Source organism: Mesoplodon mirus (assembly GCF_964341445.2).
Source record: "Mesoplodon mirus genome assembly, chromosome: 2".
Classification (NCBI taxonomy): Eukaryota; Metazoa; Chordata; class Mammalia; order Artiodactyla; family Ziphiidae; genus Mesoplodon; species Mesoplodon mirus.
In genome coordinates this window covers 97,569,965-97,642,053 of record NC_138977.1, presented here as the reverse complement: position 1 = coordinate 97,642,053, position 72,089 = coordinate 97,569,965, and positions in this window count along the sequence as shown.

Here is a 72,089-nt window from a genome sequence, read left to right as displayed (position 1 = left end):
GCAGTGCTTATGCATAGAATAACAAGTATTAATACATGCACAAACTCTTGGGATTTGACTTTAGCATCCTACTAGATGTATATGTAACAATATAAAGAGGCTAAAAACTTCATGTTGACAAAGACAAGATTTCTGTTACTACTGGTTATACAATATTTTTCATCCATTTAATTTATAAGCTCTTCTTGCAGGCTAACATTTATATCCATCCTATTTTAGACCCTGATCCCCATAAAACAAAACCTGAGGCAAAGATTATTGCTAGTCATTGACTTAGGAGTTACAATCACAGGGCAACAAGAATGAGGGAAATGGAAGGTAAAATAGGAAAGGATGAGTAGCAATGCTGGTGATACTTTACTAAATTCACCAGTAAATGCAAGGAGATGCAACTAGCTGTTCAGGAGGTACACGCACTCTGCAACATAGGACATATCTCTCCAGCATGATACAGCCAACTGGGGGTAAGAAAAAGAGCAAACTTATTTGCCCAAATCTCTCTAGACTTCTTCCACAAAGACTAATGTTTCCCCATAGGGAAAAAACTCCATTTTGCTTCTAGTATTTATGTGCTAATCTTTCTTTAGTTGGTCAGGGAGCCAGATCTCATGCCCTATGGTGGATGCTTCATTCAATTTGGAAGTGGTGGGAGAAACCATGAATCAAGGTCATGTGGCAGACATAATTGTATAGAGATAGAAAAATAAGGCCCAGTCCTAATGCAAACATCTAGTCCACCCCAGGCAGCAAAACCACATGGGCTTAAGCTATTATGCTCAGTGGCTGAGGGTCTGCGAAATAATAGTCTTGAGTGAATGGGAGGAGGCACTCGAAATATGCCCAATATTCAGCAAACCCTATAGGACATATATACTGCATTGCTTCTGATAGGTTTTTTTGATGCTGCCCATCAGGATAAGCAGTATACAATTATTGATGATGGTCAAAAACTGTATTTTTATATTGAAAAGTAGTATTAATATTTTATGTTCATTGGGTATCAATTATTAAATAATAATTATTTAATAATATTAAGATATAATTATATATATTATTTAGTAATAGGTTAGTAAATAATTTATATGGGTAACAAATCAAAGCCAGAAATAAAATAGCCAATATTATTTGTTGAGAGCCTACTATGCTCTAGGAATTGGTCTAATTGCCATGGATAGAAAATTGATTAAAACTAGAACTTCACACTGGAGAGTCAGTTTAACAGGATATATATAAAAGTATATAAAATAGTTTGATCTTAATAATGTGAAGTAGAAGTAACCTTAGGATATTATTGGAGTATAGAAGAGAAAAAGTCAAATAAGTCTTGGTAGCAAGATTCTTTAAGGAAAAAGTTAATCCAGTCTCAAAGGAAAAGAAAAGAGTTAAACAGGTGGATAAAGCAGACAAACTCATTAAAGGAAACGAAACCAGATTGTTCAAACAATTGGAGGAATGAAAATGTTCAGTATATTATGAGATCAGCAAGATGTTTTACTTAGGGAAATGGTAAGAATTGAGACTGTGGGCTTGTGTGATCAGCTGAAGAACTTTAGTTCAGTCCCCAAGGCAACGGGGACCCACTGAAAAATATGCAGATCAGTGACAATACAGGTTCTGAGTTTTGAAATATCACTCTAGTTGTAGAGTGAAATCAATTGGAAATATCCAGACAATGGGCAGAGACTTGTCAGGACTTTGTTGTGTGGAAATAAATGAAGACCAAGCAAATAAGAACAAGCAAAGGCTATTTATTCACAGCTTGCTATAGCAAGGGAGTCAGCCAACATCATTTGTGTTTTGGCTGAGTCTCAAAGGCAGACAGAGGAGTAGGAATGCTTTACAATGATCAAAGGGAAGGTTCCAGGTAGGCTCTGATTGGAGGCTATTGGCATGAGGAAGCTAGAGGTGGGCTAACTAGAAATGGGTATCCTGTGTGATTGGTTAGTGTACATATTTGGCTTTCTCTGGTTGGCCCTAAGTTGGAAGCTTTCTCTTGTTGGTCCTAAGTTGGGATAGAAGTTAGGGAAGCTACTGGTTACTAACCAAGGCCTGGCCATTTTGGGCCGACTGTTATAGAAGTTATCATTTAGCTTCCTGTATTGTTACTAGAGATAGTGCTCTGACTTCCTGTAAGTCTGACTTATAACAGGCTGGCTCCCTTCGCTGGTTATTGCACATAAAATTGTTGGCTTCCTGGGCAGGTTGCTGCAGGTTGTGAGACAGATTTCTATTTTTATACATGGTCTAGACAGTGTTCATTTGTATATTCAGTTTTTCAGTTGGTATAGTCTAGTTAACACATAAGGACTGAAGAAAAACTGTGACAGTGGTGATGGAATTGGAAAGATTTCAGAAGAAGTAATGGGATTTTTGTAATAAGTTATATGTAAGAGAAAAAATACACAAACATATTTCTTTTAGGGGCAAAATCACATTTGGTATAGCAGTAATCAGAGCAAGAGAACCACAGTAACAAAATAAAAAATGAAAAAGTGGGAGTACATCAAATTAAAAATGTCTAGACAGCAAAAGAATGATCAACGAAATGAAAAGAAAACATACAGAATGAAAAAAAATTGCAAACAATATATCTAATAAGGTGTTAATATTCAAAATATATAAAGATCTCATACAACTCAACAGCAGAATAATAATAATAATCCAATTGAAAAATGGGCAAAGGACCTGAATAAATCATTTTCTGAAGAAGGTGTATGAATGGCTGCCAGTAACATGAAAAAATGCTCAACATCACTAATCATAAGGAAAATGCAAATCAAAACTGCAATGAGATATCACCTCATGTCTGTTAGAATGGCTATCATCAAAAGAGATAACAAATGCTGGCAAGGATGTAGAGAAAAAAGAACCCTCGTGTGTTATTGGTGGGATTGTAAACTGGTATAGCCAGTATGAAAAAAACTATAGAAGTTGCCCAAAAAATTAAAAATAGAACTAAAATATGATCCAGCAATTCCACTTCTGGAATATATCAGAAGGAAATAAAAACACTGTGTCAAAGATACATCTGCACCCCCATGTTCACAGCAGCATTATTTATAATAGCCAAGACATGGAAACAAGCTAAGTGTCTACTGACAGATGAATAAAGAAAATGAAAATTATATATATACATATATATATAATAAAATATTACTCAGCCATTAATACATTATTTGAAAAAGGAAATCCTGCCATTTGCAACAACATGGTTGGATCTTGAGGTCATTATGCTAAGTGAAATAAGTCAGACAGAGAAAGACAAATACTGTATGATCTCACTTATATGTAGAATCTAAAAAAATAACCAAAACCCAAAAAAACTAGCTCATAGAAAAAGAGGTCAGATTTATGATTACCAGAGGCAGGGAGTAGTGGAGAGACAATTGGATAGAGATGGTCAAAAGGTACAAACTTCCAGTTATAAGATAAATGAGTACTAGGGATATAATGTACAACATGATGCCTATAGTTAAGACTGTTGTATGATATATAGGAAACTTGTTAAGAGAGTAAATCCAGAGAGCTCTCAGGGCAAGGAAAAAAAACCTTTTTTCTATATATATGAAATGGTAGATGTTAACCAAAATTATTGTGGTAATCATTTTACAATATATATATATATATATATATGTGTGTGTGTGTGTGTCAAGTCATTATGCTACATGCCTTAAACTTATACAGTGCTATGTGTCAATTATCTCAACTGGATAAAAAGAGGAAGAGAATGCTCCGGGGGTTTGGTAGTAGTGGACACAGGTTACTCGGTTAACTTCACTTTGGGGCACATTGAGTTTCATGTATTAGTAGTTTCTAAGCATGTAAGAATAATTTTGCAGGGACCATATCTCCAAACTCTCCAAAAAAGCTTAGCAAATTGAAAGTCCTCAGAACATTTGATTTAGTAAATTTAACATCTTGATTTAAAAGTTGGGAGAAATATATAACCTGGAGATAAAAAATAGGTCACTGTTGGTGCTACAAATCATGATAATGGATAAAATTTTATCGGTTAAATATCTAGAGTTAAAGTGAGGGCTAAAGGGCCAATCCCTGGGGAAACCCTAATGTGTCAAGGGTAGGAAAGAGGAAACTGGAAAAAAGACCAATATGGGTAATAGTCAAGGGGATTTTATGAAAAAGGAAAACAGCATTTAAGGAAGCTGAGTAATTTCTAAAGCTTCAGAAAAAAAGAATCACCAGTAAAATGTGAGAATTTGGCAGATAAATGATGATTTTGGAAGTTAAGTCATGAACTTGTTGGGAGTTATTGACAATATACAATAGTATAAAACAAATAGAATAATAAAAGTCAAATACTTATAATCATTATGATCATTTTTACATTAAATATTTATTTTGTAACACAAATATGAAATATTGGGTTGGCCAAAAAGCCTGTTCAAGTTTTTCAATATCATCCTAGAGAAAAATCTGAACAAACTTTTTTGCCAACCAAGTACCTTGTTTGCCTAAAGAATAAAATAAAATCTTGAAATATTAAACCTGAGGTACTTAGGGACAATTCTGAAAGCTCTGAGATACTCTGGATTTTCATCTTTGGACCTAACCTGACTTTGTGAATGGTGTATATTTATTATAGTTTTAGGGATTAGGATTTGTTAGTGAGACTAGTGTAGCTATAAACATATTAGATGATGACATAAAAATTTAAAATAATTGGAGAGGAGTTGAGGAAGATGGCGGAAGAGTAAGACGTGGAGATAACCTTCCTCCCCACAGATACATCAGAAATATATCTACACGTGGAACAACTCCTACTGAACACCCACTGAACACTGGCAGAAGACCTCAGATCTCCCAAAAGGCAAGAAACTCCCTACATACCTGTGTAGGGCAAAAGAAAAAAGAATAAACAGAGACCAAAGAATAGGGACGGGATGTGCCTCACTGGGAGGGAGCCGTGAAGGAGGAAAGATTTCCACACACTAGGAAGCCCCTTCACAGGCGGAGACTGCGGGTGGCACAGGGGGGAAGATTTGGGGTCATGGAGGAGAGCACAGCAACAGGGGAGTGGAGGGCAAAGCGGAGAGATTCCCGCACAGACGATCAGTGGTGACCAGCATTCACCAGCACGAGAGGCTTGTCTGCTCACCCACTGGGACGGGTTGGGGCTGGGATCTGAGGCTCGGGCTTCGGTCAGAGCACAGGGAGAGGACTGGCGGTGTGAACACAGCCTGCAGGGGGTTAGTGCACCATGGCTATCTGGGAGGGAGTCCGGGAAAAAGGCTGGACCTGTGGAAGAGGCAAGAGACCTTTTCTTCCCTCCTTGTTTCCTGGTGCTCGAGGAGAGGGTACTAAGAGTGCTGTTTAAAGGAGCTCCAGAGACGGGCGTGAGCCACGGCTCAAAGCGTGGACCCCAGAGACGGGCATGAGACGCTAAGGCTGCTGCTGCCACCACCAAGAAGCCTGTGTGCAAGCCCAGGTCACTCTCCACACCTCCCCTCCCGGGAGCCTGTGCAGCAGCCACTGCCAGGGTCCCGATATCCAGGGACAACTTCCCCGGGAGAACGCACAGCGTGCCTCAGGCTGCTGCAACGTCCTGCCAGCCTCTGCCACCGCAGGCTTGCCCCACATCCACACCACTGCTACCCCCGGCCTAAGAGAGCCAGAGCCCCTGTATCAGCTGCTCCTTTAATCCCGTCCTGTCTGAGTGAAGAACAAACGTCCTCAGGTGACCTACATGCAGAGGTGGGGCCAAATACAAAGCTGAACCCCAGGAGCTGTGAGAACAAAGAAGAGAAAGGGAAATCCCTTGCAGCAGACTCAGGAGCAGCGGATTAAATCTCCACAAACAGCTTCATGCACCCTGCATCTGCGGAATACCTGAAGAGACAATGAATCATCCCAAACTGAGGAGGTGGTCTTTCAGAGCAAGATAGATTATTACTTTCCCCTTTTCCTCTTTTTGTGAGTGAGTATGTGTATGCCTTTGTGTGAGATTTTGTCTGTATAGCTTTGCTTTCACCATTTGTCCTAAGGTTCTGTCTGTCCGTTTTTTGTTGTTTTTTTACTTAAATTTTTTTTTCTTAACAATTAATTTTATTTTTTATTTTAAAAACTTTATTTTATCTTACTCTATTTTATTTTACCTTATCTCCTTACTGCCTTCTTCCTTCCTTCTTTCTTTCCTTCCTCCCCACCTCCCTCCCTCCCGCTCTCTCACTCACTCTCGCTCTCTTTCTCTTTTCCTTTCATTCTCTTTTTTCTATCTTTTATACTCAGCCATGTGGATGAAAGGCTCTTGGTGCTCCAGCCAGGACTCAGTGCTGTGCCTCTGAGGTGTGTGCTGTGCCAACCTCAGGACACTGGTCCACAAGAGACCTCCCAGCTCCATGTAATATTAAATGGCAAAAAACTCCGAGAAATCTCCATCTCAACAACAAGAACTAGCTTCACTAAACAACCAGAAAGCCCAGTGCAGGACACCATAGGCCAAGCAACTAGCAAGACAGGAACTCAACCCCACCCATTAGCAGAGAGGCTGTCTAAAATCATAATAAGGCCACAGACACCCCAAAATGCACCACCAGACATGGACCTGCCCACCAGAAAGAAAAGATCCAGCCTCATCCACCAGAACACAGGCACTAGTCCCCTCCACCAGGAAGCCTACACAGCCCACTGAAACAAATTTAGCCACTGCGGACAGACATCAAAAACAAGGGGAAGTATGAACGTGCAGCCTGCAAAAAGGAGACCCCAAACACAGTAAGATAAGCAAAATGAGAAGAGAGAAGAACACAGAGCAGATGAAGGAGCAAAATAAAAACCCAGGAGACCTAACAAATGAAGAGGAAATAGGCAGTCTACCTGAAAAAGAATTCAGAATAACGAGAGAAAAGACGATCCAAAATCTTGGAAAAAGAATAGAGAAAATGAAAGAAACATTCAAAAAGGACCTAGAAAAACTAAAGACAAAACAAGCAATGATGAGCAACACAATAAATGAAATTAAAAATACTCCAGAAGGGATCAATAGCAGAATAACTGAAGGCAGAAGAACGGATAAGTGACCTGGAAGATAAAATAGTGGAAATAACTACTGCAGAGCAGAAGGAAGAAAAAAGAATGAAAAGAACAGAGGACAGTCTCAGAGACCTCTGGGACAATATTAAATGCACCAACATTAGAATTATAGGGGTCCCAGAAGAAGAAGATCAAAAGAAAGGGACTGAGAAAATATTTGAAGAGATTATAGTTGAAAACTTCCCTAATATGGGAAAGTAAATAGTTAATCAAGTCTACGAAGCAGAGAGAGCCCCATATAGGATAAATCCAAGGAGAAACACGCCAAGACACATACTAAACAAATTATCAAAAATTAAATACAAAGAAAACATATTAAAAACAGCAAAGGAAAAACAACAAATAACACACAAGGGAATCCCCATCAGCTTAACAGCTGATCTTGCAGCAGAAACTCTGCAAGCCAGAAGGGACTGGCACATATTTAAAGTGATGAAGGAGAAAAACATACAACCAAGATTACTCTACCCAGCAAGGATCTCATTCAGATTTGATGGAGAAATTAAAACGTTTACAGACAAGCAAAAGCTGAGAGAGTTCAGCACCACCAAACCAGCTTTACAACAAAAGCTAAAGGAACTTCTCTAGTCAAGGAACACAAGAGAAGGAAAAGACCTACAATAACGAGCCCAAAACAATTAAGATAATGGAAATAGGAAGATACATATAGATAATTACCTTAAATGTAAATGGATTAAATGCTCCCACTAAAAGACACAGACTGGATGAATGGATACAAAAACAAGACCCATATATATGCTGTCTACAAGAAACCCACTTCAGACCTAGGGACACATACAGAGTGAAAGTGAGGGGATGGAAAAAGATATTCCATGCAAATGGAAATCAAAAGAAAGCTGAGGTAGCAATTCTCATATCAGACAAAATGGACTTTAAAATAAAGACTATTACAAGAAACAAAGAAGGACACTAAATAATGATCAAGGGATCGATTCAAGAAGAAGATGTAACAATTATAAATATTTCTGCATGCAACATAAGAGCACCACAATACATAAGGGAAGTACTAACAGCCATAAAAGGGGAAATTGACAGTAACACAATCATAGGGGACTTTAACACCCCACTTCCACCAACGAACAGATCATCCAAAATGAAAATAAATAAGGAAACACAAGCTTTAAATGATACATTAAACAAGATGGACTTAATTGATATTTATAGGACATTCCATTCAAAAACAACAGAATACATATTTTTCTCAAGTGCTCATGGAACATTCTCTAGGATAGATAATACCTTGGTTCACAAATCAAGCCTTCGTAAATTTAAGAAAATTGAAATTGTATCAAGTGTCTTTTCCAACCACAATGCTATGAGACTAGATATCAATTACAGGAAAAGATCTGTAAAAAATAAAAACACATGGAGGCTAAACAATACACTACTTAATAACCAAGTGATCACTGAAGAAATCAATGAGGAAATCAAAAAATACCAAGAAATAAACAACAATGGAGACACGACGACCCAAAACCTATAGGATGCAGCAAAAGCAGTTTCTAGAGGGAAGTTTATAACAATACAATCCTACCTTTGGAAACAGGAAACATCTCGAGTAAACAACCTAACCTTTCACCTAAAGCAATTAGAGAAAGAAGCACAATAACACCCCAAAGATAGCAGAAGGAAAGAAATCATAAAAATCAGATCAGAAATAAATGAAAAAGAAATGAAGGAAATGATAGCAAAGATCAATAAAACTAAAAGCTGGTTCTTTGAGACAATAAACAAAATTGATAAACCATTAGCCAGACACATCAAGAAAAAATGGAGAAGACTCAAATCAATAGAATTAGAAATGAAAAAGGGGAAGTAACAAGTGGCACTGCAGAAATACAAAGGGTCATGAGAGATTACAACAAGCAACTCTATGCCAATAAAATAGACAAACTGGAGGAAATGGACAAATTCTTAGAAATGCACAACCTGCCAAGAATGAAGAAGGAAGAAATAGAAAATATGAATAGACCAATCACAAGCACTGAAAGTGAAACTGATTAAAAATCTTCCAAGAAACAAAAGCCCAGGATCAGATGGCTTCACAGGTGAATTCTATCAAACATTTAGAGAAGAGTTAACAACTATTTTTCTCAAACTCTTCCAAAATATAGCAGAGGGAGGAACATTCCCAAACTTATTCTACGAGGCCCCCATCACCCTGACACCAGAACCAGACAAAGATATCACAAAGAAAGAAAACTACAGGCCAATATCACTGATGAATATAGATGCAAAAATCCTCAAAAATATACTAGCAAACAGAATCCAACAGCACATTTAAAGCATCATACACCATGATCAAGTGGGGTTTATTCCAGGAATGCAAGGATTCTTCAATATATGGAAAGCAATCAAGGTAATACACCATATTAACAAACTGAATGAGAAAAACCATATGATCATCTCAATAGATGCAGAGAAAGCTTTCAACAAAATTCAACACCCATTTATGATAAAAACCCTGCAGAAAGTAGGCATAGAGGGAACATTCCTCAACATAATAAAGGCCATGTATGACAAACTCATAGCCAACATCGTCCTCAATGGTGAAAAATTGAAAGCATTTCCACTAAGATCAAGAACAAGACAAGGGTGCCCACACTCACGACTGTTATTCAACATAGTTTTGGAAGTTTTAGTCACAGCAATCAGAGAAGAAAAACAAATAAAAGGAAACCAAATTGGAAAAGAAGAAGTAAAGCTGTCACTCTTTGCAGATGACATAATACTATACATAGAGAGTCCTAAAGATGCTACCAGAGCTAATCAATGAATTTGGGAAAGTAGCAGGATACAAAATTAATGCACAGAAATCTCTTGCACTCCTATGCACTAATAATGAAAAATCTGAAAGTGAAATTAAGAAAACACTCCCATTTACCACTGCAACAAAAAGAATAAAATATCTAGGAATAAACCTACCTAAGGAGACAAAAGACCTGTATGCAGAAAATTATAAGACACTGGTGAAAGAAATTAACGATGATACAAATAGATGGAGAGATATACCTCGTTCTTAGATTGGAGGAATCAACACTGTGAAAATGACTCTACTACCCAAAGCAATCTACAGATTCAATGCAATCCCTATCAAACTACCAATGGCGTTTTTCACAGAACAAGAACAAAATATTTCACAGTTTGTATAGAAACACAAAAGACCACGAATAGTCAAAGGAAACTCGAGAATGAAAAACGGAGCTGGAGGGGTCAGGCTCCCTCAGTTCAGACTATGCTACAAAACTACAGTAATCAAGAGACTATGGTACTGGCACAAAAACAGATAGATAGATCAATGGAAAAGGATAGAAAGCCCAGAGATAAACCCACGCACATATGTTCACCTTATCTTAGATAAAGGAGTCAAGAATATACAGTGGAGAAAAGACAGCCTCTTCAATAAGTGGTGCTGGGAAAACTGGACAGGGACATGTAAAAGTATGTAATTACAACACTCCCTAACACCATACACAAAAATAAACTCAAAATGCATTAAAGACTTAAATGTAAGGCCAGATACTATCAAACTCTTAGAGGAAAACATAGGCAGAACACTCTTGACATAAATCACAGCAATATCCTTTTTGACTCACCTCCTAGAGAAATGGAAATAAAAACAAAAATAAACAAAGGGGACCTAATGAAACTTAAAAGCTTTTGCACAGTAAAGGAAACCATAAACAAGACCAAAAGAAAACCCTCAGAATGGGAGAAAATATTTGCAAATGAAGCAACTGATAAGGGGTTAACCTCCAAGATTTACAAGCAGCTCATGCAGCTCAATAAAAACAACAACAATGAAAACCCAATTCAAAAATGGGCAGAAGACCTAAATAGGCATTTCTCCAAAGAAGATATACAGATTGCCAACAAACAAATGAAAGAATGCTCAACATCATTAATCACTAGAGAAATGCAAATCAAAACTACAATGAGATATCATCTCACACCGGTCAGTATGGCCATCATCAAAAAATCTAGCAACAATAAATGCTGGAGAGGGTGTGGAGAAAAGGGAACACTCTTGCACTGCTGGTATGAATGTGAATTGGTAAAGCCACTATGAGGACAGTATGGAGGTTCCTTAAGAAACTACAAATAGAACTACCATATGACCCAGCAATCTCACTACAGGGCATATACCCTGAGAAAACCATAATTCAGTAAGAGTCATGTACCAAAATGTTCACTGCAGCTCTATTTACAATAACCAGGATATGGAAGCAAACAAAGTATCCATTATCAGATGAATGGATAAAGAAGATGTGGCACATATATACAATGTTACCCAGCCATAAAAACAAATGAAATTGAGTTATTTGTATGTAGTGAGGTAGATGGACCTTGAGTCCATCATACAGAGTGAAGTAAGTCAGAAATAGAAAGACAAATACTGTATGCTAACACATATGTATGAAATCTAAGAAAAAAAAATGTCATGAAAAACCTAGGGGTAAGTCCAGAATAAAGGCACAGACCTACTAGAGAATGGACTTGAGGATATGGGGAGGGGTAAGGGTAAGCTGTGACAAAGTGAGAGAGTGGCATGGACATATATACACTACCAAACGTAAAATGGATAGCTAGTGGGAAGCAACCACATAGCACAGGGAGATCAGCTCGGTGCTTTATGACCACCTAGAGGGGTGGGATACGGAGGGTGCGAGGGAGGGAGATGCAAGAGGGAAGATTTATGGGGATATATGTATATGTATAACTGATTCACTTTGTTATAAAGCAGAATCTAACACACCATTGTAAAGCAATTATACTCCAATAAAGATGTTAAAAAAATACCTTGAAATAAATGAAAATGGAAATACAACTTATCAAAACAACTGGAATGCAGCAAAAGCAGTTCTAAAAGGTTGCTTCATAGCAATAAATGCTTACATCAATAAGCAAGAGCAATACCAAATGAACAGTATAACTTTATACCTCAACAAAGTATAAATATAGAAATAAACCCCAAAGTTAGTAGGAGAAAGAAAATAGAGATCAGAGTAGATATAAGTAAAATAGAGGAAAAAAATACAATATAAAAGACCAATGAAAACAAGAGCTGCTTTTTTAAAAAGTTAAACAAAATTAACAAACCTTTAGGTACACTCACCAATAAGAAAATTATAGAGAATTCCATTAAAATCAGAAATGAAAGAGATGTCACTGCTGACACTAAAGAAATACAAAGTATCATAAAACACTACTATAAAAAATTATATGACAAAAAATGGATACCCTGGATGAAATGGTAAAATTTCTAGAAACATACAACATTCCAAGATTGAATCATGAAGAAACGGAAACTCTGAATGGACTGATTACTAGTAGGGAGATTGAATTGATAATCAAAAACCTCCCAGAAACCAAAAATTCCAGAACGAGTTGACTTCACTGGTGAATTCTGCCAAATATCTAAGGAATTAATACAAATCCTCACAAATTCTTCCAAAAGATAGAAGAGGAGGGAACACTTCTAAGCATTTTCTGAGGAGAGCATTACCCTGATACAGAAACCTGACAAAGATACCACAAGAAAATTTCAGGCCAATATCTCTGATGAAGTATAGATGTAAAACCCTCAACAAAATATTAGCAAATCATATTCAACAATGTATTAAAAGAATCATATAGTATGAGCAAGGGGGATTTATGCCAGGAATACAAGGATGATACAGCATCTGCATATCAATGTGACACAACACATTAAGGAAATGATAGAGAAATATATGATTATCTTAATATACACAGAAAAAAATTGACTAAATTCAACATCCAGTTATGATAAAAACTCTCAACAAAGTGGGCATAGAAAGAACATACATCAACATAATAAAGGCTATGTATGATGAGCCTACATGTACCATTGTACTCAACAGTAAAAAGCTGAGAGGACTTCCTCTAATATCAGGAACCAACAAGGATGCCTACTCTTACCACTTCTATTCAACATAGTACTGAAGTCCTAGCCAGAGGAATTAGGCAAGAAAAAGGAAAAAGAAGGCATCCAAAATGGAAAGGAAGAAGTACAACTGTCACTGCTTGTAAAAAACATGTTATTGTGTATAGAAAATCCTAAAGACTCCACCAAAATAACTGTTTGTACTAAAAAATGAATTAAGTAAAGTTGCTGGATATAAAAATCAATATACAGAAATCTGTTGTGTTTCTATACACTAATAACTATCAGAAAGAGAAATTAAGAAAACAATCCCATTACAATTCCATAAAAAATAATAAAATACCTAGGAATAAATTTAACCAGGGAAATGAAAACCTGTACAAGACCTTTACACTGAAAACTACAAGACAGTGATTAAAGAAATTGTCAAAGACATATAAATGGAAAGATATTCCATGCTTATGTGCCAGAAGAATTAATATTGTAAAAATATCCATATTACCCAAGGAAACCTACAGACTCAACATAGTCCCTATAAAAATTCCAATGGCATTTTTCACAGAACTAGAACAAACAATCTCAAAATTTGTATGAAACTGCAAAAGACCAAAATAAACAAAGCAGCCTTGAGAAAGAAGAACAAAGCTGGAGGGATCATGCTTCCTGATTTTATACTGTATTACAAAGCGACAGAAATCAAAACAGTATGGCACTGACAAAAACAGACAGATTGATCAATGGACAACATTAGAGAGCCCAGATATACACTCAACCATATATAGTCAATTAATTTATGGCAAAGGAACTAAGAATATGTAATGGGGAAAAGACAGTCTCTTCAATAAATTGTGTTGGGAAAACTGAACAACCCAGTTATTATGCAAAATAATGAAACTGGACCACTATCTTACACCATACACAAAAGTCAACTCAAAATGCATTAAAAACTTGAAGGTAAGACCTGAAACCATAAAACTCCTAGCAGAAAATATAGGCAGTAAGCTCCTTGACATTGGTCTTGACAATGATTTTTTGGATTTGATACCAAAAGCAATGGCAACAAAAGTTAAAATAAACAAGTAGAACCACATCAACTCAAAGCCTTCTGCAGAGCAAAGGAAACCATCATCTAAAAGAAGAGGTAACTTAACAAACTGGAGAAAATATTTGGAAATCATCTGATAACAAGTTAATATCCAAGATATGGAAATATTTCATAAAACTCAATAGCAAACAAACAAAACCTGATTAAAGTGGCAGAGGATCTGAATAGACATTTTTCCAAAGAAGACATACAAATGGCCAACAGTTACATGAAATGTGCACAGTATCACTAATCACCAGGGAAATATAAATCAAAACCACAATGGGGTATCACCACACATCTGTTAGAATGGCTATTACCAAAAAGACAAGAGATAACGAATGTTGGCAAGGATGTGAAGAAAAGGAAACCCTTGTGCACTGTTGATAGGAAATTAAATTGGTGAAGCTACTACAGGAAACAGTATGGAGTTTGCTCAAAAAGTTAAAAATTGAACTACCATATGATACAGCAATTCCACTTCTGGAATATATGTGAAGGGAACAAAAACATTCTGTCAAAAAGATATCTGCATCTCAGTATTCACTGCAACATTACTTAAAATGGCCAAGACATGGAAACATCCTAAGTGTCCACCAAAAGATGAATGGATAAAGATGTGGCATATATATGTTTTATATATCTATATCTATATCTATCTATCTATCTATCTATCTATCTATATATATAACAGGATATTATTCAGCCATAAAAAATCTTGCCATTTGCCACAATATGGATGGACCTTGAGAGCAGTATGCTAAGGGAAATACATCAGAGAGACATAGACAAATACCCCATAATCTGGCTTATACGTGGAATCTAAAAACAAAGCAAAACTCCAAACTCTGAGATAAAGAGAACAGATTGGTGGTTGCCAGAGGTGACTATCCTTATGAAGAGATAGATGAAATGCGTGAAAGTTTTCAAAAGGTACAAACTTCCAGTTATAATTGTCACAGGCATGTAATGACAGCACAGTGGCTATGTATACTGTATTGTATATTTGAAAATTGCTATGGAAGTAGATCTTAAAAGTTCTCATGGCAAGAAAACAATGTGTTACTATACATAGTAATGGATGTTAACTAGACTTATTGTGGTGATCATTTCATATACATAGAAATACCAAATCATTATGTTGTATACCTGAAATTAATATAATGTTGTATGTCAATTATTCTCAACAACAAAAAATAAAAATTGCTTAATAAGTAGTACTAAACCAAAGCAACATTTCTCAAAGATGGAATGTGGGTAACCTACATCACTATCAGTAGGACTTTTGACAAAAAGGATGACTCCCACAACTAATCTCAGACCTATTAAATCAGAATCTCTTAGATTAGTGCCTGGGATTCTAAATATTTAGACTTATCCCATGTAATTATTATGGATGGGAAAGCTTGAGAATGCCTAATGTTGAAAAAAGAATGAATAGTAAGTTCTTCAAAAATACTCCTTAAATATTGCTTTTCTTAGTTTTTGATTTGTAAATATGAACTGCAGAGGGTTGGAGTGTCTGATGACAATCAGTAATCCAGGTACTATGTGTTACTGATTAGGGATGGTTAAATATGTATCAGAAATCAAGTAGCCAGATTACAGAGCTGAAATCCCTACCCAGAAATTAAGGAGCATGAAAAAATTCTCATCAGTATGGATGATCATCCCAACCCTAACATGATTTGCCCCTAAATACTATTCCTTTTCATTTTTATAAGAACCTTATGAAGAAATATTCTTATCAACATTGTTAAGAATTAGGGCTGTTTTTCAAAATTTACTAAGTACAGGGCCCAAGGGTTTTTCACTAAAATTGATTCAAATATTCAAATAGATTCTGACTATAAAAATATAAACTTATATATTCTAAATGTTAAATAGAAAAATGTTATCTTAATATAAGGATGAAATAATACAGAAGTATAGAAATAAAAATGAAATAAATATAAAAGTAGAATTTAGGGTATATTTTACAAATCCTTTACTGTGGGTATCCATTACTGTGGGTATTCAATACTTATTTCCTTAACAACAAATTGGTATTCTTTCAGGGATTAATATTTTCAAATTATGTCCAGTCCTGATGGGATTGTTGAAAAAAATTTTCTATTTTCTCACTACAAAAATTATAGAATACTTTGAGATTTTCTCCACTAGACTCATAGTCTCAATGCCAAGGAGTGCTCAGGCAATAGAATTCCTCTCTCTAGTCTAGGGACTAAGAATCTAGAAAAAGTGGTGCAAGGAAAAATAGTTACTCAGAGCCTGATGTCAAGTTGTTCCAGTAACCTTCTGGAGCTACCACGTTCCTGACTGTTTTCAAGCCTATTTCTTCTACTCTAGTCAAATAAATGTGCTTTAGGGACAAATTCTTTAATAGGTGTGGTAAAGGGTTAACATGCTGGGATTATCATAGGAATTAATTGTTTCAGTTAGGAGTTGATTTATAAGCTGAATGTATCAGCTTATAAATCAAGCTGAATTGTCTATGTTTATGACGTACAGATAGATGTCTACATTTCTAACTCTAAATTGCATACCTACTCATGGTTTATAAATGTTGATATGGCCCAAAGTGTGGAGGGGAAAGAGAAGGAGAAAGCATTTAATTTTTTTAATAATGATGTTGGTATTTTCTTTAGAAACCAGAAGTCAAACTCTGATACTGCTGCTGAAAGTTCTGTGTTGATATTAGTGCCATCTGTTAAATCATTTTTTTGTGATTTATTGAGGACATATATTTCAAAAATAACTGCTGTTTTTTGAGACAATATTTAATTGTCCTTAAATAGTGTTCAGGCACTATAAAAAACCATGTTAATATATAATAATGGATGATAATCACATACAAACACTGAGGTAGCAGGGATTTTCTGATATATCAATGTTTTCATGGGAAATTATGTTTTCCTTTTTTAAGATAGGCTTTTCCATTTAGAAGAGATATGAAAGATGCCTTTTTTTTTTTTTTTTTTTTTTTTTTTTTTGCGGTACACGGGCCTCTCACTGCAGTGGCCTCTCCCGTTGCGGAGCACAGGCTCCGGACGAGCAGGCTCAGCGGCCATGGCTCACAGGCCCAGCCGCTCCGCAGCACATGGGATCCTCCCGGACCGGGGCACGAACCCGCATCCCCTGCATCGGCAGGCGGACTCCCAATCACTGTGCCACCAGGGAAGCCCGAAAGATGCCATCTTAATGATTAAAATAAACTCACATATAAACAATAATTATTCCATGTGGGCATGTTACTCTGAGAACAAATTTTTAGGACACAGACACATGAGGACAGTAAACTGCAGTAAATATTCCATTTTTTTTAATGATGTAGCAAATGTTGTTCATTGTCTTACCTATGTTATCACCCTGGTTTACAATTTTCAACTGAAATCCCAGGTATATATGTAGTCTCTTATATGGTTTTTTAGAACAGGTAAATATCACAGCAGAGATTTTCCATTTCTCTTTTGAGTTTCATTTGTAAAATGATTTGTGTTTCTATACAAATAACTATTTCTTCAGAAATACTTTTAAAACAATGGGTACATGTCATTCTACTGTTTAAAATCTTTCAATGGCTTCCTGATGCATTTAAGATAAAATTCATAGATAAAGCCCATAGTATGGACTTTGACAATTAGCATAATCCAGATTTTAACTAGTATAGACTCTCTAAGGACTCCTTTCCACGTGTACTTTGCTTTTGCTCACCACATATCCTGTTAACCTGGTGTTCTTTCAGTTACTCAAACTCCCAGTATGCTTGCTACTTTAAGCATGTATTATTCACATTACCTGGAATGTTTTTACTCCCATTTTTCTCCTGGTATAAGTTCTCAGCCATATTGTTCCCATGCTATTCATGCAGAAAATAGTTATGAACTCTTACTAAATGCCAGACACTCTTCTAGTCACTAGTAATCCAGTAGTGAATATAAAAGATAAAGTCCAGGCCTACCTAGAGCCTATATTCTAGTATACCAGAAACAATACATTGAATACACTGGTATGAATAGAATGCCAAGAAGTGATAAGAACTATGGAAAAAAAAACACACAGCAAGATAGAAAATAGAATGGAAATAGGTACAATTTTAAATAGAGTGTTTAGAGAAGGCCTTCTTATGAAGGTTACATTTGAGCAGCAACCTAAATCACAAAAAAAGTGAGCCATGCAAAAATCTGGAATAGAGTGATCCAAGAATAGAGAATGGCATGGCAAAAATGCTGAAGAAAGAATTAGTATTATATTTTCAAAGATGAATAGGAAGGCCAGTAGGGATAGAGCCATAGGTGGTACAGGCAAGAGGAAACTAAAGACTAGATTATGTAGGTTCCATTGTCCGTTGTTGTATTTTGTAATTATAATTTAAATTCATTGGATATTTTAAGGAAGACAGTTATATGATCTGAATTATCATTAAAACGCATCACTGTGGCTACTAAGTGATAGCCTCTGAGAGATTTAGTAGACAGCTCTTGTCATATAACAAATCATCTCAAAAATAAAAGTACAGTGGAGGAAGACAGAAGCCAAGGGTGGTGCAGTGGCATACAAAATGGTGACTTACCATGACAGCACATGAAACAAGTTTCTAAGATGAGGAAAAAGGCAAGGGTACTCACTCTAGCCACTTTTATTCAGTATGGTACTGGAAGTTCTAGCCAGAGCAATTAGACAAGAAAAAGCAATAGGGCATCCATACTGGAAAGAAAAAAATTATCTCTGTTTGCAGATCACATGATCTTGTATGTACAAAACTAAAGATTGCACACACATACAATTAGAAGTAATAACCAAATTCAGCAAAGTTGCAGGATACAAAATCAGCATAAAAACCTCAGTTGCAGGCTTCCCTGGTGGTGCAGTGGTTGAGAGTCTGCTGGCCGATGCAGGGGACACGGGTTCGTGCCCCGGTCCGGGAAGATCCCACATGCTGCAGAGCGGCTGGGCCCATAAGCCATGGCCACTGAGCCTGCGCATCCGGAGCCTGTGCTCTGCAATGGGAGAGGCCACAGCAATGAGAGGCCTGCGTACCGCAAAAAAAAAAAAAAAAAAAAAAAAAAACTCAGTTGCATCTTTATGCACTAACAATGAACTATCTAAAGAATAAATTATGAAAACAATTGTATTTACAATAGCATAAAAAGAATAAATAATTAAAAATAAACTTATCTCAAGAGGTAAAAGACTTGTAAACTGAAAACTACAAACATTGATGAAAGAAGTTAAAGAATACACAAATATAGTAATAAAAGCCAAATAGACAAGTGCGACTATATCAAACTCAAAAGCTTCTGAATAGCAAAGGAAACAACAAAGGGAAAAGACAATCTACAGAATGGAGAAAATATTTCAAGCCCCATATTTGATAAAAGGTTAATATCCAAATTATATAAAGGGACCCCTACAACTTAATAACCAAAAAGAACAAAACCACAAAACAACCTGATTTTTAAAATGGGCAAAGGACTTCAAGCAATATTTCTCCAAAGAAGACATACAAATGGCCAATAGGTATATGAAAATATGCTCAATATCACTAATTATCAGGGAAATGCAAATAAACCATACAAGATATCACCTCACACATGTTAGGATGGCCATTATAAAACAAACTCTTGTGTACTACTGGTCAGAATGTAAAATGGTGCAGCTGCTGTAGAAAACAGTATGGTAGTTACTCAAAAAATTAAAATAGAAGTACCACATGATTCAGAAGTTCCACTTTTAGATGTAAATTCTAATATGTCACAGGAGGACAAATACTGCATGATTCCACTTATATGAGGTACCTAAAATAGCCAAATTCATAGAAATAGAGAATATAATGGTTGTTGCCAAAGGTTTGGGGGAGATGGGTATGGGGAGTTGCTCTTCATGGATTTAAACTTCAGTTATTCAAGATGAATAAATTCTAGAGATATGCTGGACAACAATATGCCTATAGCTAACAATATGATATTTTACACTTAACACTTTGCTAAGAGAGTAGGACTCATGTTAAAATTTACCACAATAATAATTTAAAATGCTAGTTAAGAATGTAAGTGATGATATGAAAAAAGTTAATGTGATAGTGCCTGGTAGAGTTCAAATTTTATAGAAGGGTAGTATTAAAAGAAATGGATCAGAAAGAGGGGGTAGTCACAGAGAAGGATGATTTCAGTTGAGGCCTGAATGTGGTGACATTATTGTTAGTGTTTAAGATATGAATGAGGAGTCGAGAGGTGAGAAAAGGTTAGGAATAAGATCACTGTAGGTGAGGAAGTCAAGAAAATAAAAGACCAGGGTGCTGGGACAATCAGGATGAATAATAAAATCACAAGGCCTGTGTAATAATGAATAAAAATCTAGAAAACAGAATTCAAATGTCTTCAAGAAAGAGAGCATAACAGGGAGAATAATGTATATTTGCAATGTGCAGAGATAGTTGGTATCATGTGTTTTAGAGTAACTAAATTTCATTGGAAAGAAGGGAAAACATTTATCTGGAAATAGAAATAAAAAGCAAAGATAGATGACATAGGTGGTTGTGGTGGGGTTGGGGTTATGTGTCACAAGCATCATGAAATCAGTACATCTTCTCCCTTCAACATATAATGGGGTCTCAATAAATACCTACTGAATGAAAGAATGCTAAGTATAAAAATGAATCAATTCAGATGAAAGAAAAGGGGCTCCAGCTTTGTCTTAGTTAGTTTGGGCTGCTATAACAAAAATATCATCGAGTGTGTGGCTTAAACAAACATTTATTTCTCACAATTCTGGAAGCAAGGAAGTCCCAGATCAAGATGGCGACAAATATGGTGTCTTGTAAGTCTGCTTCCTCACCAGACATCATAGGCCATCTTTTTGCTGTGTCCTCAAATGGCAGAAGGGGTTAGAGAGTTATCTGGAGTCTCTTTTATAGGGGTGCTAATCCTATTCATAAGGGCTCCACACTCATGACCTAATCACCTTTGAAAGGCCTCATCTCCAAATACCATCACATTGGGGGATTAGGATTTCAACATAGAAATCTGGAGGGAACACAAGCCTGAAACTCTGATATTAAGAAAATCTAGATATAATTTGTTTCTTACTAATAAAAAATGTTTATGCTAGATTTGTAAGTATGATATTTGTTGAAAATAGTACTATTTGTAATAATATTATCACATTCAGTTCTTTAAAGATATTGGCAATTGTATAACTGAGAATATTCTACAACCATAAAACAAGCAACTTTTTCTAATTTTAGTTCCTAGTACTCCCTGGAATTTCAGCCAACACTAGTTATTCTGAAAATGCACACTTTTGTATCTTCATTACCTATTTTTATATATTTAAATGTATTTCAAAGTTGTATGCTTTTTTCTTGAGTATCTTCATATTGTTACAGTAATATTCTAAATATCATTTTATTGCTTTTTTGATTTTTTGATAGTCTATTAAAAACATTAGTAAGATTACAATAGTACTAATGACCTTTTTTTATTCCTGCCTTTACAAGTTTTATTATTATTTTCTTCTTCTAATTTTTGTCTTAGCATTCTAGAACCCATGTACTTATTATTAAAATGATATGGATATTAAGTGCATGTTTAAAATATTCTTGAGTTTATTTAGGAAAACAATATCAATAAAATATGCTTCTGTCCTGATTTTCAATAAAATTATTTAAAATAGTGAAAAGGGAATTCAGATAAATTACCATATGGAACTTTTAAACATATTGAATAATATTCTCCTTTCAGTGGCATTTGCTCCTATAAACAGAACTTTTGTGGACACCTGTGGATGTTGCTGTTTGGCTAAAAGAAAAGTGTAGAATGGATTACAAAATTATGAACTCTTGAGATCAGGAACATAGGGAGGCAACCTATGAAGACAGGAAAGTTGGCAGCAAAAAGTATTTTAAGAATGTTAGAGGAAAATTATTGAGCTCTACTTTAGGTAGTTTTCTTAAGGAAAATTTAAAAATCCTGGGATTCCCTGGTGGTGCAGTGGTTGAGAGTCCGCCTGCCGATGCAGGGGACACGGGTTCGTGCCCCGGTCCGGGAAGATCCCACATGCCGCGGAGCGGCTGGGCCCGTGAGCCATGGCCGCTGAGCTTGCGCGTCCGGAGCCCGTGCTCCACAATGGGAGAGGTCACAACAGTGAGAGGCCTGTGTACCGCAAAAAAAAAAAAAAAAAAAAAGTCTTATGCAGATAATTTATATATAATAGGAAGTAAGTGAAAGTCTACAAGCTGATGTATTCCTCTGGGAAAAGTAATATATTGTAACTATGTGAAAGACATAATATACTGTACAATTCAGCAAAGCCAGTGGGAGATTGTACTGAGTACACTGGCCAATGCTTAAATCACAAAATCAATAAAGATTTGCCTCTATATGGGAAGGCCTTCAGAAGATAAATTTCAGGGTACTAACACTAAATAATTATTTTTTATCTACAGTATACTGAAAATAAAATAATTTTGTAGGTGGTATAGAAAACATCTTTCAATATTAAAAACATTTGGAAGAATATTTAGACATCATCAGTTTTAGTAAACACTTATTAAATAACTAATGTGTATATAAGACTATGCTAAATCTTTGGATGTAGGACATTTTGGTTTTCAATTCATATTTTGTGATTGCTAATAAAAACCCCAAAGGTACAACAGAATCATAATCATTTAAACTCCTCTTTCAGCCTGGGTTTTTTTTTTCCTATTTATCTCATATGATTTTAAATATGTTGTTATGTAACTTATTTTTTCTTGCATAAAATGAATTTATCCTGAAGTTGAAATGCTGTCAATCATGCTGTTAGATATTCTTCAAAATGCAATATGTGTTTAACAGATAAAAGAAAAGGAAGTAAACCATTTGCAAGCACTCTAAATAAACTACCAGACATTATTTCATAAACACAATCAACTCATTAAGGCAACACGGAATGAATTAAGATATAGATCAAAATGACTATGATAAGAGCTTTAAAATATGCATTTAATATCAGCAGCGTTAATATACTATTACAATGCTCTTACTGAGCAATGACTAAATTTTTACATATTCAAGTATTTGGAGAATAAAAATAATTCTAGAAATATGTTATGGAAAATAATTGGGTGATACATGGGAAACACAACTGGTTTTTCACCACTAAGACAATGTTATAGAAAAGATACTTTTCTGCCACTCAGAATCCATCCTTCCTCTTACTAATGCATGCACATGCATATGTGCCCTCTAAGACATAGAACATACTAATAAAATAATAACAAAAAGAGAAAGCAAAATATGAAACAGATGCGAATAGGCCTAGAAATAATCCTTATTTACACACAAATACAATCTAACATTTAGTAATTTTGTTTTCATTTTTAATAACATCCTATTTATTTTGGAAGATTTTTCCTGTCAAGGGGAAAATCTATTTTTAGTACAATATCAAAAATGCCATTCAGGAGCAAAGAAAATTGAATATGAAAATAGACAATATCAGTAGCTACTAGCCCTAGTGGAATTACATTTCCAAATTTTATCTTAACTAGTTGCAAAAGTATATTACTCTACCACAAATTCTCTTTTCTGTACATTAGCAGTACGTATTTGTAGATTTCACTGTATTTGTGTTAAGAATATTTATAAATTATGTTCCTGAACAGTCTTGAACATGAATTAAAGTAAGTTCCCATTTAATACCAAGTTATTATTTTACATTTAACCAATCATAATAAGTGGACATGGTTTATTTATAAGAGGAGGTGGTTAATTTATTTGTTTTATAGTTGTATTTTGTTTGACCTCTGTACAGCTTGTTATACAGCATATTTATATTTATACAACATATTTAATGCCTTTGATGTGAGATTTTTAGAAATGTATAATAACTTCCTTTAAAATAGCATAAAGTACTTTTCAGGTGACCATGTATCACCTCAATACTATTAGAGAGTTGGAAGTAATGACAGTTTAAATTCAGCCACTAAAACTTTTTTTTAGAAGTTATTTTAAGTTCCCTTATTAGCTATGCTATTGTGTTGAAAATCTTATGACATCTGTCAAATGCCATTATATTTTTTGCAAACAGATACAACATCTAACCACTGTGGCCCTATGAATATTATTGAATGTAAGTTGGAACAACTTTTTTAAAGTTTTTTCTTTTAATTCTAGGTCAGTGCATCTTTTCATCAATCATCCATTTACTATAATAATGGCATCTGTAAACATGCTGACAATCTATTGTCATGCCATAATATGCCTTGACACATTTATGTGTGTGTTTTCTCAACATGATTTACTATTCAAAAGAAAGAGCAGAAATATACACTGATAAATCAAGGCAGCATATCTTTATTTATGATGCCTCTTTCCAAGGCAAGTACTGAGATCTCAACTAACTACCTAGGGACTCTTCCTAAACAATTTGCACATAGTCAAGCCTACCACTCTGAAGTAAGATGCTGAAGTGTTTTCAATCAGATTAGCTTCTGGATTGCTACACATTTTAAGACTCTTTATTACGGCAAATATTTAGTGTGCCTGTTTTGTAGTATCACAGACAAAAGTTTACATTGTATAAATGTAGCTTTTCCCCACTGGACAGCTAAAAGACTATACGTAAAATGCTATCAAATTTTAGAAATCAGATGGTTCTCAAAGTGAATAGATTAGTTAGAAAAACAAGCTACTATTCAATGATCAACCAGAATAGATAATAATGAATGTTTTGCTGTTTCCTGATTTGTGAATGGCATTTTATTAGGTCCTATGAAAAATATTAAGAGTAACTAAAATTTATACAGAAGGGGGAAATACAGGGCAAATATATGTTAAAATGTAGGACAGAAAATTTGCCAAATGCCTATAGAAGAAAGTACTTAACTTCTGAAAGAGACATTGAGCTCATTGAGATGACTATCTTTAGTCATTGAGATGACTAAAGTCCAATAATTGTTGAAATGAGTGCACCTACCAGGAATTTTTGAATAGGTATTTTAAAGTTTGGAGGAGAAAATGGTTGGGGAAAGGGTGGAGTTGATTCCAGTCTAGAGCAAAGACTTACACAAAGTTCAAGAACAAACACTCAAAATGTATCAACAGGAAAACAACCATGTTAGCTGGTCTGGAAGGGAACTTTTGCACATATAGTAATGAAAAGTAAGTATAATTAGATGAGGGAGCTTAAGAGGAAACATAGCTTATGTTTGAAAAGAGGCACTAAAGATCTTGGGTTTGAAAACAGCAAGAATATGCCATTTATCAAGAAAAAAATAATATTTACACCTACATAGTTTACAAATTTGATATCCTGTGTAGTTTTCAGTTAGATCATCCCGTAGTTGACATCCACTGAGCTTGGGTGGTCAAGGCTATCAAATGTCCTCTCAATGCCAAAGAACTACTCTCCCCTCCCTGGAATGGGAATTTGGGAAGTATAGGTGTGGCAATGCTAATTAGTGACTTTTGATAGGTGCATGAAATGTAGGCTTGGCAATTTTCCTTGGAGAAGTGATAACTGAATCATGGATCAGTTATTTAATGTGTTTTATTAATACACTTAAGACTCATTGAATTGACTAATGATTTTCAATAATGTAAAACTTTATATTTGCATCTAATTTTAGGAGCTTTATGGACTCTAGAGCATTGTTTGGCTCAATATCATATTGAGGGGAAGAAATTGGGATTAACATTGGCTAGAGAAATATATTAATATGAACTAAATCTCTAAGAAGTAAAAATCACTTTAAACAACTAAATTCAAATGTTCAATTCACAAGCAAGATTCTTTATTAAATGTTGCAGTTCTTCAATGCCAAGTCCTAGTCTATTTCCTTTTCATTTTACATCCCCTCCTAGAGTGATCTCATCCATGCCCATTATTGCCAATGACCACTTGTAAGCATATTATTCACATATTTTATCTCCAGCCCAGGGATCTCTCATGAGTTTTGTACTTGGCATTTTGGCATGGATCTCTCAAAGGCACTTGAAGCTGAACAAAAATAAAAAATAAATTCATGATCTTCTCCACACCCATTATTTTATCTCTTTCATTGTTTTGAGTTGTACTTAATGGCAACATTATTTTAAAAAGCAAGACATTTAAGAGCTTGGATTAAATGTCACATCTATAACTTTTGTTACAAAGTATACTTTAATGCATTTCAGACATTTTGTTTAGGATAATTGCCCTTATATCTTTATGTATATCCTTTAATTTTTATTTTCTCAGTAAATTTCTGTTAGTTTTAAACTGTTTTGTTTAAAATGTTATTTGGTTCTAACTTTTGAAAGGTATTTTGCCTACATATAATATCTGATGTTGACATTCATTTTCTCATAGTGTGTTGAAGATGTTACTCCACTGTATTCTGGCTTCCACTATTTCTATTGGAAAGTTCAGGAATCACTTTAATATCAATTCCACAGAAGTTAATCGTCTTTTTTTTTTTTTGGCTGCTTTTAGAATTTTCTTTTTGTGTTAGGTGTTCTATATTTTATTTTGTTGTATCTAGGTGTGTATTTCTCTTTATATTTTTGAGGGGATTCAGCAGCCTTGTCGAATCACTGGCATATTGTACTTAATTATTTATGAAAAATTCTCATCCGTTTTCTTGAATATTCTATCTTTCATTTTCTTTCTCTTTTCCTTCAGAAGCCCCAACTGGATGTATATTACACATTCTCTCTGCTCTCTATGTCTCTACTCAATGTTTTCATGTTTTTAACCTCTATGTTTCTCTGTTACAATTTTGATAATTTCTTTACATTAATTTTTCAGGATATAAATTCCCTGCAGCTTCTTGTAGTCTACTGTTAATACTATTTATATAAAATCGCTCTGTTTAATTTGTAGGATTTTTATATGCATTTACATTGTATTCATATATGCTTGTGAATTTTTAACCCCTTACCCTTTACTCATATTTTTAATTTCTTATTGCCTTAAACATATTTTTAACATTATGCTTGATAATTTCAATATCTGAAATCTTTGTGCATCTCTGCTTTGTCTTTTTTTCCTGACATTCATGATGGCTTGTGTTTTGTTTGTTGTTATTATTTTTGTTTCTTTGTTTGTGCCACTGTGATTTTATTATTCTTGGAGCATTATCGCTAGAAATTCCTTAAGGCAGCCACTGAAGGTGAAAATCTTAAAAAAAATTGTATTTGCGGGACTTCCCTGGTGGTGCAGTGGTTAAGAATCGCTTGCCAATGCAGGGGACACAGGTTCGAACCCTGGCCCAGGAAGATGCCACATGTCGTGGAACAACTAAGCCTGTGTGCCACAACTATTGAGCCTGCGCTCTAGAGTCTGCAAGCCACAACTACTGAGCCCACATGCCACAACTACTGAAGCCTGCGTGCCTAGAGCCCATGCTCTGCAACAAGAGAAGTCACCACAATGAGAAGACTGCACACCGCAACAAAGAGTAGCCCACGCTCACCACAACTAGAGAAAGCCCACATGCAAGGAAGACCCAACGCAGCCAAAAATAAATAAATAAATAAATAAATAAATAAATAAATAAATATGTATATAGAGTATTTGCTTTGGTTTAAAAAGCATCTGGGAGCACTACCATTTTAACTAAATTCTCTCCTTGAAGTAACATGACCTCGTATTTAGGATTCCTTAAGTGAACTTTCCTCCCTTCATCAGTAAATTAACCGCCAGTATCTCGTTTTTTTCTCCCTATTTGAATACAAAACATAATTATTAACACATATCCTGGATGATGTGCTTTTTATTAAAGGCATTTGTTTCAAACTATCAAAGCCATAAGGATTTAGTTAGGCTCTAAGTCGACTATCTGAAATGATTAATTGAGTGCGCTGCATGAATAAGAAAATGTAAACAACGCCCTCCTTCCCCTCTTTTAATTGAAAATAATGTAATGCTGTGCCCTACCTCCTGGTGTTTATAGTTAATTTCAGCTCAACGTTGGGTACGAGAACAATAATCTCACCATATGCAAACAAAAGCATAAATATAAATAAAGTTAAAGGAATAGGAAAGGCTGTTTACCAAAATTCTTTTGAAGTCAGTTAGAAAAATACCCTATAGTACTCAAACTTCTATTCCAGTATATAGCATAAAAATACCTTCTGAAGTGTTGTCTGGGTCTGCTCATCCAGTACATACACAGTATCAAGTTTAAGAACTCTTACTGTAGATGAACAAAGCAGTTATTTCTCTGTACTCTAAGTGTGATTTCAATATTCTGATATACTAAGTACTCTCAAAATACACCATTTTAGAAAATGTTTTCTAAAGGCCACCTTGTATTTAACTTAACTAATGCTGTGGTTAATAGCTAACTATGCAACCACTTTCTCTCTCTTTACAAGTAAACCTTAAAATCCTCTATTTGCAAAAGGTCAAAATAGAATCAGTATAAAAACAAAATAGTAATTGAATATAAATAAGAACTGTAATTTTTTGTCTTTTAAGTTGTTATAAATTATGATGCTAGATCAAAAAGGCTTATTTTCATGAATTGCTAGCTGTTTCCCTGTTTATGTTAATCATAAGGAAAATTCTGCACAATTGGCTAATAGAGCTTTTTATTAATAATATGTATTTCTTCTAGAGCCTCAGAAGCAGCGGATTAAAGGTCTGCAATCAACTTGATGTACCCTGCATCTGTGGAATACATGAATAGACAACGAATCATCCCAAATTGAGGAGGTGGGCGTTGAGAGCAAGATTTATGATATTTTTTCCACTTTTCCTCTTTTTGTGTGTACGTGTATGCTTCTGTGTGAGATTCTGTCTGTACAGCTTTGCTTCCACCATTTGTCCTAGGGTTCTGTCTGTCCATTTTATTTTTTTTAAATTTTTTTCTTAATAATTAATTTTTATTTTAATAACTTTATTTTATTTTACTTTATCTTACTTCCTTCCTTCTTTCCTCCCTCCCTGCCTTCCTTCCTTCCTTCTGTCCCTCCCTCCTTTAGACAACGAATCAGCCCAAACCGAGGAGGTGGACTTTGAGAGCAAGATTTACATTTTCTTCCCCTTTTCCTCTTTTCCTGAATGTGTATGTGTGTGCTTCTGTGTGAGCTTTTCTCTGTATAGCTTTGCTTCCACCATTTGTCCCAGGGTTCTATCCATCCATTTTTTTTCTCTTAATAATTATTTTTTTATTTTAATAACCTTAGTATATTTTATCATATTTTTACTTTATCTTCTTTCTTTTTTCCTTCCTTCCCTCCTTCCTCGCTTCCTCCCTTCTTTCTTTCTTTCTTTCTACTTCTACTAATTCTTTCTTTCTACTTTTTCTCCTTTTTATTCTGAGCTGTGTGGATGAAAGTTTCTTGGTGCTGCAGCCAGGAGTCACCGCTGTGCCTATGAAGTCGGAGAGCCAACTTCAGGACACTGGTCCACAAGACACCTCCCAGCTCCACATAATATCAAATGGCGAAAATCTTCCAGAGATCTCCATCTCAACACTAGCACCCAGCTTCACTCAACGACCAGCAAGCTACAGTGCTGGACACCCTATGCCAAACACTAGCAAAACAGGAACACAATGCCACCCATTAGCAGAGAGGCTGCCTAAAATCATAAAAAGTCCACAGACACCCCAAAACACACCACCAGACGTGGACCTGCCAACCAGAAAGACAATATCCAGCCTCATCCACCAGAACACAGGCACTAGTCCCCTCCACCAGGAAGCCTACACAACCCACTGAGCCAACCTTAGCCACTGGGGACAGACACCAAAAACAACAGGAACTACGAATCTGCAGCGTGCAAAAAGGAGACCCCAAACACAGTAAGATAAGCAAAATGAGAAGACAGAAAAACATACAGCAGGTGAAGGAGCAAGATAAAAACCCACCAGACCTAATAAATGAAGAGGAAATAGGCAGTCTACCTGAAAAAGAATTCAGAATAATGATAGTAAAGATGATCCAAAATCTTGGAAATAGAATAGACAAAATGTAAGAAACAGTTAACAAGGACCTAGAAGAACTAAAGATGAAACAAGCAACGATGAACAACACAATAAATGAAAGTAAAAATACTCTAGATGGGATCAATAGCAGAATAACTGAGGCAGAAGAACGGATGAGTGACATGGAAGATAAAATAGTGGAAATAACTACTGCAGAGCAGAAGAAAGAAAAAAGAATGAAAAGAACTGAGGATAGTCTCAGAGACCTCTGGGACAACATTAAACGCACCAACATTCGAATTATAGGGGTTCCAGAAGAAGAAGAGAAAAAGAAAGGGACTGAGAAAATATTTGAAGAGATTATAGTTGAAAACTTCTCTAATATGGGAAAGGAAATAGTTAATCAAGTCCAGGAGGCACAGAGAGTCCCATACAGAATAAATCCAAGGAGAAATACGCCAAGACACATATTAATCAAACTGTCAAAAATTAAACACAAAGAAAACATACTAAAAGCAGCAAGGGAAAAACAACAAATAACACACAAGGGAATCCCCATCAGGTTAACAGCTGATCTCTCAGCTGAAACTCTACAAGCCAGAAGGGAGTGGCAGGACATATTTAAAGTGATGAAGGAGAAAAACCTGCAACCAAGATTACTCTACCCAGCAAGGATCTCATTCAGATTTGATGGAGAAATTAAAACCTTTACAGACAAGCAAAAGCTGAGAGAGTTCAGCACCACCAAACCAGCTTTACAACAAATGCTAAAGGAACTTCTTTAGGCAAGAAACACAACAGAAGGAAAACACCTACAATAACGAACCCAAAACAATGAAGGAAATGGGAATAGGAACATACATATCGATAATTACCTTAAATGTAAATGGACTAAATGCTCCCACCAAAAGACACAGATTGGCTGAATGGATACAAAAACAAGACCCATATATATGCTGTCTACAAGAGACCCACTTCAGACCTAGAGACACATACAGACTGAAAGTAAGGGGATGGAAAAACATATTCCATGCAAATGGAAATCAAAAGAAAGCTGGAGTAGCAATTCTCATATCAGACAAAATAGACTTTAAAATTAAGACTATTACAAGAGACAAAGAAGGACACTACATAATGATCAAGGGATCAATCCAAAAAGATATAACAATTATAAATTTGTGTGCACTCAACATAGAGGCACCTCAATACATAAGGGAAATACTAACAGCCATAAAAGGGGAAATCGACAGTAACACAATCATAGTAGGGGACTTTAACTCCCCACTTTCACCAATGGACAGATCATCCAAAATGAAAATAAATAAGGAAACACAAGCTTTAAATGATACATTAAACAAGATGGACTTAATTGATATTTATAGGACATTCCATCCAAAAACAACAGAATACACATTTTTCTCAAGTGCTCATGGAACATTCTCCAGGATAGATCATATCTTGGGTCACAAATCAAGCCTTCGTAAATTTAAGAAAATTGAAATTGTATCAAGTGTCTTTTCCAACCACAACGCTATGAGACTAGATATCAATTACAGGAAAAGAGCTGTAAAAAATACAAACACATGGAGGCTAAACAATACACTACTTAATAACGAAGTGATCACTGAAGAAATCAAAGAGGAAATAAAAAAATACCTAGAAACAAATGACAATAGAGACACGATGACCCAAAACCTATGGGATGCAGCAAAAGCAGTTCTAAGAGGGAAGTTTATAGCAATACAATCCCACCTTAAGAAACAGGAAACATCTCGAATAAACAACCTAACCTTGCACCAAAAGCAATTAGTGAAATAAGAACAAAAAAACCCCCCAAAGTTAGCAGAAGGAAAGAAATCATAAAAATCAGATTGGAAATAAATGAAAAAGAAATGAAGGAAATTATAGCAAAGATCAATAAAACTAAAAGCTGGTTCTTTGAGAAGATAAACAAAATTGATACACCATTAGCCAGACTCATCATGAAAAAAAGGGAGAAGACTCAAATCAATAGAATTAGAAATGAAAAAGGAGAATTAACAACTGACACTGCAGAAATACAAAAGATCATGAGAATTCACTACAAGCAACTATATGCCAATAAAATGGACAACCTGGAAGAAATGGACAAATTCTTAGAAATGCACAACCTGCCACGACTGAATCAGGAATAAATATAAAATATGAATAGACCAATCACAAGCACTGAAATTGAAACTGTGATAAAAAATCTTCCAACGAACAAAATCTCAGGACCAGATGGCTTCACAGGCGAATTCTATCAAACATTTAGGGAAGAGCTAAAACCTATCCTTCTCAAACTCTTCCAAAATATAGCAGAGGGAGGAACACTCCCAAACTCATTCTATGAGGCCACCGTCACCTTGATAACAAAACCAGACAAGGATGTCACAAAGAAAGAAAACTACAGACCAATATCACTGATGAATATAGATGCAAAAATCCTCAACAAAATACTAGCAAACAGAATCCAACAGCACATTAAAAGGATCATACACCATGATCAAGTGGGGTTTATTCCAGGAATGCAAGGATTCTTCAATATATGCAAATCAATCAACATGATACACCATACTAACAAATTGAAGGAGAAAAACCATATGATCATCTGAATAGATGCAGAGAAAGCTATGACAAAATTCAGCACCCATTTATGATAAAAACCCTTCAGAAAGTAGGCATAGAGGGAACTTTCCTCAACATAATAAAGGCCATATATGACAAACCCACAGCCAGCATCGTCCTCAATGGTGAAAAACTGAAACCATTTCCACTAAGATCAGGAACAAAACAAGGCTGCCCACTCTCACCGCTCTTATTCAACATAGTTTTGGAAGTTTTAGCCACAGCAATCAGAGAAGAAAAGGAAATAAAAGGAATCCAAATCGGAAAAGAAAAAGTAAAGCTGTCACTGTTTGCAGATGACATGATACTCTACATAGAGGATCCTAAAGATGCTACCAGAAAAATACTAGAGCTAATCAATGAATTTGGTAAAGTAGCAGGATACAAAATTAATGCACAGAAATCTCTGGCATTCCTATATACTAATGATTAAAAATCTGAAAGTGAAATCAAGAAAACGCTCCCATTTACTATTGCAACAGAAAGAAAAAAAATGTAATAATAATAATATGCATGTTTTCTATTTAAGAATATAATTCTACTTGATTCAGAAGTCAATGAAAACTGAGAAAAGCTCAATTAAGAAAAAATGACCTAAAATACCAATATACCAGAAGAATCATCTCTTTGGAATGAACCCTTCTAAAATTTTGCCCATGTGTATGACATATAATTATAGTTAAACTGTGTAAATTATGTAATACATAAACATATATATATATATATATATATATATATATATATATATATATAATGTGCATAAACACAGATCACAAAACCTACCAGTCAGCATATATATTATTTATAATTACCTTTTTCAAAATATACATGTACACATATGTACTCGAAATACAGTTCATACAACTGTTATTTCAATGTTTTGATAAGCAACAGCAAATAAATATCATGATCCTTTAATTTTGTATGTTTAAACATAATTTTAATGATCATAGTATCTTCCTACCTAGTCTAAATGATTTCCACATTTTTCATTTACATTTCTCCTTATTACTATAAATAATTGAAACCTTCCAAAGGCAGTGCATTTTGGAGCATGAATTTTTATCTTATCTTTAAACTTGGATGCTGATCAATGTCCAATATATATACAGAAGCCTTGAGAGACTAGACAATGTCAGAGTACCATAAGTTCCAATGACAGCTACCATTTCTATGTCACTTTATATTTTATACCAAAAATTTTACAATCACTATTTAATAATATCTCTGAGGTAGATATTAATAGTAGCAGAACTGTATGGATTTAGGATAGAAGCAGACCTGGTTGAAATCAGCACTGAAACTTTCTGGTTCTACAGTCTCTGATAAGTTTATTAGTATCTCATATTCTGTTTCCCTCTCCTTAAAATAGGATATTACCCATCTCCTGTATTCATTAGAGTGAATTAAAAGTGCATATGTGAATTGCTAGCATGAGTAAGTACTCAGTAAATGTCCTTTGTTATGACCTGCCTTTTTTTCCAGATGAGGAAATGGAAGTACGGGGAGATAAAAATCACATATCAAAACTTACTGAGTGGTAGTACCAGTAAAGTTGAACCTTGAATCCCAGTCTTGTGCACTGCACGCCATTTTCAAATATTGCCCTTTTAATATTTAGTACTCTTTACTGACAGGAGGTATGACAGAGAAATGGTAGATCTAATTGTGGCTCTCAGCTTGAAATTGGAGAAAGAGGAGAATTGGATACTTTCCCTACGCCTTATACTAAGTCAAATATAAAGGAGATGGCTAGAATCTTCAGTGTTTAAATGGTTCATAAATATAAAAAGGGATTAACAGAAATGGAATAAAAAACAAAAATGAGAGTATTTAGTTTTAATGCTGGTTCCAAACACATTGTCCTAAAACAATTTGCAAGGGTAGGAGAGTTTTGTATGTATGTCACTCTGTCCAATACCAAAACAATTCTGCACAACATTTTTCATCAGAATATACGTTTGTTCAAATTCTTGATTTGGAATATTTTGCCATGTATTATTATAGCTTAATTTTTCTCTATATTACTCTAAGCATTGAAAATAATTTAATGTGATATAATTTAATATGAAATATAGAAAAAAACTTCTAATTCTCTAGTTAAATGGATTAATGGAGTCTTGACTAAATTTGACAATGGATCATCTCTTAAAGAGGTGTTAACTGGCCTTATTTTGAAAGCAGAGATGACTTTAAAATTAGATTTAAAATACAGATCTAAAAAACCACATAATCAGGCAAAAATTATTTGTCAATTCTGAAGGGAAAACTGTAGTAAGCTTCAAATAAATAAATAGTCTTCTAAAGCTGTCGGTCAGCATGACTGAGATCTGAAAATCCATCTAACCCATCTAAATAGGGATCTGTGCTTACGTCGGGTGATATAAAGACTCAGTTGTCTAGTTTTTACTATAAAATAACGTTACCATAAAAATGATTTTGAACCTTCCTATAGCTCTATATTCATTCTTCACTTTATTAAATGCAGAAAAAGCAGAAAGATAAGGGAAAGAAGCAACAAGCTCAACTTGGCAAAGCAACAACACGTGTGGTGGCCCTGTGGAATCATCATTAGCCAGGATGTGGTCCTCAATGTTTCCAGATTTGAAACTCTATTTTTGGGTATAGCCAGACTGGATCTGGTCTGAAGAGGCTGAATCATGCCAATTAACAAGATAATGGTGTATAAAGCAGATTCCAATTCATTACTTAACTGTGGAAGTTGTATCTTTCCCAGAAAATTCATGTTATCCTAACCCACCATGCTTTATGTTATCAAGATCACAGGGCAACAAATTCATAATCAGAATCTGTCAGTTGTGTTTGAACATAGTAGCCCAAAAAAGGGATACACATGGTTGTGAGCAGAAGGTCTCAAATGGAGCTGATTTGACCATGAGTCAATCTTCAACACACCTGGGGAGATAATATAGCTGCTTCACTTCATTCTCACCCTAACACTTCATAGAAATTCAGGGGGGAAAAAAAACAATTTTTTAAAGAATTCTTATACTGTAATCAGCACGTGAAGTTTGAAAAAAATTTTTAGGTGATCATGATATGCAGTTTGAGAACTACTGGTTTTGAGAGATATTTCTTCCAGGTCATGGGGAAACCTGATTAAAATATTCTCTAATATAGCATAGTTATTCTAGAATAGTCATACTAATCTCTGCCAGATAGTCAGGTCATACCTTACCTGATCAGCATTTGATAAACCTGATAAACTTATTTCACTTTTATGGCACAACATTCCTTTTTATTGATTATTTCTTAACTTCATTTTAAAAATGATGGATTTGAAATAAAATATGTTCAGTAACTTGGTCACTGTCACATTGATAATAAGTACCATAACTAGGATTCAGACACTTGTTTGCTTAAAACTTAAATCCTTACAACCCAATTGCCCTCACTAGGAATAGTGTTTGATGAAACAAGTTATTTCACTGAGTACTATTTTTTACACCTGACAAATACTCTCTCCATATTTATTTACATATTTTCTGTAGACATCATCACGTGATTTTTTTTTCATATAACACTATAATTGACATTTTGGTCATGTTTTAATTCTGATGATAAACCTTAGTTGGAGTCCAGGAACTCCTAAATTTTCATCACATTAAAAGTAGTTTTGGTTGGCAGACTAGCCAAGATGGTGAAGTAGAAAGACCCTGAGCTCATCTCCTCTCATGAGCACACCAAAATCGAAACTATTTGCAGAACAACCATTGATGAAGAAGACCAGAATCTACCAGAAAAGATCTTCTACAACTAAAGACATAAAGAAGGAACCACAATGAGACAGGTAGGAGGGGTGGACTCGTGATATAATCAAGTCCCATACCCCGAGATGGGCAACACACAAAATGAAGGATAATTATATTGCAGAGGTTCTCCTCCAGGAGTGAGAGTTCTGAGCCCCATCTTGGGCTCCCCAGCTTGGTGGTCCTGCAATGGTAAGAAGAGACCCCAGAGCATTTGCCTTTGAAAGCCAGGGGGGTTTAATTTCAGGAGTCCCAAAGGACTGGGAGAAGTAGAGACTTCATGCTTAAAGGACGCACACAAAATCTCACCACACACTGGGACCCAGGGCAAAAGCAGTAATTTGATAGAAGCCTGGGCCAGACCTACATGCTATTCTTAGAGAGTCTCCCAGAGAGGCAGCAGGGTGATTGTGACTCACACTGGGGACACAGACACTGGAAGAAGCCATTTGGGGGAGCTCCTTCTAACCCACATGGACACTGGTGCTGGCAGGCACCGTTGTGCTATACTCTCTCTAGTTCATGAGCTCCAAAGCCTGGCTCCACCCAACAGCCTATAGATGTCAGTGCTGGGACACCTCACGCCAAGCAACTAACTGGGTGGGGACACAGCCCCACCCATCAGCAGACAGGATGATGCCTAATGACTTCCTGAGCCCACAGCTGCCTCTATACATGGTCCTGCCCACCAGAAGGCCAAGACCCAGCTCCACCCACCAGTGAGCAGGCACCAGCCCTGCCCTTCAGGAAGCCTGCACTAGCCTCTGGACCAGCCTCACCCACCAGGGGGCAGACATCAGACACAAGAAAATCATAACCCTGTAGCCTGCAGACCCAGTCTGCCCACAGCAGGTTAGACCTTGCCATTGTACCAGCTGGGTCTTTACGCTGTCCACTAGCAGAAAAACACAAGCTTCAAGACAACTTGGACCCCATACCCAACTGTGTCACAAACTGGACACCCACCACCAGCAATCTGACACTAGCTCTGGGAACCCTGGGCCCTGCAGCCAGACTCCAGGACCTGGCTCTGCCTGTCAATAACCTGGCACTAACCCAAGGACCTGGCTTCACCCACCAGTGAGCAGGCAACAGACTCAGAGTCTTCTGGACCCTGACACCACCCACCAGTGAACCAGCACTAGCCCCAGGGCCCCCTGGGGTTCTGCAGTCAGCCACCTCATGACCAGGCCCCACCAACAGCAGTTGGCAGCTTCTGCACAAGGCAAGGCCTGGCAACCAACTGGACTAGGGGCTAAAAAATACTACCAGACTACTCACAGAGTCAGCCTGCTACAACAGAAGGACTCACATGGCCTTCATAGGGAAAACCTCTAGACATTATAGCTTGGTAACAAGGAGAGTGCACTGCTGGGATGCATAGGATGTCTCCTACAGAAGGCCAACGTTGAGAAACATAACTAACCAACCAGATACATAAAAATACAAACAGCAACTTAGGCAAAATGAGGCAGCAGAGGGACATGTTCCAGCTGAAGGAACAAGATAAAACCCCAGAAGAAGAACTAAGTGAGGAGGTAGGCAATCCACCTGAAAAAGAGTTGAGTAATGATTGTGAAGGTGATCAAAGAAATATTATGCTAAGTGAAATAAGTCAGGCAGAGAAAGACAAATACTGTATGATATCACCTATATGTGGAATCTAAAAAGTACAACTAGTGAATATAACAAATAAGAAGTAGACTCACAGTTACAGAGGACAAACTAGTGGTTACCAGTGGGGAGAGGGAAGCAGGGAGGGGCAATATGAGGCTAGGGGATTAAGAGGTACAAACTATTATACATAAAATAAGCTACAAGGATATATTGTACAACACAGGGAATATAGCCAATATTTTATAATAACTATAAATGGAGTATAACCTTTAAAATTATGAATTACTATAATGTACACCTATAATAATTTTACATAAACTATACTTCAATAGAAAAAGCAATTTGGATGGATTACTCTTATAAGCAGAACTGAAAACATACCCAACTAAGGTTAAACATCAGTAAAACAAGTGATTAATATATTAGCAACCAGGCGTAATAGAATTGGGTAGGGGCTTGAAGAAGAAATCACTAGAAGACACTTCAGAGTACAGTTTTGGCCTTAATCTTAGAAGGACAAGTGAACAGCATTTCTAATTAATTGTCACTTTCAGATAGCAGAAGAGAAACAGCAGTGTAGAATTCAGCTCTTCTGCAGCATTCTGAACAACTTCAGAAGACAATTTTTCCCCCTGAGTTAACTATATACATTGTTAATCTCTGGAAAGCTGTTCACATTTACACAGTTTGATTGTCTATCTTGTGAAATGATAGATATATTCATGTCATTGGGAATAAGTAGGAGCACACAGGTTTTTCGGAGACCCACAAGAAGGTAGTTTAATGCCACTTCTATGTATCAATAAAACAAACTCTTGATCTCTAGCAACAATAGATTGTTTAAAAACATCTGTACTTTCAGTGGGTTATGTGAACTTTCATTAGGAAGGCTGCATTATGTCTTGTAACAAAATCCAGTGATAGAAGTACTCTGACAGTATCAAAATTCTCTTTGGAAAGGTTTCTGAAGTTCATAAAAAGGTAAAGTCTAGGGCATTCTCTCTAAAGGGTCTTAGTCTCCACTGACTCTGACACCCCTGCCATGAGCGGATACATTCTTTCTTATGGCATTTGAATGCAGCACAATATCAATTTCACATAATTTAAATGAGAACCGTGTCTATTGCATTTGTGCTTATGCCGTAAAATCAAGATTCATGAGGGCTCAAGGAGAATCAGGCTATGAATGTGTTATAAGTGAGATTGCTAAAGGCTGTAAAACTAAGGAAGTCATGTTATGGCAGTTTGTGATTCCCATTACAAATACAAATTTGAAAAATATATGTTATGTTGTTAAAGACTATAATAAATACAAAAATTATATTCATTTAATTAGACTTTTCTAGGATGTGAAAGAAAAACATTATTTCAAAAATCTCCCAAAACTGACTGCCAAATATCAAAAGGTTTGTGATGATTTATAGCTGAGGTATTTTTGTTCTTCACAATGAAATGTGTGTGGGCTTTAGCTGACATTCCTATGTAATTGATCTATACTAAAATATACCTTTTTAAGAAAGAAGATAGTTGCCTTAAGGTATAGCTTTCTGAATTCATACAGACACAAAAGAAAGGTCTCAATTCTTAATTCTACTTCCAGTGATTAAGATACTAACTCTTAGATTTTGTTAAACTTTTACATTTACTTTATTTCCTCTGCCAGAATCATACACTGTTAATCACAGAGCTCTTTTGTGGCATTTCTACTAAACAGAGTATCCTTGTTACTGAGTGCAATTTTGTTTTGTTGTTTCAGACACACAAAGTAGTAGAGTGCCTTTTCTTTTTATGTCAATACATTTTGAATATATTATATTGACTTTAAATAATGTATCTTTTATTTCTGTATTTTCCTTTATATGTATGAATAATTATTTATCACTGACATTGTACAGATCTTGCCAAAACTGCATTTGTTTTATTAGGATTGGTTTTGGGTGGAAGCTATGATATTTTAAGTCATTTTTTATTAATTCTGTTTATATGACCACAGGCAAGTGCTTTAAGTCAACATATTTAGACAAAACATTAAATAATTATATTCTCCATTAAAAATATTTCAAACCAATATACACTGACATATTTAAAATTAATTTCCACTATAAGTGTTTACCAGTGGCACATGCTTGACATCGATAGTACTTAGTTTGATAATGGCCTTTGAATTTTGTAACTGCATATTGTGAAACAGTGATGGCTAACTAAAAACTTGATGGTCTTGCGTTGTCAAAATGGTTTAAATGTAAAATATTCACATGTATAGCCTCTCAGTCTGCACTTCCTGCCCTCTCTTCTGACACCTGTGTCATGGATGGTTGCTCCAAGTCTCTCACCTATAGTCATAATAACCCTGTGCTCCTGCCCAATCCCTTTAACCTAATCACATGATAAACTCTCCTCCATCAAGATGATCTAGTATCATTTTTTTGTTGTTTTGTTGTGTTTTAATGTGTCTCATTACCCACTTCTTTCAAACTCAAGGTTATTACAACCACTGTTTCCTCTGTGTAGACTTCTCTGACCCACTCTTCCCTTGGCTTTCCCTGCTCTTCCAGTAGGTATTTGGTTAAATATCACTTCCTTAGAGTGACTTTCCCTGTGTTCTCAATATTGAATCAAGTTTCTCTTGCTATCCCCCCTCAAATTAAACTGCTCTTTTCCTTTATATCAGTTACATCATTTATAATTACATATCTATTCAACTATTTGGTTTGAATCTATTTCTTTTACTAAAAAACAAAAGCCAAATGAAACAGAAAAAGGTCCCTCTGGACAAGTTCCATGTGTTTTGGTTTTACCATTGTACTGAATACTCAGCCCAGGGACAAACTGTGAATGAAAGAATGAAATAGTTTTGGTATGAACATTACCTTGATGGTCAAAACAATGCCCTGGGAAATATCTAGAAAAACTGCTTTATGGATTATACTCAAACATGATCCCTAGGGAGGACAAATAAGCTTAGGAGAGATTAAGATTTTTGATAGTCATTTGAATCCTAGTTATAGTAATTATTAGCTACATTAACACTGATGAAACAAACATTTTATTCTAGTTTCCTACCTATAAATGGAAAAGATCCAGCACAGTGCCTCAAATATAATAGGTACCAAATAATCAGCAGCTATTAATATTGTAGAAATGTATTACAATAGAACTATACTATAAGATCTTTGTCTTTTCCTAGATTTCACATTAATAACTGAAATAGACTCAAACTATTCAAAATTATTATGCTGGTCACTACTGCTTCAGGCAAGTCATTTAGTGATTTTATCTTACTTGTAATTTCTATTCCAAAATGATGATCTTAACTAAAAGTCAATGTTTTGTCAGGATTATGAGGTACTCTATTTTACAAATAGGTTTATAGATCAGGTTTTGCAAACCTGAAAAAACTATTGAAAAAATTAGTTGTGCTTTTTTTTTATACTATCTTTCACAATGATCACCCTCTTTTTATTGTGTGAGCTTTCAGTGTGGGTGTATGAATGACCTGGGGTACATAACTGTTGAATCTGATGATTTGCTGAGGTGGCAAATGTTCTTCTGGGAATTTATTTCTTTTCATTGGGATTTAGCTAAAAAAAATAAAATCAAGCTATTTAAACATGTTTTAACAATGAATTTTTGTGCAAATTTCATGTTCTTAATCAATGACATATGACCTAGTAAAAATGAGAAGTGAAATGTTTAACATTTTTGTTTCAGTGATTGTTTTGTTTTAACATATGTTCCTAGAGTTGTTTGGAGAATTATCTGCTGCAGTTTCAGATATTCTACATACTAAACTTTTCTTTCTTCTTTACTCCAATTAAAATTCTCATTTCTGTTGTATGATCCCAGGTAGACATAAAGAAGACAGCAACCTGTATAAATGATTAGAGTAAGATACATTAAGATATTAAATCTTCTCCTACACAGGAGAATGCATTTAAAAAAAAAGAAATAATTTAATAAAGCTGCTGAAAACTATCTGTGAGAAACTTTTTCATAAAATCTATCTGATTTACCTTATTATTTTCGGTCCCTTTAATATAAGAATGTATCACTAATGGGGTGTTGCACTTCTGAGACACTTCTCAGATTACTACCTTATTTTATATAACAAGTACATTATAATGCTTATGTTGAACTTTAACATGAAATTCATAGGTGATTACTTTGAGAATTTGTGAATTCCTTTAGCAAAGCAAAAGTAAATACATAAATATTTTTAAAAAATTAAAAAGGGGGAATTTCTTTTATTTTGCATTGTGTAATATGTTTCCCAGCAAGCCTAAGTCATTAAAACACACACAGGCTGCCACTTGATCTATTTTTTCCCCTTTGAAAAAGAGTTGGCAAATTGAATGTTTTTGTAGACAGACCCGTCAGCACTATACTGAGCTTTCTTTCTTTGGTTCTCTTATCAGACAATGACAATGATTAAAAGTGATGGATAGCAGATGCATTTGAATCTATAATTGAACTTTTTTAAGCATAATGACATTTTCATTTGGCTTGTAGGATCCTTCTGTTCAGCAAGAGCAAACATTCATCCCAGAATGACTTATCTGTGGTCCTAGGTTGACTCCTCCAAACACTCTTGTTGCAGCTGGCAACCTTTAAATGAGAGACTAAAGCCAAATCAGAAGAGAGCTGAAACTTGTGTCATATTGAAATGCAAGATATGTACTGGCCTCGAAGTACATATTATGCATTTGCTTTTTAGAGGATTATGTTTTTTCCTGCATTGATAGGACCAGATGTTGATGTTAATACATCTGGGAAACACATTTTTCTTTGTTTTGTGTCAGATGAGAGGAGGCTGTCAACTCTGGCAAAGTGCCAACTGATGCTTCTTAAGCTGCTGAAGGCACTAGGAAGGTAGACACTGATTAATCACAGAATGCAACTATGGTGTTTTGGGTTATTGGAACTTTGACCAAGGATTCACATCACTATACACTGCGTTAAGGGAATCCACAATCCTCAGCAATTTTCAGTGAGTACTGGGTGATGTGTCTTTCTGAGGTTGTCAGTATATTGCCTAAAGTAGATTTTGAACATGGAAATCATCTGAATTGATGACTGAATTGGATGCAACCAATGATCATTTATCTGCTTTCCTTCTACACACTGAGACTTAAGTGCGCTGGTTCTTTGTCTCTGTGAGACAACAGGGTACATTGGGAAAAGAAAGATATATATCTGTGAGTGTATGTGTATGTGTGTGTATGTGTGTGTATATATATACACACACATACACACACATACACATACACACACATACAGGCAATCAGAATACCAGAGTTTTAGTTCTACTGTGAGACTTTGGCTAGCGGCTTTCTCAGTTCTTTGAATTATAAAAGAAGGAAGCTGACAAAATAATCGGAAATCCTTTGATTTCAAAGAATCTGTGATTTTCTTTATCTCTGACATTAAGACAGAATTGTAAACTTATAGCTCATATGTCTTTTGAACAGAAAACACCATATTTAGATGCTTCACATTTTCTGCCCCTTGTCACTATCTTTCATCCTTCTGTTTTGACATTTAAATTGAAATGTGTTTTCGATTCTATAGAATTTTTAGTATGCATTTTCTTATTTTCTTACACCAAAATCTACAAAAGTATGTATAGCAAAGATTAGTAGTATGTTATTTTGATTAGCTACCATTATTATTTTATGATTCTTCTTATAGAGATAAGGCAATTGAATGGTTAAGTGAATTGTTTAAAATTTCTCAGTTAATACCAGGACTAGAACACAGTGTTGAATCCAGGTCATTTGTTTCAAACATTCAAAGCATATTAGTTGCCGCTTTAACTCGTATCTAAATAAAGTAATAGCACGAAATTCATTACTCTGTCTAAATCCTGTCCTCTGGAAAACTGAAATCTAAGGTTCTCAATGCTATTCTTGATCTAGGTAAAGCATATACACAAACTCTAAAAACACTAAAGAAAAACAGATGCAGACAGTAAGCAATAAAATGGGTAACTGGTAACAGCAAAATGAAATATTAGGGAGAATTACAAGCTATAATTACTACAGCATTATGAGTCATATAGAGTTTTTTTCACCTTCTGTTAAATAGTGGAATCTTCAAGTAAGATTCAAAGTTCAGAAATCATTTATGAGAAGTTCAAGTAGTAGTTAAAGAAAAGCAAATTTGGAGCTCTAGACCTGTGCTCTCAGGCTAGGTGTTTGCTGCCCAGGGTAAGTTCAAGCCACTCTAGACTGTTTTTTTCATTTACAAAATAAGGATTACACTAAGAAATATTAATTCTCCGTAACTCCAAAGTTTTGTGACACTTTTTTTAAAAAGCTCAGTAGCATTTCCCCTGACCTGGCTCTGATCTTTCTCCCTGACTCCTATGCTCATTGGGTTATTGCTTCAAGTGAATGGAAACTCCAAAAGTACAGAGATCCTGCCTACCTTCTTAATGATGTATCTCTGACACCTAAAACAGTGACTACTACTAGTAGGGGATCAAAAAAAAATTATTCTATTATAATGAATTAAATGTACTCAGATATAAGGTATAAAAATAAAAAGCGAGGAGGAGACAAGATGAAGAAGCAGAAGGATGTGAGCTCTCCCTTCTTACAGAAACACCAAAATCACAACTAACTGCTGAAAAACCACTGACAAAGAAATGCTGGAACCTACCGAAAAAGATATCCTACATCCAATGAAATGGCAGGAGGGGCTCAACTGCAATAAAATCAAATCCCACATATGCTGCATAGGCAACTCAGAAACTGGAAAACAATTGTACCACATAGGTTCTCCCACAGGAGTGAAAGTTCTGAGCTCCACACAGGCTCCCCAGCTTGACGGTCTGGCACTAGGAGGAGGAGCCTGCACAGAATGTGGCTTTGAAGACCAGTGCGATTTGATGTCAGAAATTCCTCAGGACTGGAAGAAACAGAAACTCTACTCTTGGAGGGCACACACAGGGTCTTGTGCACATCAGGACCCAGGGAGAAAAGCGGTAATGTCATAAGAGAGTGGGCCAGACTTACCTGCTACTACTGGAGGTTCTCCTGCAGAGGTGGGGGGGGAAGCTGTGGCTCACTGTGGGGACAAGGACACTGGCAGTGGCAAGCAGGGAAGAAAAATAAATAAAGGGAATCCAAATAGGAAATGAAGAAATAAAACTGTCATTGTTTGCAGATGACATGATACTATACCAGAAAACCCTAAAGATGCTACCAGAAAACAACTAGAGCTCATCAATGAATTTGATAAAGCTGCAGGATACAAAATTAATGCACAGAAATCTCTTGCATTCCTATAGACTAATAACGAAAGATCAGAAAGAGAACCTGAGGAAACAATCCCAGTTACCATCACATCAAAAAGAAAAAAAAATACCTAGGAATAAACCTACCTAAGGAGAAAAAACACCTGTACTTTGAAAACTCTAAGATGCTGATGAAAAAAATCAAACATGACACAGACGGAAAAATATATCATGTTTTTGGATTGGAAGAATCAATATCGTCAAACTGACCATACTACCCAAAGCAATCTACAGATTCAATGCAATCCCTACCGAACTTCCAATGGCATTTTTCACAGAACAAGAACAAAAAGTTTAAAAATTTGCATGGAAACACAAAAGACCCCAAATAGCCAAAGCAATCTTTAGAAAGAAAAACATAGCTGGAGGAATCAGGCTCCCTGACTTCAGACTATACTACAAAGCTGCAATCTTCAAAACAGTATGGTACTGGAATAAAAACAAACATGTAGATCAACAGAACAGGATAAAAAGCCCAGAGATAAACCTACACACCTATGGTCAATTAATCTATGGAAAGGATGCAAGAATAAATAATGGAGAAAAGACAGTCCCTTCAATAAGTGGTGCTGGGAAAACTGGACAGCTACATGTAAAAGAATAAAGTTAGAACATTCTCTAACACCATACACAAAAATAAACTCAAAATGGATCAGAGACCTAAATGTAAGGCTGGACACTATAAAACTCTTAGAGGAAAACATAGGCAGAACAAACTTTGACAAATATCACTGTCAAGAGTAATGAAAATAAAACCAAATATAAGCAAATGGGACCTAATTAAACTGAAAAGCTTTTGCACAGAAAAGGAAACCATAAACAAAATGACAACCCACAGAATGGGAGAAAATATTTGCAAACAATGGGACCAACAAGGGATTAATCTCCAAAATTTACAAACAGCTCATGAGGCTCATATCAATAAAACAAACAACCCAATCAAAAAATGGGCAGAAGACCTAAATAGACATTTCTCCAAAGAAGGCATACAGATGGCCATAAAGCGCATGAAAAGATGCTCAACATCACTAATTATCAGAGAAATGCAAATCAAAACTACAATTAGGTATCATCTCACACCAGTCAGAATGGCCACCATCAAAAAGTCTACAAACAATAAATGTTGGAGCTGGTGTGGAGAAAAGTGAACCCTCCTACACTGTTGGTGGGAATGTAAATTGGTAAAACCACTATGGAGAACAGTATGGAGGCTCCTTAAAGAACTAAAACTAGAGCTACCATGTGATCCAGCGCTCCCACTCCTGGGCACACATCTGGAGAAAACCATGGTTCGAAAGGATACATGTACCCCAATGTTCACTGCAGCACTGTTTATAATAGCCAAGACATGAAAGCAACCTTAATGTCCATTGACAGAGGAATGGATGAAGAAGACGTGGTACATATAAACAATGGAATATTATGCAGCCATTAAAGAGAATGAAATAATGACATTTGCAGCAACATGTATGGACCTGGAGATTATCATACTAAGTGAAGTCAGACACTTATCATATGATAAGTATCAGACAAATATCATATGATATCACTTATATGCACAAACTAAAAAAAATGACACAAACTTATTGTACAAAACAGAAATAGATTCACAGACATAGAGAGTGAACTTATGGTTACCAGATGGGAAGGGTAGGGGAAAGGGGTAGATTGGTAGTTTGGGATTGACATGCACACAGTGCTATACTTAAAATAGATAACCAACAAGGACCTACTGTATAGCACAGGAAACTGCTTAATACTCTGTAACAGGGACTTCTGGGGAAGATGGCGGAAGAGTAAGACGCGGAGATCACCTTCCTCCCCACAGATACACCAGAAATATAGCTACACGTGGAACAACTAATATAGAACACCTACTGAAAGCTGGCAGAAGACCTCAGACCTCCCAAAAGGCAAGAAACTCCCCACGTACCTGGGAAGGGCAAAGTGGAGAGATTCCCGCACAGAGCATCGGTGCCAACCGGCTCTCACCAGCCCGAGAGGCTTGTCTGCTCGCCCGCGGGGGCAGGCGGCGCTGGAAGCTGAGGCTCAGGCTTCGGTGAGAGTGCAGGGAGAGGACTGGGGCTGGCAGCGAGAGCTCAGCCTGAGGGGGGCTGGTGTGCCACAGCTAGGCGGGAGGGAGTCCAGGAAAACTCTGGAGCAGCCGAAGAGGCAAGTCTATTTCTTCCCTCTTGGTTTCCTGGTGCGCGAGGAGAGGGGATTAGGAGCGCTACTTAAAGGAGCCCCACAGACGGGCGCGGGCTGCGGCTGAAAGCATGGAGCCCAGAGACATGCATGGGACGCTGCAGCTACTGCTGCCACGGCCAAGAGGCCTGTGTGCGAGCGCAGGTCACAGTCCACGCCGCCCTTCCGGGAGCCTGTACAGCCTGTCACTGCCGGGGTCCTGGAATCCAGAGACGGCTTCCCTGGGAGAACACACGGCACGCCACAGGCTGGTGCAACTTCACGCCGGCCTCTGCTGCTGCAGGCTCGCCCCGCACTCCGTGCCCCTCCCTCCCCCACGGCCTGAGTGAGCCAGAGTCCGCGAAGTGGCTGCTCCTTTAACCCTGTCCTGTCTGACCGAAGAACAGAGGCCCTCTGGCGACCTACATGCACAGGCGGGGCCAAATCCAAAGCTGAGACCCAGGAGCTGTGGGAACAAAGAAGAGAAAGGGAAACCTCTCCCAGCAGCCTCAGAAGCAGTGGATTAAAGCTCCACAATCAACTTGATGTACCCTGCATCTGTGGAATACATGAATAGACAACAAATCATCCCAAAATGAGGAGCCAGGAGTCAGTGCTGTGCCTCTGAGGTGGGAGAGCCAACACCAGAACACTGGTCCACAAGAGACCTCCCAGCTCCACATAATATCAAATGGCGAAAATCTTCCAGAGATCTCCATCTCAACACCAGCACCCAGCTTCACTAAAGGACCAGCAAGATACAGTGCTGGACACCCTATGCCAAACAGCTAGCAAGACAGGAACACAACGCCACCCATTAGCAGAGAGGCTGCCTAAAATCATAAAAAGTCTGCAGACACCCCAAAACACACCACCAGACGTGGACCTGCCCACCAGAAAGACAGGATCCAGCCACATCCACCAGAACACAGGCACCAGTCCGCTCCACCAGGAAGCCAACACAACCCACTAAACCAACCTTAGCCACTAGGGACAGACACCAAAAACAACGGGAACTACGAATCTGCAGCCTGCAAAAAGGAGACCCCAAACACAATAACATAAGCAAAATGAGAAGACAGAATAACACACAGCAGGAGAAGGACCAAGATAAAAACCCACCAGACCTAACAAATGAAGAGGTAATAGGCAGTCTACCTGAAAAAGAATTCAGAATAATGATAGTAAACATTATCCAACATTCTATTTCCAAGATCCAAAATCTTGGAAATAGAATAGACAAAATGCAAGAAACAGTTAACAAGGACCTAGAAGAACTAAAGATGAATCAAGCATCGATTAAAAACACAATAAATGAAATGAAAAATACTCTAGATGGGATCAATAGCAGAATAACTGAGGCAGAAGAACGGATAAGTGAGGTGGAAGATAAAATAGTGGAAATAACTGATGCAGAGCAAAATAAAGAAAAAAGAATGAAAAGAAAAGAGGACAGTCTCAGAGACCTCTGGGACAACATTAAATGCACCAACATTCGAATTATAGGGGTTCCAGAAGAAGAAGAGAAGAAGAAAGGGACTGAGAAAATATTTGAAGAGATTATAGTTGAAAACTTCTCTAATATGGGAAAGGAAAGAGTTAATCAAGTCCAGGAGGCACAGAGAGTCCCATATAGAATAAATCCCAGGAGAAATATGCCAAGACACATATTAATCAAACTGTCAAAAAGTAAACACAAAGAAATCATATTAAAAGCAGCAAGGGAAAAACAACAAATAACACACAAGGGAATCCCCATCAGGATAACAGCTGATCTCTCAGCAGAAACTCTACAAGCCAGAAGGGAGTGGCAGGACACAATTAAAGCGATGAAGGAGAAAAACCTGCAACCAAGATTACTCTAACCAGCAAGGATCTCATTCAGATTTGATGGAGAAATTAAAACATTTACAGACAAGCAAAAGCTGAGAGAGTTCAGCTCACCAAACCAGCTTTACAACAAATGCTCAAGGAACTTCTCTAGGCAAGAAACACAACAGAAGGAAAAGACGTACACTAACGAACCCAAAACAATTAAGAAAATGGGAATAGGAACATACATATCAATAATTACCTTAAAAGTAAATGGACTAAATGCTCCCACGAAAAGACACAGAGTGGCTGAAAGGATACAAAAACAAGACCCATATATATGCTGTCGACAAGAGACCCACTTCAGACCTAGAGACACATACAGACTGAAAATAAGGGGATGGAAAATGATATTCCATGCAAATGGAAACCAAAAGAAAGCTGGAGTAGCAATTCTCATATCAGACAAAATAGACTTTAAAATAAAGACTAATAGAAGACACAAAGAAGGACACTACATAATGATCAAGGGATCGATCCAAGAAGGAGATAGAACAATTGTAAATATTTATGCACCCAACATAGGAGCACCTCAATACATAAGGCAAATACTAACAGCCATAAAAGGAGAAATCGACAGTAACACAATCATAGTAGGGGACTTTAACACCCCACTTTCACCAATGGACAGCTCATCCAAAATGAAAATAAATAAGGAAACACAAGCTTTAAATGATACACTAAACAAGATGGACTTAATTGATATTTATAGGACATTCCATCCAAAAACAACAGAATACACATTTTTCTCAAGTGCTCATGGAACATTCTCCAGGATAGATCATATCTTGGGTCACAAATCAAGCCTTGGTAAATTTAAGAAAATTGAAATTGTATCAAGTATCTTTTCCGACCACAATGCTATGAGACTAGATATCAATTACAGGAAAAGAGCTGTAAAAAATACAAACATATGGAGGCTAAACAATATACTACTTAATAACGAAGTGATCACTGAAGAAATCAAAGAGGAAATTAAAAAATACCTAGAAACAAATGACAATAGAAACACGATGACCCAAAACCTATGGGATGCAGCAAAAGCAGTTCTAAGAGGGAAGTTTATAGCAATACAATCCTACCTTAAGAAACAGGAAACATCTCGAATAAACAACGTAACCTTGCACCTAAAGCAATTAGAGAAAGAAGAAGAAAAACATCCCAAACTTAACAGAAGGAAAGAAATCATAAAAATCAGATCAGAAATAAATGAAAAAGAAATGAAGGAAATGATAGCAAAGATCAATAAAACTAAAAGCTGGTTCTTTGAGAAGATAAACAAAACTGATAAACCATTAGCCAGACTCATCAAGAAAAAAAGGGAGAAGACTCAAATCAATAGAATTCGAAATGAAAAAGGAGAAGTAACAACTGACACTGCAGAAATACAAAAGATCATGGGAGATTAATACAAGGAACTCTATGCCAATAAAATGGACAACCTGGAAGAAATGAACAAATTCTTAGAAATGCACAACCTGCAAAGACTGACTCAGGAAGAAATAGAAAATATGAACAGACCAATCACAAGCACTGAAATTGAAACTGTGATTAAAAATCTTCCAACAAACAAAAGCCCAGGACCAGATGGCTTCACAGGCAAATTCTATCAAGCATTTAGAGAAGAGCTAACACCTATCCTTCTCAAACTCTTCCAAAATATAGCAGAGGGAGGAACACTCCCAAACTCGTTCTACGAGGCCATCATCACCTTGATACCAAAACCAGACAAGGATGTCACAAAGAAAGAAAACTACAGGCCAATATCACTGATGAACATAGATGCAAAAATCCTCAACAAAATACTAGCAAACAGAATCCAACAGCACATTAAAAGGATCATACACCATGATCAAGTGGGGTTTATTCCAGGAATGCAAGGATTCTTCAATATACGCAAATCAATCAATGTGATACACCATAGTAACAAGTTGAAGGAGAAAAACCATATGATCATCTCAATAGATGCAGAGAAAGCTTTCGACAAAATTCAGCACCCATTTATGATAAAAACCCTGCAGAAAGTAGGCATAGAGGGAACTTTCCTCAACATAATAAAGGCCATATATGACAAACCCACAGCCAACATTGTCCTCAATGGTGAAAAACTGAAACCATTTCCACTAAGATCAGGAAGAAGACAAGGCTGCACACTCTCACCACTCTTATTCAACAAAGTTTTGGAAGTTTTAGCCACAGCAATCAGAGAAGAAAAGGAAATAAAAGGAATCCAAATCGGAAAAGAAGAAGTAAGGCTGTCACTGTTTGCAGATGACATGATACTATACATAGAGAATCCTAAAGATGCTACCAGAAAACTACTAGAGCTAATCAATGAATTTGGTAAAGTAGCAGGATACAAAATTAATGCACAGAAATCTCTGGCATTCCTATATACTAATGATGAAAAATCTGAAAGTGAAATCAAGGAAACACTCCCATTTACCATTGCAACAAAAAGAATAAAATATCTAGGAATAAACCTACCTAAGGAGACAAAAGACCTGTATGCAGAAAATTATAAGACACTGATGAAAGAAATTAAAGATGATACAAATAGTTGGAGAGATATACCATGCTCCTGGATTGGAAGAATCAACATTGTGAAAATGACTCTACTACCCAAAGCAATCTACAGATTCAATGCAATCCCTATCAAACTACCACTGGCATTTTTCACAGAACTAGAACAAAAAATTTCACAATTTGTATGGAAACACAAAAGACCCCGAATACCCAAAGCAATCTTGAGAAACAAAAATGGAGCTGGAGGAATCAGGCTCCCTGACTTCAGACTATACTACAAAGCTACAGTAATCAAGACAGTGTGGTACTGGCACAAAAACAGAAAGATAGATCAATGGAACAGGATAGAAAGCCCAGAGATAATCCCACACACATATGGTCAACTTATCTTTGATAAAGGAGGCAGGAATGTACAGTGGAGAATGGACAGTCTCTTCAATAAGTGGTGCTGGGAAAACTGGACAGGGACATGTAAAAGTATGAGATTAGATCACTCTCTAACACCATACACAAAAATAAGCTCAAAATGGATTAAAGACCTATATGTAAGGCCAGACACTATCAAACTCTTAGAGGAAAACATAGGCAGAACACTCTATGACATAAATCACAGCAAGATCCTTTTGGACCCACCTCCTAGAGTAATGGAAATAAAGACAAAAATAAACACATGGGACCTAATGAAACTTCAAAGCTTTTGCACAGCAAAGGAAACCATAAACCAGACCAAAAGACAACCCTCAGAATGGGAGAAAATATTTGCAAATGAAGCAACTGACAAAGGATTAATCTCCAAAATTTATAAGCAGCTCATGCAGCTCAATAAAAAAAAAAAAAAACCCAATCCAAAAATGGGCAGAAGACCTAAATAGACATTTCTCCACAGAAGATATACAGACTGCCAACAAACACATGAAAGGATGTTCAACATCTTTACTCATTAGAGAAATGCAAATCAAAACTACAATGAGATATCATCTCACACCAGTCAGAATGGCCATCATCAAAAAATCTAGAAACAATAAATGCTGGAGAGGGTGTGGAGAAAAGGGAACCCTCTTGCACTGCTGGTGGGAATGTGAATTGGTACAGCCACTATGGAGAACAGTATGGAGGTTCCTTAAAAAACTACAAATAGAACTGCCATATGACCCAGCAATCCCACTACTGGGCATATACCCTGAGAAAACCATAATTCAAAAAGAGTCATGTACCAAAATGTTCATAGCAGCCCTATTTACAATAGCCCAGAGATGGAAACAACCTAAGTGTCCATCATCGGATGAATGGATAAAGAAGATGTGGCACATATATACAATGGAATATCACTCAGCCATAAAAAGAAACGAAATTGCGCTATTTGTAATGAGGTGGATGGACCTAGAGTCTGTCATACAGAGTGAAGTAAGTCAGAAAGAGACAAATACTGTATGCTGACACATATATATGGAATTTAAGGAAAAAAATGTCATGAAGAACATAGCGGTAAGATAGGAATAAAGACACAGATCTACTAGAGAATGGACTTGAGGATATGGGGAGGGGGAAGGGTAAGCTGTGACAAAGGGCAAAAGCGGCATGGACATATATACACTACCAAACGTAAGGTAGATAGCTAGTGGGAAGCAGCTGCATAGCACAGGGAGATCAGCTCGGTGCTTTGTGACTGCCTGGAGGGGTGGGATAGGGAGGGCGGGAGGGAGACGCAAAAGGGAGGGGATATGGGAACATATGTATAACTGATTAAATTTGTTAATAAAAAAATTAAAAAAAATACTCTGTAATAACCTAAACAGGAAAATATTTTGAAAATTTATATATATATGTATATATAACTGAATCACTCTGCTGTACGCCTGAAACTAACACAACATTGTTAATCAACTATACTCCAATATAATTTTTTTTTAAATTTTAAAAATAAAAATAAAAGCTTAGTAAACTTCTCAGAGAATATATCAGGAAGGCAGCAGAGAATTAACTATTAATAGTTCAAGCCCTGATTCTTGAATGCCTCTGTTAGTAACTGTTGGACTGTACTAAGCTTTTCAAGCCTCAATTTCTTCCACAATGAAATTGGGATGACATTAATATTGTCTCCCAGAGAGTTTTGTGATGATTAAATGAGATATTACACGTAATACTTCCAGAAAATTGTCTATAATAAAAATATCTAAGATTTAGTGAATGCTTACTAAAGACAATAATCTTTCAGAAAATTAGCTATTATTTTTACTTGGGAAAGAGTATAATTTTATCAGCGTATTCACAGTAGATATACAAAAATACAGGCTGACTACCTTATGTAATGCTATTCCTTGTTCTTGGACCATTCTTTCAGGCAAGCTTCTATCAATTTCTCTTTTCCTTCCCTCAATGATTTCTATAAAATATCAGTCAACTTGTGGATTTTCCTATGGTTTTGATACAAAAGGTGATTTCTTCCTTTGTCAGTTTTGCTCTGCACGTAACATAATTTACCTATTCTTCTTTCAGTGTATTTGTTAGTTTCATGTTGGGCTTAACCTCTAAAATTTCCTCTTTAAAAATTTTTTTCATTTGTTGAAATTTCAAGGTAATTTTTAAATTTTCATTTTTAATCTACTTTCCACACTAAGAAGCAATTCATCCTTCCTGAAATCTTTTCTTTGGGTTTCTGTGACATTGGTTTCCTTTGGTTCTCTTATTTATCAGATATTCCTCTTCAACTTTATGTACTTGCTCTACTTTCCTCTTCCCAACTTTTGAGCATAGGCTTCCCTTATTTTGCAAGCTTTTTTAATCCCAAGACTTCAAATATTAATTTTAGGTAGCTGATGCCAAAATCTATGCCTCTAACCCTTGGCCCATTCCTGAACTCAGATATACATTTCTAAAAGCCTGTTAAACATTTTCTCAAAAATCTTATAGATGCCATTCAAGTATTTCAAGCTCAATTTATCCAAATAGGACTCAGTTTATTTTTCAATCCACCCTTTCCTTCAAATATTATCCTATTCCCTAATTTTCAATATTATTTAATGGCATTTTATTCTACTCTGTTCTGCATTTTGTATGTTCTTAAAAACCATAAGTGTTTAAACTGACTTAAAATATACAGTTACTTCCATTTGGTTATTCAATAAGTGATAATGACTGTAATAATTTTATTTATTCATCTTCTGGATTATTCTAAAAATATTTAAAAAGGCACCTACAAAGTACCTATGATAGAGTAAAACTAGTTTTAAAAATTAAAAAATGAGTTAAACTGTCATAGTGGTTTCAACCATATGCCTATGGTACAAATCTCATTATAATTTTAATTTTGTAACATAAATGCCCTTATAAGTAGATGTCTGATGTAACAGATACATTTAAACTATAATTGATGTCTTCCCAATTTTAATAAACTATACAAAATTATTAATAACTAAAAAATGTCAATAGTTATAGTTTATGTAATAGGTGGGTTCTAACCTATATATGATTTATGAATTCATTTTATTTATATAGCTTTGATTTATTGATTGATTAGAATATATTTGCTTTACAATATTGTGTTAGTTTCTGCTGTATAGCAAAGTGAATCAGTTATACATATTCATATATTCACTCTTTTTTAGATTTCCTTCCCATTTAGGTCACCACAGAGCACTGAGTAGAGTTCCCTGTGCTATACAATAGATTCTCATTAGTTATCTATTTTATACATAGTAGTGTATATATGTCAATCCCAAACTCCCAATTCATCCCACCCACCCCTTCCCCCTTGGTAATTGTAAGTTTGTTTTCTACATCTGTGACTCTATTTCTGCTTTGCAAATAAGTTCACCTGTACCATTTTTCTAGATTCCACATATAACCAATATTATACGATATTTTCTTTCTCTTTCTGACTTACTTCACTCTGTATGACAATCTCCAGGTTCATCCATGTCACTGCAAATGGCATTATTTCGTTCCTTTTTACAGATGAGTAATATTCCATTGTATATATGTACCACGTCTACTTCATCCATTCCTCTGTCGATGGACATTTAAGTTGCTTCTATGTTCTGGTGCTTGTAAATAGTTCTGCAATGAACGTCTGGGTGCAATGTATTCTTTCAAATTATGGTTTTCTCCAGATATATGCCCAGGAGTGGGATTGCTGGGTCATCAAAACAGTATGGTACTGGCACAAAAACAGAAATATAGATCAATGGAACAACATAGAAAGTCCAGAGACAAACCCATGTACCTATGGCCACCTAACCTATGACAAAGAGGCAAGAATATACAATGGAGAAAAGACAGTCTCTTCAATAAGTGGTGCAGGGAAAACTGGACAGCTACCTGTAAAAGAATGAAATTAGAACACTCCCTATCACCATACATAAGAATAAATTCAAAATGGATTAAAGACCTAAATGTAAGGCCAGATACTATAAGACTCTTAGAGGAAAATATAGGCAGAACACGCTTTGACATAAATTGCAGCAATATCTGTTTCAGTCCACCGCCTAGAGTAATGAAAATAAAAACAAAACAAAACAAAAAAACAAATGGGATCTAATTAAACATAAAAGCCTTTGCACAGCAAAGGAAACCATCAACAAAATGAAAAGGCAACCCTCAGAATGGGAGAAACTATTTGCAAACCAAGCCACTGACAAGGGATTAATCTCCAAAATATACAAACAGCTCATGCAGCTCAATATCAAAAAAACAAACAACCCAATCAAAAAATGGGCAGAAAACCTAAACAGACATTTCTCCAAAGAAGACATACAGATGGCCAGGAGGCACATGAAAAGATGCTCAACATCACTAATTATTAGGGAAATGAAATCAAAACTACAATGATGTATTACCTCACACCAGTCAGAATGGCTATCATCAAAAAGTGTACAAACAATAAATGCTGGAGAGGGTGTGGAGAAAACGGAACCCTCCTACACTGTTGGTGGGAATGTAAGTTGGTACAGCCACTATGGAGAACGGTATGGTGGTTCCTTAAAAAACTAAAAATAGAGCTACCATATGACCCAGCTTTGATTTATTTCAAAGAGTTTTCACTCATAAATGTGAAAATATTTTCCTTTTGCAGTTTAGATTTATAGTTTTTGAAGCCTAATATAGTGCTCATCTTTCTTGATAGGCATTTAAAATATTATATTCATAGCCATATTTCTAAAAATATTCAATATTTTATTATTAATTTTCAAAGCACTTTCAAGGTCTTGTTATTTAAAACCACTTTGTGAATGGGCATTATTAAAATTTTTACACTTTTAATTTATAGATTTACATTTAAAGTGATATTAAATAACATGGCCAAACCCACACCATTAGTAAATGGCAGAATTAGGACTTAACATACATCTTAAGATTCCCATGCTCCATCTTAAGTCTCCAATGCTCCTTCTACTCTATATGTCAAAATATTCTGGGACATATGTTATCTCTTACCTACTTTATTTTTGGAGGAAAAATATCTTAAAAATTTTTCAATTACAATATGAATCTGGCACCATAGCCAGAATAATCATACTAAATCCTAAACCTAATCAAGTCACTTCACTTCTGGGTCCATTTTTGCCCTTAGATAGTCCAACCACTGCAGCACAGGGCACCAGATCACTTCTCCAGCTTCCTGTAACACAGCCTCAACAAGTGAGCATGCTGTTACACACTAAACATTTTCATTTCTTTAATTTACAAGCTTTCCTAGAATGCAGATTTTTCCATATGTTTTCTTTGTCTGGGGGAGAGATTGAGAGATTTCCATGACTGGACTCTTCAAGCTTCATTTATATATAATTTGGGGGGAGTTCTTTCTTGACTACCACCTCTTCCGACTAACTTAAATCCTAGTATTTCATTGGTGGGCTTTCATAAGACTGTACTTCCTTATCATAGTACTTCTCACATTGTTTTTAATTCCCTGCTCACATTACTGAATCTTTACCTAGACTTTATTCAATTGTCCTTAGTGTCTAAGAGTACCTAAAGTAGGTACTGAATTAATATTCTTTGAATTAATTACAACTTTCTTAATCTGCTCTAGTTTTCTCATTCAAAGTCATTTAAGTATTGGTGAACTCATAATTTTTTGCTTATTCTCCAACTTATGATTTGACAGTTAAAGGATGAGTGATCTATAAACCAGAAATCTGTCCTTCGAGCTGGACATTAGGATCACATTTTGAAGCAAATACAGTAGAATCTTGTTATTCATGGGTTTAACATTGGCAGCTTCTACAATGTTGTGCTGATCTACAATGTTGTGCTGATCTACCAGAAGGTTAGTGAAATACAGTAACAACCACATCAGTTGAAGAAGGAATTGAAAGAAAATTCAATTTCAAGCTAATGTGAAAAAAGGAGTCACTTAACTAGTTATTGAGCTATTGACCTCCCAAATTCTGCATCCCAATGTGGCTTTGTATTTCTATAATGTAAACATCATCTTTTTTTTTTTTAATTGTCTGAAGAAAAAATCCAGCTGTCAGGCTTTGAGATGGCTGAAGCAAAATTTAAGAGGTCTGGTTCTTAGCTTAAAGGAGAAGTTTTATGAAGAAAATAATAAGGCATAGATGGTATTAACTCACCTCTAGTCATTTCTGGAACAGACAATATAGATAAATAAGAGGGAAATGGTAATATTTTACAAAACTGATATTCACAAAGATACATCAACTACAGATATCAAAGGCGTATTTTACAATAGCACAGTTGGTATTATTTTTACCCCAAACAATAAATGTTATAGAGAGTGAAAAAAAAATAGTATAATGTATTCTGATCATTTGTGTGGGTATTTTTTTGTTTGTTTGTTTTAAAATATTTTTGAATAGGTCTATAAAGCATTGTAAAGTCAGTAGTGTCAATTTTTATGTTAACTTAGTTGAATCTCTTTGTGTTCAACTTCATTTTCCTAATTTCCTCCTCTTTCTTCTCTCACTGACTTCACTCCCTTGCTCAGTGAACTATTCCTCCACTATCACTTCACCTACCACATGTCCATCTCCAGATTTGGACTGTCTCTCTGCTGCTGATATTCTGAATAAAAATCATACATTTCCTTCTCTACCATCTAAACATGTTACTCATTTCTTATTTCTTCCCTTGACTAATAATATCATCATTTATCCAGTTACTCAGATTATGAATTGTGATACTATCCTTGGCTGTCCATCTTTCTACTTGCAATTTATCAGCAAATAATCATGTCAGTACCATCCTAAATTGTCTCATATGTCTCCTTTCTAAGATCCTGTTTGCTAAAATTCATCATCCTTACAATCTTTCTTTCAAACAACTTACCATAATTTTCCTGTTGCTTTTTCCCTTTCTATTCCAGCCTCTACATTAATTACAGATTTTCCAGATGACTTTCCATTTTTAAAACTTGTTAGGAAATTTCATTCAGCTAACAGTATCTTTAACTCTTTCCTAAAATGTATTATCATTCATAGAATACACAATATATAACATCTGAAATCAGCCTATTAACAAAATATTCATGAAAGTTATGCAAAATGCATAAAAATGATGTAACTAGAAAGAAAAATACAACTGAGGACTCACGTATGTTCTTAATAAAATAGAGATTTGAAAAAAAGGAAAACAAAACAAGAGAAATAGACAAAAATGCTCCTGAAATACACTCTCATGTGGTACTTTTCTGGTGACCATGGAATTTTTACTCTGTCAGTAATGCACCTCCCCACCCCCTAATTTATTCAGAGACTTCAACTTTTGACAAATAAAAAGGCATTAATTGGTGACTGAGTCAGGGATTGTAGGTAGTAATCTATTGAAACTTGGAAAAGGTTTATTAACTAAAGATTAAGTTCAACAGCTTAAGTGGTGAATGTGAGAGAAGTAGAATGGATTCTCATAGAAATGCAGATTTTATTTAAGGATACCAAAAACTCTACTTAGAAATTAAGAGAATGTCACTATCACACATGGATTCAGCACTTCTACATCAGGCAGAAAAAATGCTAGGCCTTAGAAGCTGGGTTAGGAAAGATGCATTTGACAAGTTATTAATTTGAGAAAAGCTTTCATCAAGTGATCAAAATTATAATGAGGACAAAGAATAGTCCATACATCTTCTCTGTTGACAAACTTTGAGCCATATTTGAGAATAAGCAAATAGAGTTGACCCATGAACTTGGGGGCTAGGGGGCGGTGACCCTCTGCACAGTCAAAACTGTGTATAACTTTACAGTCGGCCCTCTGTATCTGTGGTTTTGCATCTGCAGATTCAGTGAATCATGGATTGTGTAGTACTGTAGTATGTACTTAGTAAAAAAAAAAAAAAAAGAAAAAGAAAAATTGAATATAAGTAGACCTGCACAGTTCAAGTCTGTGCTGTTCAAGGGTCAACTGTAGGAAAAGCAAAAACAAAAGCAAACCAACAAAAAAAGTAAAGGATGTAAGTAAAAATGGCAGAGTAAGGGAATGCAAATATCTGCCTCACCACAGAGCAATAAAAAAAAAAAATGGCAAAAACTGCCATAGTCAACATTTTGTAACTCTGAAAACTAACCAAAAGCTTGCAGCAATTTGGGAATTGCTCCTTTAAGAAAAATGGCTGAATCTCTGTAAGAACATAAGACTTGTTAGCATTTTAACTTGAACTTGTCCCTTTCCCCACTTCCCACCTCAGAGGTACAGTTGAAAATGACAGAAAACATTTCTGGTACCAAAACTGGAAAGAGCAGCATTGACCTCATTCCCAAATAATTGTCCTTATTTAATCTAACAACTCCCAGGAAAACCCACTCAAAATGTTTGTCTTTATCTTCCTTGATTCAGAACTCACCCTGCACTAAAACCATTACCTTGGAGGCATTTGTCAAAACATTTGTAGGTAGATATTTTAGTCACTGAGATAATGGATAGAAATTTTGGCAAACAAACATTAATCAAGAATGTTGGAAGACGTGTATACACTGCTATATTTAAAATACATAACCAATAAGGACCCACTCTATAGCACAAGGAACTCTGCTCAATATTATGTAACAACCTAAATGGGAAAAGAATTTGAAAAAGAATAGATACATGTATATGTATAACTGAATCACTTTGCTGTACACCTGAAACAAACACAACATTGTTAATCAACTACAGTCCAATAGAAAATAGAAAAATTAAAAAAAGAATCTTGGAAGAAAAGGCTGGAGAATGAGATGATTTGGGGGAATAAGGACTTTAAAAAGTGGGAATCTAGAGAGCTACATGTATGCCCAGGCTCTGTGCATGCTCAGGAGACATGATAAGATGCTAAGCATTCACTTCTAGCAAAAATTGAGGTACTCTGCATGCAAAAATTGAAGACTAAGGCAGAGTTGTAAATTGCCTGCCTGAGCATTGAAGGTGTGCCCCCAGCACATTCACAGACTGCAAAGACTGGGAAATATTTTGGTTCCAGGCATATAAGAAAATCTCTCTCCAATTATTAGCTTACCATGAAGCTAATAGAGCAGAGGCTTCAGAGACTACACATGACAAGGAATACAGACTTCATAAAATTAGTTCAGAAAAGACATTAAACAAGGAAAGAACAACAACAAACTACATCAAAAACAAATCCTGGGGAAGGATCTTATTTCCAGAGTGGTCACATTATATATTCAAAATTTATGCTTCTCAACAAATAATTATGAGGCATGCAATGAAACAAGAATGTCTGGTCCATATGCAGGAAAAAAAGCAACCAATAGGAACTGTCCCCAAAGACACCCAGATGTTGGACCTATGAGACTTTAGATAATCTATTTTAAATATGTTCAAAGATCTAAAGGAAACTGTCTGAATAAGTGTAGCCATGGCTATATATCTGTATATCTGTATTTAAACCTTGAAATATTACACTGAAATACATGTGCACTCGCATACACACATGCACACTCAAATGCTATCCCCAAAGTAGATATTTTATATTTCATTTCTAGTTTCTTTTTAAAAAATTTACATAGTTTTTATTTATTTATTCCTTTATTTATTTATTGACATATAGGTGATCACTAAGTATTAGTTTCTGGTGCACAGCAAAGTGATTCAGTTATATATATATATATATATATATATATATATATATATATATATATTCAGTTATATATATATATATATATATATATATATATATATATATATATGTTACTCTTTTTTGTATTCTTTTCCATTATGGTTTCTCACAGGATATTGAATATCGTTCCCCGAGATATACAGTAGGACCTTGATGTTTACCTATCTTATATACAGTGTTTTTTTCTGCTAATACCAAACTCCTAATTTGTCCCTACCCCAGCCCTTTCCCCTTTCGTAACCATAAGTTTGTTTTCTATGTCTGTGAGTCTGTTTCTCTTTTGTAAATAAGTTCATTTGTGTCCTATATTTGATTCTGCATATAAATGCTACCATATGGTATTTGTCTTTCTCTTTCTGACTTACATCACTTAGTATGATAATTTCTAGGTCCATCGATGTTGCTGCGAATTCTTAATGGTGCTTCTAATCCATGATATTAAAAAATTGATTAGAATCTATTTTAAGTGGGAAAATGTCACCCAAGACTATAAGATGGTGACACAGCTAGTAATAAATATTAGGTTTTTAGACTCCCCAATACAATGTGGTTTCAATAATATCACATGTCTTCTTGTGACTTGTATATTATTTCTACAATCCTGTCTACTGTAGTATAATTTTTTATTTCTTCATTTATTTCAACTTGCACCTCTCAGACAGAAGATACTTTATAGTATAGTATCGGTATAGTAGAATTTCAGTCCTGACAATGTAGATCATCCAGTAAGATTTATCTTTTGAGACCATTCCAGGTATCTAACTGGATCCCCAAGACTGAATTTCATTTTTGTTTTGTTTTATAACTCTAATGATCTAAGTCTCAACAGCTTTTTAATTCTCACATAAATTTATTATAGATATTTTTCAAAATATATTTTTAAATATATTTCTACAAAATTATAATATCAATCTAAATTATAATAATTCTGTAAGCCTAGATTATACATACTATTATTATGTCACAACTATAATACTTAATGGGAGCCGGAACCCAAAGGATTGAGACCCCAATATCATTTTGAAAAAGAAAATACTTATATAATATTTCAAGGTTACTAATTTTAGGATTGCATTTGGTATAGTTTGGGAACTAGGCCCTATAAATGTTTCATATATTTCAAAGTTACTTTCTTTTCCATCTGTCAATGTGAATAATACCCAGAAGCAACAAAGTAAGATTCATAACCTAAATTTCAATAATAACTATAGTTGTTATTCAAGATTTAATACTTTAAAACAAAGGTCAGTATCCTGAAAATTAGGTTTTGGTGTTCCAATAGGGAAATTTTTATTTCTCTGTTACATTTCTTTGTTTTAATTTCAGGTGATATCCTAAAGAAAGGGCACACATTCACTCTTGAAGGAATGATATTTTTCCCCATAATTTCATGTACAGTTTTTCTTTTTTGATTAAAAAATGTACTTTAAATTATTACTCTTATATAGTTAAATAAATTGGGGTAAAATCTCCCTTGTAGGTATTCAAAGTGAGAAACCAATAACATTTTCTGTTTCTTCTTTGAGTCATGAAAGTATATGAAATGATACATCAAAACAATTTTATTGCTATTCTTCTCTCTTCATAATTTTGCTTACACAGTAATTACAGACTTCATACATTGTATAAACATCATCTAAGTAACAAACTCAAGGGAAAATTTGGAGGTTAAGTGGGTGTTTAAACTGCATTGGATGGAATAATATCAATTATAAAAATGGTATACATTAGATATTGCTTTTCTATTGATATATACAATATTTTCATGACATAATTAAAAACTGTTAATCAAGGTCCAAATCTCTAAAATTGTCTTTCCTATGTGTTTTATAATGTTTTACTTACTACTTTGAGATAGTATAGAAACTACACAAACACCAAACAGTATTAAGCTAACATTTTCTTAATTCATAACTAATTCTTCATAATGAGCAATAGTATATATTTCAATCAGTTATTGTAATTATTATGTTACAAGGACTTCTTTGTATAAATACATCATATTTTTTTCAATTAATGAAACAGTTATTTCTTTATGGCTTGAAACTTCAAAATCACCAACTAGGTTAAAAACTGAACATCCTGGGTTTAAGGGTACCTAACTGCAACTAGTAAGTATATAAGGCTTGGAGATCTAACACACAGTATACAATAATTATAGACAAACTGTATGTAATTATACAATAATTATAGACAAATGTATTATAAGTATTAAAATTTCTAAGAGTCTATCTTAACTGTTTCTACCACTAGAAGAAATAATTACGTGGCATGACAGAGGTGTTAGCTAAAGCTAGAGTGGCATACATATTGCAATACAGCAAATGTATCAAATCAATAGGCCTACACCTTAAACTTATACAATGTTATGTCAATTACACCCTAATAATTTTTAAAAGAATGAACATCCCAGATAAGGAATAATATAAGAGAATTATGGGAACAAAGTCCTCCAACTTTAATTAGGCCCCACCATATCAGACAGCACCCATCTTTTAGACTAGAGAGACAATGAATACCAGTCCAGTAAGGTCAATATTACTTGTTATCACTGAGCCCAAGACTTTTTCCATATCACAGTGTTATACAAAAAAAGAAATCTGTTGTTAAGTACCTAGGTTATATGTCTGGCAAATCCCAATATATCTCTTTGATGAATCAGTTTATAAATCCTGAGATGATGTGCTCATGTACCACCAAGTTTCCTGTCTCCTCCATATTTCCAACCAGATGTCTTTTGAGGGTCATGATTCAGTTGAAATTAGTGGCTTTCTTTCTTCCCCCTCTACCTTCCGGTAAATGAAATTGGAACATAATACAGTTAAGAAGTTAGTAATCTAAATGTATCCATTTTCAGCAAACTTATTTCTCTGTCACTTAGTTAAAATGGATAAGAGAAAATCATTGTCAAATAAGTACAATGTTAAAATGTTCCAAGATACTCTCCATTAAGAGTACCAAAAATAAATTAAAAATCCAAAAAGATAAGTCAAACCTGGCTTTTTCCACTTGCAGGAATATGACTTTAGGCAAGTGATTTATTTACCCTAAGCCTCAGTATTTTCATCTTTTAAAACTTGGAGAGGGTTATTTATACATTCCTTGAAGGTTTGCTGTGATAATTAAATAAGTCAATAGCACGTACAATGACTGACATAGATAAAATGTATTATTAATTAGTCACTAATTTAATAATCATATATTCGAAAGAGACTCACTTATTAAAGATCTGTGCAAATGCTTACTAACAGGAAACATTTGGGGGAAAAAATGAAGGGTTTTCATGTATTTCTATGTTTTAGTACTGTTTTATTCTACAGAGGAATTCCTATCTGTACTTTCCTCATGGTACGTGGTTCAGCATCTACTGCTGAGTAGGGAGGAAATCTTTTATGGCTACATTAACATCTTATGGCCAGTAAGGGTTTTTTTTACTCTCTAGTCATAATTTATTATATTGGCTTTTTATTAGTTTGAAGAAGTCAATACTAGCATTCCCAAAGCACTAATATGGTCAAGCTCATTGTTGGGAAATAGCTATGAAATTTTCAGTGAATAATATTCTATAAAAATAATTGATAATGTTTTAATAGCAAATGCTTGGTAATAATGATGCTTTCAAATGTGCTGAGTAGAAAAACTCTTTAATGTGCTCTTGAGATCTTAATTCTGCAAGATGACTCTTATGAAGTATCTAGCAGCAAGTCACCACCAGGAAGTTAACTTTATTATGTGAGTATGCATGCATTTTCCAAACACTGAATCATATTGTCTTATTTATAATAGATACAGTGGTTACACCACTTAATTACATGCTTATTAAGAATTAATATGACAGCAACTGCCACAGACACAGCAGTGGTAGATAATTTCCTGCAACATTCTTTATATCTGCTGCATTTAAGTTTCTCAAATAAAAAGTATTCTAATAAGGTATTAATGTAAAATCTTAAAACCTAGTCACTGAAATAAGAAAGACCAATTATTTATGAAAGATGACACAATATTATTTTGGAACTCTAAGGAAAAGTCCCAGCCTTTAAAATTTATATCTTTATGTCTGTATCTATACATACCATATTTAAGATGTTACACTAATTTATATATACATATGTATTTAATATAACATTTTAAATTTAAATTCCCTTTATCACTTTATCATACATTACCCAATTTCTCATAAACATTTTTTGCCAACTATTAAAATAGAATCTACCCAAAAATAAAATTGAAGCAAATTTATTGTCCTTTGGTAAACACAACTTCTGTTACTTCACATATCAAAGGAAGCTCTTGTATCTAATAATTTTAAAGAATAAAAAACTTTATTATTTAAAATTCCAAAACCATTTTACCTGCTTCCCTTAGGTCTTTAAATTTATACTATATTTCATTCCTTTACTCCTTAGCACAATAGCCTAAAAACAAGTTTCTTAATTTTTAATTGATCTAAAAGATAGCTTTTAAAAGTAATAATAGTAACAGCTTATTGGGTGCTATAGCATAGGGATAAGTGAAATGAATGACAGCAATGTCACAAAAGCAAGGAGGGAAGAACTAGGAATACTCCATTATCTAGTACCTTCTGTACACATGAAGTGGTATAGTATTAGATGAGGGTAGACTTAGATTAGATAAATATATATATATTGGAAACTTTATGACAAACACTAAGAAATACTGTAATTGATACTTGAAGGGAGAATATAAAATAGAATCATATAAAATGCTTGATTAAACTAGGGAAGGCTGGAAAAGAAAATGAAGAAATAAACAAATGCAATAAACAGATATAAACATAGTGGATATTAATCCTACTATATCAATTATCATTTTATAAGTAAATGGTCTAAATGCAGCAATTAAAAGATAGACTGGAAGAACTGATTAACAATAAAGGGGACCCCGGAGGAAGATGGCGGAAGAGTAAGACGTGGAGATCACCTTCCTCCCCACAGATACATCAGAAATTCATCTACACGTGGATCAACTCCTACAGAACACCTACTGAACGCTGACAGAAGACCTCAGACCCCCCAAAAGGCAAGAAACTCCCCACATACCTGGGTAGGGCAAAAGAAAAAAGAATAAACAGAGACAAAAGGATAGGGATGGGACCTGCACAAGTGGGAGGGAGCTGTGAGGGAGGAAGGTTTCCACACACTAGAAGCCCCTTCGCGGGCGGAGACTGCAGCTGGCGGAGGGGGAAAGCTTCAGAGTAGAGGAGGAGAGCACAGCAACAGGGGTGTGGAGGGCAAAGCGGAGAGGTTACGGCACAGAGGATCGGTGCCCTCAGGCACACACCAGCCCGAGAGGCTTGTCTGCTCGGCCGCCTGGGTGGGCGGGGCTGGGAGCTGAGGCTCGGGTATCGGCTTTCAGTCAGAGTGCAGGGAGAGGACTGGGGCTGGTGGCAGGAAGAGAGCCTGAAGGGGTTAGTGCACCACGGCTAGCCCGGAGGGAGTCCGGGGAAAGGGTCTGGAGCTGCTGAAGAGGCAAAAGGCTTTTTCTTCCCTTTTGTTTCCTGGTGCGCTAGGAGAGGGCATTAAGAGAGCTGCTTAAAGAAGCACCAGAGACAGGCGCGAGCCGCGGCTAAAGGCGCGGACCCCGGAGACGGGCGTGGGATGCTGGGGCTGCGGCCTGTGTGCAAGTGCAGGTCACTGTCCACCCCGCCTTCCGGGGAGCCTGTGCACCCCGCCACTGCTGGGGTCCCGGGACCTGGGGAGGGCTTTCCCGGGAAAGCGCACGGAGCGCCTCGGTCTGGTGCAACGTCACGCCGGCCTCTGCCGCCGCAGGCCCACCGCACACTGCGCACCCCTCCCTCCACTCTGCCTGAGTGAGCCAGAGCCCCCGAATCAGCGGCTCCTTTAAACCCGTCCTGTCTGAGCGAAGAACGGACGCCCTCCGGCAACCTATGCGCAGAGGCGGGGCCAGGTCCAAGGCTGAGACCCGGGAGCTGTGAGAGCAGAGAAGAGACAGGGAAATGTCTCTGTGCAGCCTCGGAGGCAGCGGATTAAAGCTCCATGGTCCACTTGATGTGCCCTGCGTCTGTGGAGTGCATGAATGGACAGCGAATCATCCCAAATTGAGGAAGTGGACTTTGAGGACAAGATTTAAGACTTTCCCCCCTTTTCCTCTTTTTACAACGAATTATCCCAAATTAAGGAGGTGGACTTAGTAAGCAAGATTTCAGACTTTTCGCCCTTTTCCTCTTTTTACAACGAATTATCCCAAATTGAGAAGGTGGACTTGGAGAGCAAGATTTTTGATTTTTCCCCCTGCTCTCTTTTTGTGAATGTGTATGTGTATCCTTCTGTGTGAGATTTTCTCTGTATAGCTTTGCTTCCACCATATGTCCTAGGGTTCTATCTGTCCGTTTTTTTTTCAATAATTACTTTTTAATTTTAATAACGCTACTACATTTTATACTTTATTCTATTTTACTTTACCTGGTCTTTCTTTTTTTCCTACATTCCCTTCCTCCCTCCCTCCCTCTGCCCCTCCTTTCCTTCTTTCTCTCTTTCCTTCCTCCCTCCCTTCTTCCTTTCACTCTTTCTTTTTCTTTCCTTCCTCCCTCCCTCCCACACTTCTTCCTTTCACTCTCTTTCCTTCCTCCCTCCCACCCTCCTTCTTTCTTTCTTTCCTTCCTCCCTCCCTCCCTTTCTTCCATTCACTCTTCCTTTTTCTTTCATTCCTCCCTCCCTCCCACTGTTCTTTCTTTCCATCCTTCCTCCCTCCCTCCCTCCCTCCTTTCTTTCTTTCTTCATTCCTTCCCTCCTTTCTTTCCTCCTTCCTTTCTTTCTTCTACTAATTCTTTCTTTCTACTTTTTCTCCCTTTTATTCTGAGCCGGGTGGATGAAAGGCTCTTGGTGCTTCAGCCAGGAGTCAGTGCTGTGCCTCTGAAGTGGAGAGCCAACTTCAGGACACAGGTCCACAAGAGACCTCCCAGCTCCACATAATATCAAGCAGCGAAAATCTCCCAGAGATCTCCATCTCAACACCAGCACCCAGCTTCAGTCAACGACCAGCAAGCTACAGTGCTGGTCACCCTATGCCAAGCAACTAGCAAGGCAGGAACACAACCCCACCCATTAGCAGAGAGGCTGCCTAAAAATATAATAAGGCCACAGGCACCCCAAAACACAACACCAGACGTGGACTTGTCCACCAGAAAGACAAGATCGAGCCTCAACCACCAGAACACAGGCACTAGTCCCCCCCACCAGGAAGCCTACACAACCTACTGAAACAACCTTAGCCACTGGGGACAGACACCAAAAACAATGGGAACTGCGAATCTGCAGCATGCAAAAAGGAGACCCCAAACACAGGAAGATAAGCAAAATGAGAAGACAGAAAAACACACAGCAGGAGAAGGAGCAAGATAAAAACCTACCAGACTTCACAAATGAAGAGGTAATAGGCAGTCTACCTGAAAAAGAATTCAGAATAATGATGGTAAAGATGATCCAAGATTCTATTTCCAAGATCCAAAATCTTGGAAATAGAATAGACAAAATGCAAGAAACAGTTAACAAGGACCTAGAAGAACTAAAGATGAATCAAGCATCAATTAAAAACACAATAAATGAAATGAAAAATACTCTAGATGGGATCAATAGCAGAATAACTGAGGCAGAAGAACGGGTAAGTGAGGTGGAAGATAAAATAATGGAAATAACTGATGCAGAGCAAAATAAAGAAAAGAAAATGAAAAGAACAGAGGACAGTCTCAGAGACCTCTGGGACAATATTAAACGCACCAACATTCGAATTATAGGGGTTCCAGAAGAAGAGAAAAAGAAAGGGACTGAGAAAATATTTGAAGAGATTATAGTTGAAAACTTCTCTAATATGGGAAAGTAAATAGTTAATCAAGTCCAGGAGGCACAGAGAGTCCCATACAGAATAAATCCAAGGAGAAATACGCCAAGACACATATTAATCAAACTGTCAAAAATTAAACACAAAGAAATCATATCAAAAGCAGCAAGGGAAAAACAACAAATAACACACAAGGGCATCCCCATCAGGTTAACAGCTGATCTCTTAGCAGAAACTCTACAAGCCAGAAAGGAGTGGCAGGACATAATTAAAGTGATGACGGAGAGAAACCTGCAACCAAGATTACTCTACCCAGCAAGGATCTCATTCAGATTTGATGGAGAAATTAAAACATTTACAGACAAGCAAAAGCTGAGAGAGTTCAGCACCACCAAACCAGCTTTACAACAAATGCTAAAGGAACTTCTCTAGGCAAGAAACACAACAGAAGGAAAAGACCTACAATAACGAACCCAGAACAATTAAGGAAATGGGAATAGGAACATACATATCAATAATTACCTTAAATGTAAATGGACTAAATGCTCCCCCGAAAAGACACAGAGTGGCTGAATGGATACAAAAACAAGACCCATATATATGCTGTCTACAAGAGACCCACTTCAGACCTAGAGACACATACAGATTGACAGTAAGGGGATGGAAAAAGATATTCCATGCAAATGGAAATCAAAAGAAAGGTGGAGTTGCAATTCTTGTATCAAACAAAATAGACTTTAAAATAAAGACTAATAGAAGACACAAAGAAGGACACTACATAATGATCAAGGGATCGATCCAAGAAGAAGATAGAACAATTGTAAATATTTATGCACCCAACATAGGAGCACCTCAATCCATAAGGCAAATACTAACAGCCATAAAAGGGGAAATCGACAGTAACACACGCATAGTAGGGGACTTTAACACCCCACTTTCACCAATGGACAGATCATCCGAAATGAAAATAAATAAGGAAACACAAGCTTTAAATGATACATTAAACAAGATGGACTTAATTGATATTTATAGGACATTCCATCCAAAAACAACAGAATACACATTTTTCTCAAGTGCTCAGGGAACATTCTCCAGGATAGATGATATCTTGGGTCACAAATCAAGCCTTGGTAAATTTAAGAAAATTGAAATTGTATCAAGTATCTTTTCCGACCACAATGCTATGAGAATAGACATCAATTACAGGAAAAGATCTGTAAAAAATACAAACACATGGAGGCTAAACAATACACTACTCAATAACGAAGTGATCAATGAAGAAATCAAAGAGGAAATTAAAAAATACCTAGAAACAAATGACAATGGAGACACGACGACCCAAAACCTATGGGACGCAGCAAAAGCAGTTCTAAGGGGGAAGTTTATAGCAATAGAGTCCCACCTTAAGAAACAGGAAACATCGTGAGCAAACAACCTGACCCTGCACCTAAAGCAATTAGAGAAAGAAGAACAAGAAACCCCCAAAGTTAGCAGAAGGAAAGAAATCATAAAGATCAGGTCAGAAATAAATGAAAAAGAAATGAAGGAAACAATAGCAAAGATCAATAAAACTAAAAGCTGGTTCTTTGAGAAGATAAACAAAATTGACAAACCATTAGCCAGACTCATCAAGAAAAAAAGGGAGAAGACTCAAATCAATAGAATTCGAAATGAAAAAGGAGAATTAACAACTGACACTGCAGAAATACAAAAGATCATGAGAATTCACTATAAGAAACTCTATGCCAATAAAATGGACAACCTGGAAGAAATGGACAAATTCTTAGAAATGCACAACCTGCCAGACTGAATCAGGAAGAAATAGAAAATATGAATAGACCAATCACAAGCACTGAAATTGAAACTGTGATTAAAAATCTTCCAACAAACAAAAGCCCAGGACCAGATGGCTTCACAGGCGAATTCTATCAAACATTTAGAGAGGAGCTAACACCCATCCTTCTCAAACTCTTCCAAACAATTTCAGAGGAAGGAACACTCCCAAACTCATTCTACGAGGCCACCATCACCTTGATACCAAAACCAGGAAAGGATGTCACAAAGAAAGAAAACTACAAGCCAATGTCACTGATGAACATAGATGCAAAAATCCTCAACAAAATACTAGCAAGCAGAATCCAACAGCACATTAAAAGGATCATACACCATGATCAAGTGGGGTTTATTCCAGGAATGCAAGGATTCTTCAATATACGAAAATCAATCAATGTGATACACCATATTAACAAGTTGAAGGAGCAAAACCATATGATCATCTCAATAGATACAGAGAAAGCTTTCGACAAAATTCAGCACCCATTTATGA